A 60,948-nucleotide genomic window follows, 5' to 3' on the forward strand; every position below is an offset into this window, starting at 1 on the left:
AGAAAAACAGTTACTTACAAGGAAGCACCCATACAATTGTCAGCTGATTTCTCAACAGAAACTATGCAGGCCAGACGGGAGTGGCAAGAAATATTCAAAGTGATGAATAGCAAGAACCTACAACCAAGATTATTCTACCTAGCAAAGCTATCATTCAGAATTGAAGGTCTGATAAAGAGCTTCACAGACAAGAAAAAGCTAAAGGAATTCATCACCACCAAATCAGTATTATATGAAATGCTGAAAGGTATTCTTTAAGAAGAGGAAGAAGAAAAAGGTAAAGAGAAAAATTATGAACAACAAATACATATCTATCAACAAGTGAATCTAAAAATCAAGTGAATAAAAAAATCTGATGAACATAATAAACTGGTGAATATAATAGAATAAGGGGCATAGAAAGGGAGTGGACTGACAATTATCGGGGGGAAAGGGGTGTGGGGGGTGCAGGAAGAAACTGGACAAAAATTGTACACCTATGGATGAGGACAGTGCGGGGAGGGATAAGGGCAGAGGATGGGGTGGGAACCGGGTGGGGGCAAGCTATGGGGGGGAAAAAGAGGAACAATTGTAATAATCTGAACAATAAAGATTTATTAAAAATGAAATATATATATATTTATTTAAAGAATTTGCTATGAGGAATTGGTTAAACAGATGTTGTTAAAAAAGTTAAAAGGGGATTCTGAAACTGAGACAGGGAGTAACTACAGAAAGCAGTTCTAGGGCTGAAGGAACAAAGGGAAGACGAGGAGGTTACCTCCTGGAAGAGGAAGCCAGGAAACTGGAACTCAGATCTCTGGGAATGGGGCACGGCTAGCCATCGCTGGTATCGCTGAGGCAGGCAACAAGGCTGATGCTGGCCATACAGGAAGAAACAGGAAACTAGCGGCTGCTCCCGCCAGGATACAGACCAGTGAGGCATTGCTGACAAGAACAGCAAATAGGAAGCTCTAAGTCTCTGAGCTCCTTCTCTCCCTTTCAGCGCCCCCTATTGGTGGAACCTAAAGGACCTGCTGACAAGAAACGTAGTTTGCAGTCTAAGGTTCTGCATCACAAAGCCAAGTCCTGGCCAAAGGGACAACCTGACCTGGATTCATCCTGTTCCCAGTATTTAGGGGACTCTAAAAATCTTGGCCAACCTCTCACTCCCTCCCATCAAAAAAATAAAATCTTTTTTCAATTACTGAAGATTCTTTTTTTTCTAAGATAAAAATAGTTGATCGAATTTTAGTGTCATTTCTCTTTATTTGTACATCTGAAAACAGGTATTTGTGAGAGAAAGAGATGTAACACATCTGAAGTAAATCGTTTATTCTACTTTCAGGCTGTGCCCAATCTTTACTCCTTTCAAGGACTGGAGCCGAGCCAGCTCTCAGGTTTTCCTCATGCTATTTCAACTCCTTCCTTCCTTCCTTCCTTCCTTCCTTCCTTCCTTCCTTCCTTCCTTCCTTCCTTCCTTTTTCTAAATATATCTTTATTGATTTCAGAGAGGAAGGGAAAGAGAAATAGAAACATCAATGAGAGAGAATCACTGATTGGCTGCCTCTTGCACGTCCCCTACTGGGAATCAAGCCCGCAACCCAGGCATGTGCCCTTGACTGGAATTGAACCTGGGACCCTTCAGTCCGCAGGCTGAAGCTCTAGCCACTGAGCCAAACCAGCTAGGGCTCAACACGTTTCTTAATTGCAACCCCTGCCCTTGCCCTCCCATTATAAAGAGCGTGGGACGTATAATCAGGCCTGTTTGGAAGTCCCCACGCCACTGCTCACGAGCTTGGGAGACTTCATCCAGGCTGACACCTCACTTTCTGAGCCTCCCTCTCCTCATCTGTAAAATGGGACAATACCTAATTGCCTTGGCGAGGATTAAATGACATCCAATACAATGTATGGCGGAGTGCCTGACAGTATGTTGAGAAATAAATAATCCACTTCATTCTTCTTCCAGCACCAATCTTTGACATTTCAAACGTTTCAGGGAGGTGACCATAAGGCATGATTCACTTTTCACGGTGCTGGCCTCCTCTTGACTGGAGTGAGGTGTGCCCTGGCCTCGCTGGTTGGGAAGGTGAACTTTCACACGCTCAAACTGAAACAACGAGTGGCTGGGGACCAGGAACCGCCCGCACCCTCCCCGCTCCCTGGCATCCAGCTCGGGACTGCGGCGGGACGCCGCGGGTGGGGCGCGGACCCGGCACCGCCTCCCTGGGCGCCGGGCCTCCAGGAGCGCAGGGCGCAGCCGGAGCCGCGGGCCCAGGGCGCAGGCGGGGAGCCGCGCCGCCGCCCTCTGCGGCCCGAAGGGACGTACGACGCTGCCGGCCGCTCGCAGAGATGTGACCCGGCCACGCCGCCTCTGTCGGGCTCCGGAACCCCAGCGAACGTGGCGGCCAGAAGGGCCCCGGCGCCCGGCCGCGCGGCCCTGCCGCTGCTGCTGCCGCCGCTGCTGCTGCTCGCGGCCGCGCCGTGGGGACGCGCAGGTAGGTGCAGGGCCCCGGGCGCCGCCGGACTCCGGACCCGGTGGTGGCCGAGTCGAGTCCGTCCCGCCCGCGGGGTTTTGCTTTTCCTCGAGCTGAGCGGGAGGCGCGGGTTCTGCGCGGGAAGCCCCAGGGAGAAACTCACCGCCGCCACTCCCGCGCTTGGTTCTGGGTCAAGTTTGCGGGACGCCGCGTTTCGCACTTCCTCTGGCGGGGGCTGCCTCGGTGGAGGGAGCCGGGGCGGTCACCCACAGCGCGCACCTTGCGGGCGGAGACGGTGACCGCGCGCTGCGCCCTCGCCCGACGCCGCCGGCCCGCGCCGGGCGGACTGCGCGCTGTGGCCCCCGGACCTGTGCACTTAAACAGGGGGCTCCCCGGAGCCAGGGGTGGTCTGCGCTTTATGTCACCCCAATAAATACAATAAGAAAGAAAAATAGAAAAACCTCCCAGAAAGGGTCTGATCCGAAGGAACGGGGTCTAGAAAAAAAGCAACGTTTTTAAAGTAAGATCCCCTCTCCTGGGCACGTCGTTTTTTCCTTTGCCGGTACGACCACGAACAGAAATATGTTGTGCGTTTTGATTTTCTGGAAAGAGCTCACCTTGTGTTTTCGGTTTTGTTTTTAAGTTTAAACTCTACCAGGTGGATTCCAGTAACCAGATGATTCATTAACATTTCTTTTTTTCTTCTGTATTTCTGGTAGAGATAAAAAAATTATTTTTCTGGGAGTCCCTTTAAATGGGACTACATAGAATGTTACATTAGCTTTAGATGTACAACATGATGACCCCGCATGTGTGTACATTGCTAAATAATCACCACATAAGTCTGTTACCGTCTATCACCACACAGCGTTAATACAGCGTTATTGATGATAGTCCCATGCTGCACATTTCATCCCCATGACTTATTTTGTCACTAGAAGTTCGCACCTCCCTCCTCTTCATCCATTTCGCCCACCCCCCCAACCCTCCTCCCTTTGGCAACCACCAGTCTGTTCTCTGTATCTATGAGTCCAGTTTTGTTTTGTTTGTTCATTTGTTTTGCTTTTAAAAACTCCATATGTAAGTGAAATCATGCAATATTTGTATTTCAATTAGCATAATATCCTCAAGGTCCATCCAGGTTGTCACAAATAGCAAGATTTCGTTCTTTTCTATGGCTGAGTAGTAATCCATTCCACACACCCTGCATCTTCTTTATCCATCAGTGGACACAGGTTGTTTCCATATCTTGGGTATTGTAAATAATTCTGCTATGAACATAGGGGCACTCACATCTTTTTGAATAAATACTCAGAAGTGGAGTTGCTAGATTATATGGTAGCTCTATTTTTAATTTTTTGAAGAATTTTTGTGCTGCTTTCCATAGTGGCTGCACCAATTTACATTCCCACCAACAATGCATGAGGGCTCCATTTTCTCCACATCCTCATTAACACTTGTTATTTCTTGTCTTTTTTATGATAACCATTCTGACAGATATGAGGTGATATCTCATGGTGGTTTTGATTTGCATTTCCATGATGATTAGTGATGTTGAGCATCTTTTCATGTGCCTGTTGGCCAGTTGTATGTCTTCTTTGGAAAAATGTCTATTCAGATCCTCTGCCCATTTTTAATCGAATTGCTTGTTTTATTTTTTTGCATTTGTCTGTTATTGAATTGTATGAGTTGTTTATTGTATATTTTTATATTAATCCCTTATTGGGTATTTGATTTGCAAATATTTTCTCCCATTCAGGTTGCTTTCTCAATTTGTTAATGATTTCCTTTGTTGTGCAAAGTCTTTTTTTAGTTTGATGTAGTCCCACTTGTTTTTTTTTTTGCTTTTGTTTCCCTTGCCTTTAGTGTCAGGTCCAAAAAAATATCAACAAGATTGATGTCAAAGAGCTCACCTTGTGTGTTTTTTCTAGGAGTTACATTCAAGTCTTTAATCCATTTGAGTTAAATTTTGTGTATGGCATAAGATAGTGATCCAGTTTCATTCTCTTCCATGTGGCTATCTAGTTTTCTCAACATCATTTGTTGAAAAAAACTATCCTTTCTCCATTGTATATTCTTAGCTCCTTTGTCATAAAATAATTGACCATATATGTGTGGGTTTATTTCTGGGCTCTCCGTTCTGTCCCATCTATAATAATAAAAGTGTAATATGCAAATAAACTGAACGGCCGAACAGTGGAACTACTGTCCGGACAACCACGCACACTATGACAACCACTGGCACCAGGCCAGCCAAGGCAGGTGCGATGCGATTGGTTGGGAGCCCCACCATCGCCCCATGATCACCCTGCAGAGGGAGGTCCAGGCCGCCGGCAGGGCAATCAATTGGGGGGTGGGGGGGCTCCCGAACTGCGAGAGGGCGCAGGCCGGGCTGAGGACCCCCCCACCACAAGTACACGAATTTCATGCACCAGGCCTCTAGTTGATCTATAAGTCTGTTTTTATGCCAGTGCCATACTGTTTTGATTAGTATAGCTTTGTAATATAGTTTGAAATCAGGACGTATGATACCTTCAGCCTTGTTCTTCTTTTTCAAGGTTGCTTTGGCTATTTGGGATTTTTGTGACTTCATACAAATATTTGATTTGTTTATTCTATTTCTCTGAAAAATGCCATTATGATTTTGATAGGGATTGCATTGAATCTGTAGATTGCTTTGAGTAACATGGACATTTAAACAATATTAATTCTTCCAGTCTATTAGCATGGAATAGCTTTCCATTTATTTGTGTCCTCTTTAATTTCTTTCTTTGATTTCTTATAATTTTCAGTGTACATCTCTTTTACTTCCTTGGTTAAATTTATTCCTAGGTTTGATCCAATTGGGAATGGATTGTTTCCCTAGTTTCTCTTTCTGCTAGCTCATTGTTAGTGTTAAATTTTGAATATTAATTTTGTACCCTGCAACTTTATTTGTATTTTTGGTTCTAACAGTTTTTTGTGTGTGTGTGTTTTTCTTTTTTGATGGATCCTTTAGGGTTTTCTATATGTAAAATCATGTCATCCACAAATAATAAATTTTACTTCTTCCTGTCCAATTTGGAAGCCTGTTATTTCTTTTTCTGTCCAATTGTTGTGGCTAGGCTTTCCAATGATATGTAGAATAAAAGTCTCAAGAAAGATGCCTGAGATTATTTCAATCTTCCTAAATTTATTGAGACTTGTTTTATGGCCTGATCTATATGATCTGTCCTGGAAAAGGTCCCATGTGCACTTGAGAAGAATGTGCATTCTGCTGCTTTTGGATGGAATGTTCTGTACACAGCTATTACTTAAATGTATGTGTTCTAATGTATTGTTTAAGGCTCATATTTCTTTATTGATTTTTCTCTCTGGATGATAAATCCATTGATGTGAGTGGGGTATTAAAGTGCCCTACTAATATTGTATTGCTGTTAATTTTTCCCTTTATGTCTCTTAATATTTGCTTTATATAGTTAGGTGCTCCTATGTTGGGTATATAAATACAGTTGACTTTGAACAAAATCCCCAAATCTTTCTGAAATCCCCAAAGAGGGAAAAAAATATAGAGTTTATTATGTCTATGAACAACTGAACCTACCTTTAATTTTGGAGCTTTAGCATACAGTCTAAATATTACTACTACAGTTAGGCTTATTTGAACTAATCTATGTATATAAAAGCCTAAGCAACCGGACGACCAGCCAGTATCTGTGAACACACACTGACCACCAGGGGCAACTGCTCAACACAGGAGCTGCCAAGCGACAGCAACTTTGCAGAGTGCCCTCTTGCACTCTGGAACCCCTCGGGGGATGTCGGACTGCCGGTTTCAGCCCAATCCCCACAGGCCAGGCCGAGGGACCCCACCTGCCAGAGGGACCCCGCTCACTCTGCAGACACCCTTCGAGCCCCAGCACCACCCCAGGTGAGGCCAACTGGGAGGGACCGCGGAAGGTTGGCTCCAGGACATGTCCGGCCCATCTCGCCCAGCCCTGCCCCACCTGGCCACCTTCTAATTAATTTCCTTTCAATGTGCACAAATTCGTGCACCGGGCCTCTAGTATCCTATATAATAAAAGGGAAATATGCAAATTGACCAAACAGCAGAGTGACTGGAACACTCACGGCCCCTCCTCCAATCGGGGGGTGGGGCCGGCAGGCAAACCACATGCGGCTCCTTGCCCCAGCCGGCCCATCCCCAATAGGCCCCATCGGGCAGGCCGCCTGGACCCCACCAGTGCAAGATTTCGTGCACCGGGCCTCTAGTCTAATCTAATAATAGACAAATATGCACATTGACCGCACCTTCGCTACACCTAAGCCACACCCACCAGCCAAGCCACGCCCACCAACCAATCAGGACGAGTATGCAAATTGCCCCAACAAAGATGGCGGCTAATTTGCATATCAAGACAGTGTCGAAAGAAGCCAAGAGCTGCAAAGAGGAGTAAAGCTTCGAAGAAGCAAGCAAGCCAGGGGGGCGGGGGGAGGAGAAGGGAGGAGCAAAGTCAGGGCCGTAGGTGAAGGGAAATGAAGGCGGGCTGGAGGAGAAGGCGGGGCCGGCGGCAAGGGCGGAGCGGAGGCGGGGCCGGGGCCGAAGGGAAACGCAGGCAGGCTGGAGGAGAAGGCGGGGCCGGTGACAAGGGAGGGGCGGAGGCGGGGCCGGGGCCGAAGGGAAACGCGGGCGGGCTGGAGGAGAAGGCGGGGCCGGTGACAAGGGAGGGGCGGAGGCGGGGCCGGGGGCGAAGGGAAACGCGGGCGGGCTGGAGGAGAAGGTGGGGCCGGTGACAAGGTTGGGGCGGAGGCGGGGCCGGGGGCGAAGGGAAACGCGGGCGGGCCGGAGGAGAAGGCGAGGCGGGCGGCAAGAGAGGAACGGAGGCGGGGTAGAGTGCAGCAGGAAATCCCATTGCAGGAATTTTCCTGCACCGGGCCTCTAGTACTATAATAAACACAATGAGGGTATTTGTTGACGTGTCTCCTCTTTGACATAAAAACAGCAGCATTGGGTATTTTATTTTACTGAGACATTATTCTAGGACATATTTAACATACACATATGATTCCAGTGGAACTAATTAAACTTTTTTTTTTTTTTTTAAACACTGTATTTGAACTAATTTGAGTCTTACAGAAAAGTTGCAGAAATAGGATAAAGTTCCCATAAATCACTCACCTAGTTTCCTCCAACTTTGTGGATCTTTGGTAACCATTGTACAATGTTCAAAACCAGCAAATTAACAGTGGTATAATATATTTACTAAACTGTGGTCCTTGCTTGAATTTAACCAATTTTCCAACCAATGCCCCTTTTCTGTTCCAGGATCCACTCCAGGATCCCACGTTACTAGTACATTAGTTCTCATGCCTCCTTCGTCTCCTCCCGTCTGGGACAGTTCCTCGGACTTTCTCTGCTTTCAGGTCCTTGACACTTTTGAAGAATTCTAGTCACCTTTTCCCTAGAATGTCCCTCAATTTGGGTTTGACGTTTCCTCGTGATTAGAGTGAGGTTATTTCTTTTAAACAAGAATACCATCCATATTATGTTATCTTTCTCAGTGCAGCATACCAAAGCACTTATGATATCACTATGTGTTTTTTACTGGTGATATTAACCTTGATCACTTGGTTAATTAAGGTGGTGTCTGGAGGGTTTCTCACTGTAGAGTTCATATTTTCCACTTTGTGATTAATAAATACCTTGTGAGAAAATACTTTGAGATCATGCAAACATCTTGTTTCTCCTCAAACTTATACCCACTAATTTTAGTATGCACCAGTGAATGTTGACTGCAATAACTATTGTGACTAATGGTGATTTTTTTTTTAAAATTTCCCTCTTTCCTTCTCCATATTAATTGGAATTCTATTGCAAGGAAAAGCTGTTAACTTCTCCCCCACTTATTTATTTATTTGATTGTTTAAATGTGTCAATTAGGACTCATAAACATTTACTTTATTCTTTGAGTTATAATTCAATACAATTGTATCTGCTGCTCAAATGGTTCCAGCTTTAGCTATTAAAAGCTCTTTTAGTTTGGTTCCTCCTGCCTCCACTTCTCTGAGGGGTACCTTGACTGCAAAATTCTCACTCTTGCTCCAACAAGGACTTTATTCCTACTATGGCTAACTATCCATATAATTCCAAATCCTCTGTTTTAGATTAAAATATATCAGTTGTAAAAGGTCCACTAAGCTATCTACTAAATGCTCTATCTTGTTATTTTAAAAATTGGCTCATAGCACAAAATAGAATAGCACATGCAGTTCAGGAGCAAATAATATAGGGAAATGAGGTGTTTGAGATGAATGATCAGATTTAATGGAAAAGAATTACCCCATGCATCAATTCTGAGTTTTCAAAAGTTAAAATATAACTTGATACAATATGATTTTAAAATAACCTTATTTTGAGCACTTTTTATTCATTCATTCAATCATACAATGCCATTTATTCATTTATACAATATCACTCATTCATACATTTCAGGAACTGTTCTAGGCATTCAGGTGAACAAGAAAACAAGGTCTCTTTCTTCATGGAGCCTTTAGTCTTAGACAGATTAATACATTGAAGTATAAATACCAGAATTGAGGAAACCAAGCTGATTTAGAAGCACAGAACAAGGCAACTGATCTCATTTAAGGGTTAGGCAGGGCTTTCTATGAAAAGGGCCCCTTGAACTGAGACTTACAAAAAGTGCTAGTTTGTGTGTGTGTGTGTGTGGGGGGGGTACCAATATATGTCATATCCCATCACATTCACTCTACTTGAGGAGAAACTGTGCATTGAAAAGAAATGATATATTCAAATAAATGTCTTACTATGAATAAATACTTCAAAGGCTTTTAGGAAAACACATAAATTCAATTAATAGTCATAGAAAGGCTGCCATCTAGCCACATGAGGCAAAATATTTATTACTCAGTATAAATTTATTATCTTTTCATTTAAAATATTAGCAAGAAAATAAAGCTAAATTTTGCTTTATTCATATTCTATCCATAAATTACTAGGTAGTTAATATTCCTTTTTCACACATGCATTTCTTTCCTATGAAACTACAGATCAGCAAACAAAACCCGACAAGTAGCAAAATACCATAAAAGGGATGATATTTCTGAGGGTGGTACTAAGTAGGTAGGAGTAAAGGCCTTTGTAACTGTAGACCTCAAGGTCATTAGCAGCCTCAAAGGATCACTGTGGTCTGCGGCTCTTTGCAATAAATACAGTGTCAAACCACAAATAATTATCAAAGCGCACATGCTACCGCTGTGGTTTGCTAAGGTAAAGTTGGTGTCCTACGTGCTATTTCCCACTTCCTGAATCGATACAGTCCTTTGAAGGCTCTGTTTGCTTTAATGAGCATGAGCAAAGGGAATATCTTAATTGATTCATTTCTCCGAGTTGTTCCTGGATAAGTTCCATTGTTGTCAGTCTTTGGCTCTCCTACACGGGTGGCCTATCCAATGTTGCTCTGCTTTTATGTTGACCAATGTTTTTGTTGTATATTTTTTACATCTTTGTGGCAAGAAAGTACCTCAAGAGCTGATCTTCAGCAAGGCCTATGTGGAAGCCCTGTTCATTTTATTACCTTTAGTAATACAACTTTATCAAGGTATAATTCAACCCTGAAGAGATGTAATTCTACTCCCAGTCTCCTTCAAAACATCAAAGCATCTACTTGTCACTATGGAGAAAAGTTAGCCTATTAAAAACTATTTCACCTTTCTGACTGTTTTTGATGGCTACTGTATACTTCCATCTTCATCTTGTTCATTGGACGTCTGAGATCACAGGACCAACCTCATTTGCCTCAAAATCACAATTAACAATGAACAGAAGGCAATACTGTTACTTATTTTCAAGTCACCACTAGATAATCTCTTCCAAGTCTCTATGAAATAATTATTAATAAATGTCTTACTTTTTCTATTAATTTTTTCTCACATTTTTATCTTGCTGATTTTTATCTTTGAAAATTTCAAGTGATGAAGGTGTTATGGAAGAATTAACATTACTTCTGTGAGGATAAAAAGTTGTGAAAATGATTTGAAAAATAAACTGGATGATGTATATCGATAATTAATAAACACCTACTGATTGAACTTGGAGTTCCCAACTGCTATTCTTTCCAGTACTTTAATAGCCCCAATTGGTCTTTGACTCTGTTCATTCTTTTATGTTTTTACTTCTGAATCAAGTTATCAAGTCGTGGATACTCCAATCCACATTCCAATTTTCTTTTCCACAGTTACTATGATATGCATTACTACCAATAAAGACACTTTGGAAATAGCAAAATGTGGAGAAAATCAAGTCCCTGCCCTCAAAAAGCTAATTTTCAAAAGGCAAGGGAAGGGAAGACATTCATATAAGAGATGACTAAGGTAATAGGACTGATTTTGTAACAAACAGTAGGACTGACATACACAAATTAATGATGACATCTTCAAAATAGGTATTTTAGGAGGCTATGCAAAAAAATATCACAACAATGAATTTCTTAAACTCCTTTTTTCAGAGTTACAGGTAGAACCTGGTATACCTTGGCCAGAATAATCCATTAAGTGGCAAATCTTCAACTTTGATATATAAATTTAATTTCAAAAGCATTCAGAGGCACTTTCAACGAACTTGGGTAATTAAACAGGGAAATGCTATGTTGGGCAAAAACGAGGTGTGACTATAAAATAATGAAATTGAATTTTTTACATGTTTGTTAGCTACCTCTGAAGATAATTGCAGCTGAAGGGAAGCATGCCTCAAATGCCATGAGCTGAGCAGTACCATGATGGGTAAACTCCAATACATTTATTTTGAAAAGTAGTCTCTCTTAAAGTCCTACATGCTATCAAGCACCATCTGCAATCTATATATATAAAAAGCCAGCATCCAGATCAACTGGAACAACCAATGACCAGTGGCTATGATGCCCACTGTGGCCAGCGAAATGGCCTGGTCAGGGGTGGGGCCGGCCGGACCGCCCCTGATCAGCCCATCCTACCACGATAGGCCTGCAGCCCCTCCCCCTGGCCAGCCCCGCCCTCTGTGTGCCCTCACCACCCTGATTGGCCTGCAGCCCCTCCCCCTGGTTGGCCCCACTCCTGATTACCCCCTAACCCCAATAGGGGGCGTGGCTTGCCAGCCAACCTCCTGCAGCTCCTACCCCCCCCCCCCGTGAGCCCCCACCACCCTGATCAGCCCACAGCCCTTCCCCCTGGCCAGCTCCACCCCCGATCGGCCCCCCCACACCAATCGGTGGTGGGGCTGGCCAGCCAACCTCCCACAGCCCCTCCCCCAGCCCCATTCAGCGGCGGGGCCAGCCAGCCCACAGTCCCTCCCCATGGCCGGCCCCATCCCCAATCAGCTCCTCCATCCCAATCAGGGGCAGGGCCCAACAGCCAATCATCCACAGCCCCTCCCCCCAGCCAGCCTGGCCCTGATCCACCAATTGGGGTCAGGCCGGCAGGACCCCACCTATGCATGAATTCGTGCACTGGGCCTCTAGTATTCAGTAACAAGCTATAACAAAAGGAAAATAAACACTGAGAGGGGACACTTAGCTAAATGATGGGACTTACAAGATATAATTAACAATCATTATTTGGAAGTTCATTAAGTGGACATCTCCTTGTGGACCCTGCACAGCTTTGTTATAACAGAGGCCATCATAAGTACCCACAATTCAAGGGGATACCCTCAAGTATCCCTCTATTGCTCAAGCCCATACGCTGGTCAGAGGACTCAAAGGGAACCCAGAGGTCCTGACCCTCTGTGTGGTCTTCTGAGTTCACCTTTTCAAAGACCAGACTGTTACCCAGATGACTGTTGTCAGAAATGCCTCCTTTCTTTAGTGGGGACTGTGTATGCCCTACATGGCACCACAGTATCATCGCATTTTAGTTGCTAAAATAGTACAAGCCAGTATTCATTGAATGGATGCACACCTGGAGGAATAAGGGGTCTTTCATCCAAAAGATAGTCTAGGAGGAGAGCACCAAAATGGTAAAGGCACACAACAGCAGGGCAAGTTAGGGTATTGCCGGCAATTTGGTGTGGCTGTGCACATGGTGCATTTGGCAGAATTGCAAAAGGAGTGGTCAGACAAGCCCATGAAGAATCTTGTGTTTCAAACCAGAGTTGTAATGGTACAGCATTCTCAAAATAAAACTATGTGTGTCAGTCCAACAGCTTTATGATTTGGGATGTGAAATCAATGGATTATCAGAGAGAATCAAAGTTATACTTTCTGGCCCTGAACCTATGTTGGGGGACTGGGGGGGAGGATGTTGTTAGCCATACATTGGCCCTTGACTCCTGATATCAATGTGGGTGTAACATATTTTCACTCCATTGTTCATTAAATTATCTCATCAGTACAGGCAGGTTGGAAAAATGACTTACCTCCATCGGAATGTTTATTCATTCCTTCTCTCTGTTTTCCAAACTTGAAACAAACACTGTGCCTAAACACTGCAAAGATTGAAAAACCACAAGAAGATACTGGTTGCGAATTTTTTTTTCCTGAAATGTTCTATTTTGCCCCTTTGAAAAAAGTGCTGATTCTATTTTTAATCACTGCTTTGCATCATCAAAACAGGTAAAACCTTGATAAATCCTCACCTGTTAATTAGGCTTTCACAGCATAGCAGCTCTGCTCCATTAGGAGGTCCTGTTGTTTCTACGTTGCAAATCGAGCTCCGAGCTGCCCACCCATCCCCATATCCACAGCCAGCATCTGGGGCGAGCTCAGCCCTCCTCACTAGGGCAGCTGGAGTTATGCTGTTACTGGTCTCTCCAGTTCTAGTCTTGCCCCGATCCAGTCTTTTCTCCCTTCAGCAGTGAAGTAATCCATTTGAACTAAAAACAGGCCCATGGCTTCTGCTGATGATAAGGCTTCAGTCCTCTCCCACTAAATTTCAATAATCGCCACACCAAATTACCGGCAATACCCTAACTTGCCCTGCTGTTGTGTGCCTTTACCATTTTGGTGCTCTCCTCCTATACCATCTTTTGGACTAAAGACCCCTTGTTTCTCCAGGTGTGCATCCATTTAATGAACACTGGCTTGTACTATTTCAGCAATAAATTTCAGGTGTAATCTAGCTTCCTTCCCAGGGCTCACAAAGAAGGGGATCTAGCCCATCTGTACTTCTTCCATTTCATCTTGGCCACTCTCCTTTTTCATGGTGGGGCTGCCCCTGGATGATATTTCGATTGATTGACTAGGGGATGATTCAAAACTGATAGCTTTTCTGCCTGTGCAATCAGAAAGATAATGTTAATCCACATAAAGAATGTGCAGGACTAAAAAGCTGGGATATTCTTTCCCCAGAAATAGTGTATAAAACAGTCATATCTATTAGAAAATGTTTCTCTGAAAGCTATTTACTACTCACAGTGTATTTACAATTATCTTAACTAAGAATTTACTGAAATCCTTGTCAGTGTATTTACAATGATCTTAACTAAGAATTTGTCTTTTTTTTTTTTTTTAATCCAAAACATTGTTGCTGTGATCTTTACTTGCTACTGAAAGGCTAATAAGTATTCAGTCTTCTCACTAGGTTTTTTATTTTCTTTATAAATAAAAAGTTGACCTATTTAAAAATACACCTTTTCAAGATTGTTAAAGCAGGAGTCATTTATAACATGATTGGGAATGGAGGGGCCATATTTTTTTTTCCAGTTTAATTTACTCTTTTTTTAATTTAATTTTTTTATTTTAGTGACTAAACTATCTTAGTTTCTCTTGTTTTTAGAATCTTTGTTTTATTAGCTATCTATTGCTGTGCAACAAGGTACCTCAAAACTTAGCAGCTTAATACAATAAGCATTATCTCAGAGAGTTTCCGAGGAGGAGTCTGGTGATGGCTTGGTTGGGTGGTTCTGGCTCTCATGAGAGTATAGTCAAGTGATAGGTGGAGGCTACAGTCATCTGAAGGACCCACTTCTAAGCTCACCAACACGCTTCTTGGAAAGAGGCCTCAATCCAAGACAGGAAAGCAAGATAGAAGCCTCAGTGTCTTTTATAACCTACTCTTGGAAATGATGTACCATCATCTCTGTCATGTGCTATTGGTCATACAGACCAACCCAGATACAGTGTGGGAGGGGACTATACAGGCTGGGAATGGCAACAGGAGGGAATAACTGAAAGCCATCTTGGAGGCTGGCTATCGAAATTATGGTGATACATATGATTTACCCACAATGTGGACTTGGCAGAGGAGATGTATACACATTTCACAATTTCTTTCCAAAAAATAGAATGGCATGATGAAAATATTGTTTAATGTTTTGATACTATTTTCACTTTATTAATTCCCTTTATTTAACCTACTAGTGGCCTGGTGCACGAAATTCGTGCACGGGGGAGGGGGGTAGGTGTTCCCTCAGCCCAGCCTGCACTCTCTCCAATCAGGGACCCCTTGGGGGATGACCGACTGCCAGTTTAGGCCTGATTCCACAGGGATCCAACTGCCGGTTTAGACCCGATTCCACAGGGATCGGGCCTAAACCGGCAGTGGGTCATACCTCTCGCAATCTGGGACCGCTGGCTCCTAATCGCTTGCCTGCCTGCCTGATCGCCCCTAATTGCCTCTGCCTGCCTGCCTGATTGCCCCAAACCCCTTTGCCTGCCTGCCTGATCGCCCCTAACCTCTCTGCCTGCCTGCCTGATCAGCCCTAACTGCCCTCCCCTGCTGGCCTGATCTTGCCCCCACTTGCCCTCCCCTGCCAGCCTGATCTCGCCCCCAATTGCCCTCCCCTGCAGGTCTGATCTCACCCCTAACTGCCTCTGCCTCGGCCCCCACCACCATGGCTTTGTCTGGAAGGAAGTCGGACATCCAGAAGATGGCCAGTTGACCTGGTCTAATTAGCATATTACCCTTTTATTAGTATAGATAGATTATATAGGATAGGATTGCTTAAATGGGGGGAGGGAGCCTTTTTCAGCAGGAGGAGATGCTCTTGGCAGACAAAAATACATAATTCCTATATCTGGACTGATAGCCAGCCATATGCACTATACTTCCAAACCAGTCATTAAAAAATTGAACCGCTTTCTTACACCTTACACCAAACAGCTATTGCCCTTAAAACCCCTCCTCAGCCCCCACCTTAGGTTCTGCCTTCGCAGTTCATGCAGTTTAGGTTCTGATTGGTCAGTTTCTATGCCAGTCAGTGTCAGAAGCTCCGCCTCCCAGGCAGCCATTGGCTCCCACACTTCACCCAGATTTGGTTCTGATTGGTCAATTTCTATGCCAATCAGCATCTCCAGACCTGATCAGAGAGGTGGGCTGATCAACAGCCACCCCAGGCTCCTGGCCACAGGGCTGAACTGCTGATCTCTGGGAGAGAGAGAGTCGCAGCTGCTGGTGAGGACCCAAGAGAGAAGCAGGGACTGATCTGCAGCCTCGAGGCTACAGATCAGACCCTGCTTCTCTCTCTCTCTTAGAGCCTCGCCAGCAGCTGTGGTAGCCGCTGATCAGCCCCACCTCTCTCCCTGAGAGGTCAGCAGTTCAGCCTGCTCACCAGTCCGTGGCGTTCAGTCGAGCCATTGGTTATTACGCAGCCTGGCGTTTGGTCGAGCCATTGGTCATTACAGACCCTGGGTTTTTATATATTAGGATTATTACCACAGTTTGCCAACATTTTGATAATTGGCATAGCATTTCTAGAGGATTATTTAAATAATTACAAAACATTAAACAAAATGTCTGTTGAATCAATGAATGTTAATGATTGGCAGCACATTCCAGAATACAGTTCATTTCAGTAAAGCAATTTGCTTTGTTTCCTCATGACAGTGACCAAGAAATTTGAATTAAATTAAAATGAGCAATCCTTTTTTTTAAATTGTAAGTTATTTCTTAAAACTTTTTGGGAATGTTTTAGGCATCTTGAGAGTTCTGCTGATTGTTTACTTATTTTAAAAGATGAACAGAAACCAATGTTATAGAAGATAAAGATTTGTATAGATTAAACAGTGAGAAAATATGCCTAACTTATGTTTTATATTTCCAAACTCAAGTTGCCACAAATCAGACTACTCTAGTTCCTTATCAGATAGTCCTGTGGAACCATGTGTTGGTAATACCTTACATCTGTGATATTATAACACATAGCCTATTTTCATTTTAATTCTTACAAGATGCTAACCACTCCTCACATGTTAGTGTCAACTAAACATGTAGAACCACATGTAGCATTTTATTTTATTAAAATATATATATATATGTGTGTGTGTGTGTGTGTGTGTGTGTGTGTGTGTATATATATACACATATACACACAATCTTCATCCAAGGATATTTTTCTATTGATTTTTAGAGAGAGTGGAATAGAATGGGAAAGACAGAGAGAAATATCAATGTGCGAGAAACACATCCATTGGTTGCCTCCTGCATACGCCCTGACCAGAGCTCAAGCCAGGGAGGAGCCTGCAACCGAGATACATGCCCTTGACTGGAATCGAACCCAGGACCCTCTGGTCCGCAGGTCAATACTCTATCCCCTGAGCCAAACCGGCTAGGGTGCATGTAGCATTTTAGAAGTGGAAAGATCCTTAGGATTTTTATGTTAAAAGTGTTTCTCACTTTTGAAAGGTTGGGAAATACTATATTCCATGCTGCTGCCTCCCCATGTCCTCTGTCTCATCCTCAAAAATATGATTAAAGTTTCAAACCTTGTGATAGCACAGAGCAGTATTCAATCATTGACCATTACTCACCGGATATAACCTCAAGAGAAAGCCAATACCAGTTGATATAGTATGGTTCCAAAGACTTAGAAGAATGGAAATCAAAGAAGGACATCGGGCAGGCTGTGTCATTTTGAGATCTTCTTTACTCCTCCTACACACACCCACACAGTGATCAGTTGATTGTGCTTCTCTTTGGGTATTTAATTTTCTTCTTAAAAAATGAAGCTAAGTCATTAAAAATTGATCAAGATTAAGAGTAGAAGTCATTACAAATATAACACATGCACAGACAAACACTCTCAACTGTCTATATTTTAGTTACTCTGCCACATTCAAGAGATTATTTAGGTTTAGCATCAGGGTCATATAAAAAGTTTAATTTTAAAGTAAATTTTTTTCTTTCTTTTCATTTGGCTTGTGAAATTAAAATCATTGTATAGAGTTAGACTTAGCCAAGGAGTAACACAAGCATAAAGCTAATTCTTTTCTCTGACATGAATTCCAACTTATGTACATAGGAATTATGGGACTTGAGCCAAGACTGGACTAGCCTGCAGTAACTTAGCTAAATTTTATTTCCTAATTTTGATTTTCAGTATTGAAATTTTATTCTTTCCAAGTTCATTGACTAGAATATGCATATTTGTGATGGGATAAGTTTTTCATAAAATTTGATTATTACTCAGTGTACTTTATGATCTGGCTAATAGTTTAAATTAATATTTTGATTGTTACATGTTACCACTGAATTTCTTCACTTATTTTAACTCAAGGATCATCCTTGTTTTCTTTTAATAAGAGATTATCCTTCACTTTCCTTTGGTCCTTTTCTAATTGCTTGGTAGTTTCTCAATTCTTTATCCTTTCTGTACAGAGGATTTCTACAAATTAATCCTCCAGATACAGTTTTTCTTAGATCACAGTTATGTGAGCTTATCAGTGTTTGATTAAATAAACTGTCTTCTCTTTCTGGTTTCTTTTCTAATTCTTGCTTTATACATACTTGTTAGTGAAGCTAATCAATTCTAAAACTCTGGTCTTTCAGGAGCATCAATTCTACATTTTATTTCTGTATCTAATAATGGGATTATTTAGTTATCTGCTGGTGCATAACCAACTACCCCCAAATAGTGGTTTAAAACAATTATTTCTCACAATTCTGAGTGTTAACAGGGGCAACCGCTGGATGGTTGTTTTGCTGGTCTCATTCCAAGTCTCTCATGCAGCTTCCGTCCGTGGCAGGTGGGGCTGGAATGCCCACAGTGTTTCTCCTGGCCCCTTGAGTGAAAGGCTGGGCTCAGCCAGGACACCTGAACCTCTCCCTCATCACATGGCCTCTCCACATGGAGTTCCCAGCAGGGTAGCCCCACTTTTACGTGGCAGCTCAGGGCTTCCAAAAGGCAAAAGTGGAAGCTCTGCCCTAACTGGTTTGGCTCAGTGAATAGAGCATCGGCCTGCAGACTGAAGGGTCCTGGGTTTGATTCCGGTCAGTGCACATGCCTGGGTTGCAGGCTCGATCTCCAGTAGGGGGCGTGCAGGAGGCAGCCAATCAATGATTCTCTCTCATCATTGATGTTTCTATCTCCCTCTCCTTTCCTCTCTGAAATCAATAAAAATATTTTTTATTAAAAAAAAAAAATAGTGGAAGCTGCCAGTCCCAGTGTCACTTCTGCCACAATCTGTGGGTTGAAGTGAGTCAGTGTCAGCTCAGGTTCATTTTGGGAGGAAATACACAGGGTGCCAGTACTGGAAGGCCATACTGGACACCAGCTACCAGAGGGGTTATGTTTTCCTCTTTCTTCACTAAGACCTTGATTTCTCTGTACTCCTTTTTCAGTTCCCTGTGTCCCTGGTGGTTTGCCTAAGCCTATAAATGTCACCTTCTTCTCCGTAAACATGAAGAATGTCCTCCAGTGGGGCCCACCCGAGGGCCTACGAGGAGTAGACGTGACTTACACTGTGCAGTATTTCATGTAAGTTGGTTCTTTTCCTTTTGGCTGATTTATAAGCACAAGACTCAGACTCCTATTAATTGTGTGAAGATAAACCATCTTTTGTATTAAAGTATTTGAAAAGAAAAAAATTAGATGTTTCATGTTAAATTTTTCTCGCTATGCTTTGTTAGTTTAAATTAGAAAACAGTTTCCTCCTGGAGACAGGAGCGCTGGATGCTGAGGCAAGGGGAAGTTATTTAAATGGAGAAAAGAAGTTGGTCAAAAGATTATCCTGTGGCTCAGCAAATAAAGAAATCCATCATCTCTGAAATGTCTAAACTTACTGGAATTATGCACATTTTAAGTGAAACTGAGCACAGAATTATGTACAACTAGCTGTTCCTGTTGAAGATAGTAGTGAGTGGACATTTTTACTTTTCACCTCTCCCTCAAAAATCATTGCAAGCAAGAAAGAATGCAAATCAGACAAGACAATGTCCAACTTTGAAACAACCAAGGAAATGGTCACAACACCCAAGCCACAGACTATGAGGTATACAAGCCAAGTACTGTGAAATCTGAAAGAAAACCACTCCACAAGCTGGAAGTAAACCTATACCTCCTCAAACTCCAACAGTAGACAATAATTTCACAAGAAAAAATGTCACAGTACTCAGAGGCTTAACCAACAGTCTAAGGATGTGGAATCTAAGGATTTCCACCCCCAGAAATTGTGGAAATGACCCCATGGAGCCCCAGGTTGTCGGAGAAGGAGGGGCTAAAAGTGAAATCAGGTTCAAGTGATATATCCAGTGTAGAAGCTCAGAAGCAGCCCAAGAGAAAGGGGAGTGAGCGGGACAGGAGAGAGAGAAGGCAGCCCAGGGAAGTGCCACCAGCCACATCAGCCTCCTCCTGTTGAAATCCTGAGGGTGGGCAGGCTTCCTGTCAAAGGAAATGGCATGAGTCTATGATAGAGTGTGTGACAGACCCTCACTCCTGTACCCATTCACCTAATATTCTAAAAATAGCCCTAGCTGGTTTGGTTCAGAGCGTAGGCCTGGGGACTGAAGGGTCCCGGGTTTGATTCCAGTCAAAGACACATGCCTGGGTTGTGCGCTAGATCCCCAGTAGGGGGTGTGCAGGAAAGCAGCCAATCAATGATTCTCTCTCATTGACGTTTCTATCTCTCTCTCTCTCTCTTCCTCTCCCTTCCTCTCTGAAATCAATAAAAATATATCTTAAAAATAAATAAAACTAAAAATAGTTGGCCCCATTCAAAGAGCAATAGTCCCAAAGAAGCCAGCACAGCACCTATCCATAATCATTGGAAGAGAGAAAGAGGAAAAAAGAACACAAGTGGAAATTTTCTAAAAAGTTTTCTCATGGAAGTAGGAGAAAAATTCATACAAATAATTGTCCATAATTTGAGTCCATAAGCAACATGTTTCTAATGATAAAGCTTAAAGAAGAAGTTGCAATCTCTTCCAAAAGAAGAGATTCTCTAAGGCCACAGGAAGAACTTTTTTTTTTTAAAGCAAGTGGGCAGAGCTTAGGGAAAAGATGTAAAATAAAAATATTAAATATTAAATATACTTTAAAAACCTATTATAGCCCGGCTGGCGTGGCTCAGTGGTTAAGCGTCAACCTATGAACTAGGAGATTAAGATTCATTCCCGGTCAGGGCATGTTCCTGGGTTGCAGGCTCATTCCCCAGTGTGGGGCATACAGGAGGCAGCCGATCAGTGGTTCTCTCTCATCATTGATGTTTCTATCTCTCTCTCCCTCTGCCTACCTCTCTGAAATCAATAAGAATTAAAAAAAAAAAACCACCTATTATAGCTGTTAGGAATAGTTGACCAAGTAATAATGATAATAATCGGCATTGCATATCATAAATGCATGTTATATCCAGCAAAATATTATAAAAATAATAGCAAGACGTCCTGGTGAACTTATTGGACTTGAAGAAAATGAAATGATTTCTGGCCATCCTAGCAAAAGCAGGACTCAAGTCGGGTCAGGGGATGAAGTGATTTCTGTCTGGCAGCACTCAGCGGAAAACAGTGCTACATCTTCTGAGGGGAAAATAGGTGAGGCCCAAGACTCTTACCGAGTTCAACACATGTCTTTTCAAGTAGGTGGGAATTCGGGATATCACTCCCCTGAGACCTTCTCGGGCGGTGAGGAACCACTAACTAAAGATAATAACCACCTGACATAGAAAAAAAGATGAACCTAGACAAAGAAATTAGTAATGACGGGATGATGGCATAAAGACTGGTAGCATGCATTGCAACGATGTAAATTTAGAACTAAGACCACATAGTGATGGGAAATATGGTTCTTGAAATTTCTCATATATATTTGAACCTAAACAATAATAGAACAAATCAGAAGGTGGGCGAAAACTGTAAGTGTACTGATATTCATAGCAGAAAACCATTAAATACGATCTAAAATGAAACGACTTCATTTTAATGACTAAGCTCTCAGTATTTTTCAAAAAAACATTTTCTTAATTTAAATGATATTTTAAGAACTAATATCTCTTGTGGTAAACATTTAAACTATAGCAATTCCTTTAATTTCTTATTTTATATTAAAGTGTAAGTCAAGTTAAATTTACTACTTTTATTAAAACTATGCATGTGGTATAATCTAGTTTTTATCTCTATATTCAGCTATCTAACTATCCTGGTTATATGTAAGCATAATGAGATGTCCAGAATCATGTATACCAAATATTCCAGGGTAATAGGTTTCCAGCTGATTTATTTCTCTCTTGATTCTGCTTTTCTGATTAGTTGAGTTTTTTCTTTAAATGTACCGTAGTTACAAAAAAAGAATAAAGTCATTTTTGTCTTTGAAAAAAAAAAATCCGACCTCCAAAGGCAGTGGAGGACTTCAACTGCTCTTCCTGGCCTAACTGAGCTAGACCCCCATTCTCATTTCCGAGGCGTTTCCCAGGCGCTGAGCTTAGGAGAGAAGACATCACTGTGCAAAGGGAAATGTTTCAGGAGCACGCCCTTGCCTCCTCTTCCATTAGGTGGAGCAAAGAGCTTGCTCTGTCCTTTGTATGTCTCCGTGATTCAGAAAAGGATTTTTTAAAACGGGCAGATTTGTCACTGCTCTCTGACAGCGGATAAGTTGGATTATGCAACTTTTGAAAAAGAATATTTTTTTAAAAAAACAACTTAGGAGGTGGACAGGAATACAGGGTGGTATATGTCACTGACAGGGCTCCAGGCTCAGCCCGAGTCAGACAGTCCTGGGTTCATAGCCAGGCTATGAACCTTGCTGGGTAACCTTGGGCAGATTACATATTATACTTTTGAGTGAAGTTTGTTTCCAAGTAAAAGGTGAAATTTGAACAAAAATTTAAATTATATCTGCCAAAAGAATTTAATACACAAATATATAGGGAAGCACTAAAAGCTCAAGCTTTGCATCCCAGGAAAGTGGTTCAAATCCCAGATATGCCTTTTACTAGTGATATGAACTTGAGCATTTGGTTTCCTCATCTCTCTGAGCTTCAGTTTTCTCATCTGTAAAATGAGTAAACTGTTACAACCTTTTGTCCCAGACAGAAAGAGGCATCATCCTTACTTCATCTCTCATGTGCCCTCAATCACCAAGTCTTGTGTCCTGATATTTCTTCCTTTGTCTTATTGGTTCCAGGCCACCATCCTTGTCTAGGCCACCTACATCTTCCCTTGTCTAGGCCACCTACATCTTGCACCTGGAGTGTCCTCCCAACTCCTCTCCAGGCTGCCCCTCTTACCCCTTTGCATTCTCCATGCCACCACCAGAGTTATCTTTCTAAAACCCTAACATGCTGCTTTAATCTTTTCAGTAGCCTCTCCTGCAAATCTGTCTCTTTTCCAGCTCATCTCTTATCACTTTATATACCTTAGCCTCTCCCACCTACAAATATTCCCCCCTCCCTATTTACTATGGGTGTTGTGCTTTTAATAAAAGAAAGGGAAAATCCAAGTGAACAACCTAGTTTTAGTATCATCATCGCTATAATTGAAAATGCAGATTTGGGCATGCACTTCAGTCTAGTGACTTTTCCCCAAACCCTTGATGGCAAGTAGATTTTTTAATTTTATGAGAATGTCAAGGTAATTTTTCTTCCAAGAAAAATGATGGCTAATTTTTCTTAAAACAACCAATCAACCTGACCTAAGCATGCATGGTGGACTACAAAACTTACATAGATATAATTATTAGAAGAGTTGATCACACAATATGTAAAATTTTTACTGTAGCCCAAGAATAATAATAAAATACATGCTTTCAAAATATACTGTGCACATTATAATTCACAGAAGAGAAAGGGGATTACAGAAACTCTGACTCATGTTCCTGACAGCTAATGAAAAAAATTGCCAGCAGCAAAAGCAGATTCTTTTTTATCTCAATGACAGGCCCTTCTGTTGTTCTGAAGAGAAGGTCTTAAGTTCCATTCAGTTTTACATAATGACTGCTTTTTCCTATTGTACAGCATAGAGGGCACCTCATTATTAATTCACAGTTTCCTTCTCTGCAGATATGGGCAAAAGAAATGGCTGAGCAAATCCGAATGCAGGAATATCAATAGGACCCACTGTGATCTCTCTGCTGAAACTTCTGACTATGAACATCAATATTATGCCAGAGTTAAGGCCACTCGGGGATCTGATTGTTCCAAATGGGCAGAAACTGGACGATTCTATCCTTTCTTAGAAAGTAAGTAATACAATTGTCTGTTAAACACGGATTAATATCACTCTCACCTGACCTCCTAGTGTTACAAGGTTCAGCCTCATAGACAGCTTTGCCTGAGGAGCCGGTGCTCAGCTTGCCTGTTCTGCACTCTGTCCGTCAGCTGGTGGGGTGACCAGCCCGAGGTGCTGGTCCAGAGTCTTGTCTGTAGAATGAAAGCCGTGGCCAAGTGACCTCCAAGATCTCTCCCAGATCCCAAACTGACGCTAAATGTCAATACTATCAAATTTTGATCTTATTTTAGCATTTAGTGGAGACTATGTAATTTGAGGAACAACTGACAGATTTTTTTTTTAATGTTGTGGGTTTCAAAACGGTTGAATATGTCCACAAGGTTGATTACAGATTATCCTGATCACCAAAGTACGTCTTTTCTTGTTATGAACTTGGTGGTGTAATGATGCAATTTCTAGGTGTAACTCAGAATCTAGATAACATTTTGCTGGTATTTGCTTTTTCATTGTTCCATGTGCTGATCTGTAGTTGACTCAGGTACAGGACTCACTCAGAGCTGCCATGTGAAATTTACAAGTTCTCCTTCGGTCCTGAAGCTGGAGCCTTTCCCCTGATTCCCTTCTAGCTCAGAAGTCAGCAAACTATGCCCTCACTCAAATGCAGCACCACCACCCCCTTTCTGTTTTTCTATAGGCTGAGAGCTAAGAATGGGTTTTACATTGATATAAATACCGTATTTTCCGGCGTATAAGACGACTGAGCATATAGAAGATTTTCCTGGGTTAAAAAGTCGTCTTATACGCCGGAAAATACGGTAATAGTTGCAACAGAGATCCTATCTGGACCTTTATGGTTAAACTTTGCTAACCTCTGTTCTAGATCATTCCAATCACATCTCCAAAGATTTGTAACAGTGCTTCATTCCTCCGTGTCTGCTTTTTGTCGTGTATCAAATCATATTAATGTTATTTATCACCAATTTTTCAAGTCACAGCAGTGTTTTAAATAGTTTTCGTTGTATTTACCATCATCGAGTACTGTTTATCCATGTGACTGGGAACTCCTCAACTGACTGTTTTAACATCATGTCAGAGTACATGAAATTCTTGTTTCAAGTTTCTGCATGCCTTGGGCCCACCTTGGAGCATTCTGAGGCATCTCAAATAAGAGAGTTGGATATAGAGTTTTTGTCCCAGCACTAAAACTGATTAGACTGTAGTTTTGTCCAAGGTGATTTCTACATCTGAACATAATTCCCTCTCCTCTCCCCTTTAAGCACAAATTGGCCCACCAGAGGTTACTTTGAGTCCTGAGGAGAAATCCATTTCTGTTGTTCTGACGGCTCCAGAGAAGTGGAAGAAAAATTCAGAAGAAAGTTCCATTTCCATGCAACAAATATACTCGAATCTGAAATATAATGTGTCCATCTATAATACTAAGTCAAACAGGACGGTAAGTCTGAAATGGAACAGGGCACATAATCTGGGTCACTTTTTGCAGTTAATGCTGAAGCAAGCAGCCCTGCTGCTTTAATTCTCTGCATGTGAAAATGGGAAGATGTGATAATTCAAAAGAGATGCCATCCAAGATACAATTGAAGCTATGTAGAAACTTAAAAAACTTCAGAATTCCTTTACAGAAACTTTCTGTTAATGGATATGATATTGCTATTGGAGTAGTTATTGATGGAGAAGCTTTTACTTGCATGACATCTGTCAGTCACTCTCTAAGAAAGAAAAAGACGTTAGCAAAACACAGGACAAAGATGAATGAGAAATCCATCCTTACGTTATTATTTCGCATTGTACCGGGATTGTTTCAGTTTCTGGGTATTGCCGAGCTACAGGGAAAGGATATTTTGAAGCTGTTGCTGAAAAGAAAGCTTGTAAGCGTAGTAAAGGATTTCATGGTATCTGGGTCTTTTATTTCCTTGTAGAGTTATTTGTCTGGGGTGGTACTAGAAATCTTTGCCGTAACTGATGTTTGCAATTCCCTAACCTAGTGGTCTCAGTGTGTGACCAACCACACGCTGGTGCTCAGCTGGCTAGAGCCGGACACTCTGTACTGCATCCACGTGGAGTCCTTCGTCCCAGGGCCTCCTCGCCTTGCTCAGCCTTCTGAGAAGCAGTGTGTCAGTACTTTGAAAGGTAAGCTTTAAAACACCTCAGCTGCTCAGAGGAAGGAAGTCTGATGAAACTTGGCAGTGTAGACAAGGTATTGATTGGCAAATCCATTTCTACCAGAAACAGGTTGAGGCAAAGGCACAAACAGCCGTCCCCAGAAATGCATTGAGCAGCCCGGGACACTGCCATTGGACTTGGCCAGCGTTAGGGAGGGTTTTCACCCCTTGGGGGACCTCAGCACCAGGCCTGGCACTTGCTGCCAGCAAGCCTATGCCTTGGGAAATAACAATTGGGAATTTTTACACACATCTTTTTTCTTTTTAAGAATTATAATCATTCTGGTCAGTAGAAGTTCTGTGGTCTTCAAGCACATCAGACAATTAATTGTATTGCTAGAAACAAAGCATTGTCAGAAAAACACTTTTTAAGACAGAATCCTTTGCTCCCCCTCAGAAATACAAATTACGGGCTCCATGTTTACATATCACTGGCTGGCTGGTCTGGGATCTACAAACCAGTACTTACGGCCTCGCTCTTAGAGTTCCTTCTCTCTCCTTTTATTTGTCTCCTTCTCATGTTGTCTGAACATGGCTGCCAAGGAACTGTGAGCGAAGAGTCTCCTTCCTGTTAGGAGACATGGAATTAGGAGCTTAGCATTCGTGTAATCATTCTTCCTCCAGGGTGAGAGGACCTTGTATTCAAAACCTGAAAATTGAAAATAAATCCTAAAGTTGACTTTCATTGACTGGCTCTTCATCTATTATTCTTCTGTTTCTCTCTTCCAAATGTGCTGTCCTAAGACAAATGTCATAACATTTCCCCCAAGCCTTGGTCCCATCCCCAGCTATGGGATAGGAATGGTGACAGACCCCTGCTCTCCTCCTCCTTCATGCCCCCACGTGTCATAATGAAATGTCCCAAGGAATAAAAAGGGAATTTTGTGAGTACAAATAAAAAGTGAAAAGCTTCCTTTGTAAATCTCTATTTTTGTCATAACTTTCCCTTTAAAATAAAGGGTTCTCTACCACATGTCAAATTAAACTAAAATGCTAAGCAAGCAAAAGGCAACACAGAGCAGATTGAAGAAATTATTTTTGTATTTGGATAAAGTGCTCTGTTTACTAATAGCTTGGTCAGTGGCCAAATGGTAGGAATGCATTTCCAGTGGAAGTCATTTAAGCAGTTGGCAGAGTTAAGCAACTAGAGTATAGATTAAATTAAATACTTCCCAGTAAGCAGATGGAGCAACTTTCTAACCAGTTTAGGAAAGGTAACAAAAGAGCAAGGAGGCACCATTTCAGGTCCTGAGCTTTTCCAGGATCTCCCAGCTGTTAAATCACCCCAGATACTTTCCAAGACAACGCTATGGCAACCACCTTTTTAAAAAGTCGGGCCCAGCTGTTTTTGGCTCACTGGGTAGAGCATTGGCCTATGGACTGAAGGGTTCCGGGTTCGATTCCAGTCAAGGGCACATGCCCGGGTTGCAACCTTGATCCCCAGTAGGGGGTGAGCAGGAGGCAGCTGATCAATGATTCTCTCTCATCATTGATGTTTCTATCTCTCTCTCCTTCTCCCTTCCTCTCTGAAATCAATAAAAACATATATTTTTAAAAATCAGTATTCTCTCTTTTGGGATTATCTTTGGAAAATATTTCTGTTCCCGATAGTCCCCCAATCCCTACAAATACAGATAGAGTTTCTTGGTTTATTATAACCAACACGTGCTGATGTACACAAAGTGCCACCAGTCACTGCTGGCCTGGCTCCTTTTAATTTGCGCAAGTTCCGTCCCAGGCCAGGGATTGTATCCAGAGGACCGGACTGAGTTGTAGCCTAAAGTAGGAGCAGGTGGTGCTCCGTCACCTGCAACATGTGCATTGTGGTGTTGGCATCTTTCTATGTGGAAGCTGATGACAGATGTGCTCTTCAGGGATTGGTCAGGCTAGAAGAACCTGCAGTTGGACCCCCTGGTAATCTGCTTTACTCAAGTTTACCAATTTAAAGGCTAATCTCATCTGGAAAATGCCTTCACAGAAATATCTAGAATAATGTTTTACCAATATCTAGGTTCCAATTTGGTTTAGCCAAATTGACTCGTAAAATTAACCATCCCAACTTCCAATTACCCCACAGGAACTTAACAAATATAAGTTAAGCTCTTATATCTATTATATGATAAACGCAATAATCCCCGTTCATCAACTGTATACTCTGATCAATGGTGGGCCAGGACTACTTTTCTTAAAACTATTCACCAGGTCTTTTCATTCCCTATGGACTTTTACTGATCATGAACCCATAGCACATCAAAACCTGGAAGGGAGTTACTGCCGTTCTCAGCACACACCAGCTCAGCCACCTTCCTACAAACATCCCCAAGCTCCAAACGTACCCAGGAAAGTCTGAGCAACCAGCACGAGGGTAGTTCTGTTGGTCACATAGAAGGTGATGCCATATATCCCTGTCCTCTACTGAATATATGAAAAAGACTGAGTCAAATGAGTGGCATAGAAAAGTGGAGCTGCTTAGTGGGATCATTACAGGAGGGTTTTGTTGTTTGGTTTGGAGTGCTGTGAGTTGCCTGAATTTCAGATACATTTACCTTCAAGTATAAAAACCAACATGAATCTCATAGCCAGATATAAAATGTTGGAATACATGCTGACTTGGGTTGCTAACACATCCTTGCTGTAAAGATGTGAGACAGTCCAAATAATTCCTTAAGACCATCTATTGTCAGAGACAGTAAGAATTCTGAGACCCCTTACTACATTCTTATAAATGAGAAAACTGAATTCCTACATGTAAGTCGGAATATGCCCAAAGCTTTTTGACATTGCCAATGTTTTCCCACCACACCAAGTTACAACGCTCTACTCCCCCCACCCCCCTCTTTTTTTTTTAACAGATCAAACATCAGCATTGAAAATTAAAATCATCTTCTGGTATGTTTTGCCCATATCTATTACCGTGTTTCTCCTTTCTGTGATGGGCTTCTCTGCGTATAGATATATCCACGTTGGCAAAGAGAAACACCCGGCAAATCTGGTGAGTGCTTAGTGTGGCAGGACTCATTCTAACAACACATCTCCAGGTCGCTGGAAAGGAGGCTCTTTAACTGATACCATTCCTTTTAGGAGCAGATTGAGTTTAAAGGTAAAAAGCTAACAAATTAAAAAAACACTTTCTCTACTAGATTAACTCACTAACATAACCAAAGAGAAAGATGCCTTAGCATTAACAAAGATTTTAGGTTTAATGACCAGATTAGACTAGGTCTTGAGGTATGAGATAAATGAGGTCATGATCCATGCCCTTCCAGAGGTTCAAGTCTAGTTGGGGACAAGAATTTCAAAATGATATGACTATGATGAAAGCAGGCACTGGGGGTGCTAGGGTACAGGGGGAGCACTGAAACCCTGCATGGGGATCAGGAGAAGTTCATGCCTGGGCTTGATTATGAAAGGTGAGTAAGAGTTAGGGACCTCGTACTGGCAGAAGAAACAACAGGGGAAAGGTGGATAGCTGTTGGGGAAACCACATAGTATTGTTAAATCATAAGGTTCCTGATGCGGAGCTTTGAAAGATACAACAAGAGAGTGGGTGGTAAGGCCAGGTAATGAGAGAACTGGGCTGTTATTCCAAGAAGGTTGGGCTTTATTCTATTGGCAAAGAAATCTCTGTAGGGTTTTACCTTGGTAATGTCACGGTCGATATTGTGTTTTAGATTCAACTGGATAGTGGGTCTAAGACAACATTAGGGGGAGTGAGACTAGAAGAAACAAGTAAAGTAACTAGGAGACCTGCAGTTTTCCAAAGGAGAGAAGATGAGAGTCTAAGAGAAGAGAGTGGGATGGAGGGCTGGAGACCAGGACGTGGGATGGAAGCACGTTTAGGGGGGAAATGGCCAGAATCTCGTCACTTATAGTAAGGAGAAGCAAGGAAGTAAAAGGAATAAACCTTATCCTCTGGACCATGCACTGAAGGGTTTTGAAATGCTGAGCATATTTTAACAATAAAAATTATTTCTTTGGGAATTATTAAAAATATGTTCACAATGTACACAATACATATATGTATTCCTGTTAGTTCAGTTTAAAAATAGTTCTATGAATCTGCCTGCACTTAGGGTTCAGAATTAGCTTTTTAAAGACATAGAGAGACCTTTCCTGAAAGGAAAACTTCACAAAATTGACCACAGGTTACTTTTCACAAAAAAAAAATTATAAAAGAATAAAATTAAAGAATCTATTTTATAATGTTAAATGAAATCACATCATAGATTAGACAATGAGGATTGTAACATAAACTCATCATTGGCTATCTAAACAGGCACCTCACACATAATCCCAGCAACATTTTAACCTGAAACATGTTTTCCTGGCATTACTTAGAGTTTTTCTGTCTGCCATAAACTGGCAAATGGATTTCCCTTTTTGACTTTATTATAGCATGATTCCTTTGGAGTTTGGGGGAAGTAAGTAGAACCATCCCTGCTCATGTTCTTATCTGCCTTTCTACACCCAGTTTTCATGCCCACCCACATTTCATGTCCAGACTGTATCCAAAAAAGGGCTGGGAGCCCAGTAACCACAGCTTATTAACAAATACATAGTGAACTATAATTAACAAAGCAATTTCAAAACCTCCATCTCACTTAGTTCTCACCACCCCTTATGTGGCACAAATTCTGATTTTTCAGAATTAAAAATCAAGGCTCAATAAATTAAATAACATCCTAAATTTCCTCAGCCAGTTAGAGGAGGGGCCAGTCACACCCTTATCTTTGACCTGGACAGATACCTACCCAATGAACCACTTTTCACTTTCATATGCATTTGGTATGTCTTGGGTCTCTTCCATATGCATTTTGTGTGAATGAGGTTTTCTCTGTATTCCAAGCATAACTTTCACTTCCAGGAGTTGGTAAGAATAGATCTTTAAAACCATCTGATGACAGTATAAGTTCTACTTAACAGCTGTTTTTAATATCTGTCGAAAGTGAAAAGGTGAAAACCATTCTCTTCTCTCTTTATAGATTTTGATTTACAGAAATGAACTTGACAAAAGATTCTTTGTACCTGCTGAACAAATTGTGATTAACTTTATCACCCTCAATATTTTGGAGGATTCTAAATTTCCTCAGAAGGATATAAGTGTCGTGGAAAAAAGCAATGATGTATGGGATCTGCATGAGCCCAGCAAGGACCAGGAGCCCCATCAGGAGGAAATGGAGGTGATGCACTTAGGGTATGCTTCCCATTCGATGGACATTTTCTATGACACTGAGAAAAGCTCCGAAGGGACTTCCCTGACCCAACAAGAGTCACTCGGCAGAGCAATACCCACAGATAAAATAGTCATTGAGTATGAATATGATGTGAGACCTACTGACCTTTCTGTGGGGCCTGGAGATCAAGAGCTCAGTTTGCAGGAGGAGATGTTCCCACAAGGAAGAGTATTTGAGCCACAGGCAGCTTTGGCTGACTGGAGCCCGCAAACACTAATGTACTCAGATACCCCTCAGCTCAGAGACTTGGACCACCTGCCAGAGGAGCATGTGGACACAGAAGAGGAGCCAGAAGAAGAGCCATCGACCACACTGGTCGATTGGGACCCTCGGACTGGCAGGCTGCGTATACCTTCATTATTTAGCTTTGAACATGATTCAGAAGGATGTGAACATCCTGAGTACAAGGAGCTCACAGAGGAGGGCCTATTGTCTAGACTTTATGAGGAGCAGGCTCCCGACAAGCCCCTTGAAGAAGATGAAGCCTATCTGACGCAGTTTTTGGAGGAATGGGGATTATATGTACAAATGGAAGACTAACACCCACACCTCCCTCTCTGCCTGACCCCTACTGTTGCAAGGCACATGAGTACAAACATCCGAGTGCCCAAACAATAAAGTATCTGGGATAAAAGAAGTTTACCTATATTTTTCTATGTCAGTGAGAACTACTTATTTCCTCTTTCCTCGTAGCACTTGTTCCATTCTGTCTCACATAGTGGTTGGTTCATGCCTGCGGGCCTCTTACAGTGATGGCAGGCACCTGGAGTACAGTGGCTGACCATTGCTTTGTACCAGTAATATTTGCCAAATGTTTGCCAAATTAGATGCAGAATGTATTCAGGGGTGTGTACTATGGCCCTTTGTTATTTTCAAATAAGCACATTTATACAATTATTTTTGGACACTTAAATATATAACACTGTAAAAATGTTTCATGATATAAATACTACTTTTTTAGAATTTGGTTTATTGTTAGAAGAATGATATATTTAAAATATACAAATATCACTAAGTGGGTGGTAAGTTGGTCACACTTAAGGACCCCAATCCATCATTAAATCATAATAATACATGTTCAAAATAAACGAGTAAGCACAGATCTGCTTGATATCACAAGCTTTGGGCTATTTTAAGTAGCCATATTAATACTTTATTAATATTTTTCACTTGAACATGGATGGACCTTGAGAATATTATGCTAAGTGAAATAAATCAGTCAGAAAAAGCAAGAATCATGTGACTTCAAGTGTAAATACAAATTGTTATTATTTTGTAGTTAGGAAATGTCCTCCCAATAACTTAGGGGGTTTTAGGAGGGGGCTAGCTTGAAAGAAACTGCTGCATTTTATAATAGAACTAGAGGCCCGATGCACAAAAGTTCGTGCAAGAGTAGGCCTTCCTTCCCCCAGATGCTGGCACCGGCTTCCCTCCAGCACCCGGGACCTGGGCTTCCCTCCTCCGGCCACCCACAGGTACCCGGGACTCAGGCTGGCTTCCCTTCGGCCCTGGCTTCGTCAGGAAGGACGTCTGGTCTAATTAGCATACTATCCTTTTATTATAGACTAGAGGTCTAGTGCACAAAATTCATGCACGAGGGGTGGAGAGATCCCTCAGCCCGGCCTGCACCCTCTTGCAATCCGGGACCCCTCGGGGGTTGTCCAGCTGCCAATGATTGGGTCTAAACCAGCAGTCAGACATCCCTCTCAGAATCCTGTACTGCTGGCTCCTAACCACTCGCCTCCCTGCCTGCCTGCCTCATAGCCTCTAACCACTCTGCCTGCCTGCCTGATCGCCCCTAACCACTCGCCTGCCTGCCTGATCACCCCTAACCACTCGCCTGCCTGCCTGATCACCCCTAACTGCTCGCCTACCTGCCTGATTGCCCCTAACCGCCTCTGTCTTGGCCCCCGGCCACTGTGGCTTCATCTGGAATGACGTCTGGAAGGTCCTGCAGCTGCCTGGTCTAATTAGCATATTATGCTTTTATTTAATAGATATTACATTCATTCCTAGAAATGTTTTTATTAAATTTATTGGGGTGACATTGGTTAATATAATATAGGTTTCAAGTGTACATTTCTATGATACACAATCTGTATACTGCATTGTGTTCCCATTACCCAAAGTCAAATCTTCTATCACCATATATTTGGGCCTCTTTACCCTTTACTCCCCTCTTCCTCCTTCTCTCTGGTAACCATCACACTGTTGCCTATGTCTATGAGTTTCAGTTTTATATCCCACATATGATTAAAATCATATGATTCTTAGCTTTTTCTGACTGACTTATTTCACTTATCATAATATTATTAAGGTCTATTCATGTTGTCACAAATGGCAGGATTTCATCCTTTCTTATGGCTGAGTAGTATTCCATTGTATATATGTAGCATATCTTCTTTACCCAATCCTCTATCGAAAGGCACTTTGCTGAAAGTTTTTTGATGACTGCTTCAATTTCCTCCATAGTTATCGGCCTATTCAGATTTTTTTATTCTTACTGATTGAGTTCTGGAAGGTCATATTTTTCTAGGAATATGTTTATTTCTTCTAGGTTGACATATTTGTTGGAACAGAGTTGCTCATAGTATTTTTTTTTACAATTCTTTGTATTTCTGTGCGGTCTGTTGTTATTTCACCTCTTTCATTTCTGATTTTGTTTATTTGGGTCCCCTCTCTTTGCTTCTTGGTGAGCCTGGCTAGAGGTTCATCAATCTTGTTTATCCTTTCAAAGAACCAGCTCTTGGTTTTATTGATCTTTTGTATTGTTTTTTGTTGGTGGTGGTATTCTTGTTTTGTCTCTATGTCATTTATTTCCACTCTGATCTTTATTATTTCCTTCCTTCTTCTCACTCTGGGCTTTTCTTGTTGCTTTCTTTCTAATTCTTTAAGTTGTAGAGTTAGATAATTTATTACCAGTTTTTCTTGTTTTTTGAGGTAGGCCTGTAATGCTATGAACTTCCCTCTCAGGACTGCTTTCACTGTGTCCCATAGATTTTGATTGTTGTGTTTTCATTGTCATTTGTTTCCAGGATGTTTTTTATTTCTTCTTTGATCTATTTGATAACCTAATCATTGTTTGATAACATGCTATTTAGCCTCCAAGTGTTTGAATTTTTGTGATTGTTTTTATTGTAGTTTATTTCTAATATTATGCCATTGTGATCTGAGAAGATGCTTGATATGATTCCAGTCTTCTTGAACTTGGAAAGACTTTGCCTGTGTCCAGTATGTGGTCTATCTTTGAAAATGTCCCATGTGCACTTGAGAAGAATGTATATTCTGTAGCTTTGGGGTGGAATGTTCTGAAGATGTCAATTAAGTCCATCTGATCTAGTGAGTCCTTTAGGATTGCTGTTTCTTTGCTGATTTTTTTTGTCTAGAGGATTTACCCAGTGATGTCAATGGGATATTATTAAAGTCCCCTACTATAATTGTATTGCTGTCAATCTTCCCCTTGATATCTTCCAGAAGTTTTTTCATGTATTTGGGTGCTCCTGCATTGGGTACATCTATGTTTATCAGAGTTATATCCTCTTGTTGTATCGATCCCTTTAGTATTATGAAGTGGCCTTCCTTGTCTCTTGTTATGGCCTTAACTTTTAGGTCTATTTTGTCAGATATAAGTATTGCTACTCCAGCTTTTTTTTCATTTCCATTTGCCTGAAAAGTATTTTTTCATCCCTTCACTTTCAGTCTGTGCGAGTCCCTTGTTCTGAGGTGGGTCTCTTGTAGACAGCATATATATGTGTCGCATTTTCTTATCCATTCAGCCACTCTATGTCTTTTGATTGGAGCATTTAGTCCATTTATGTTTAAGGTTATTATTGATAGGTACTTGTTTTTAGCCCTTTTTCTTCTTTGTGCATGTGTTCCTTCTTCCCTTTCTATTTCTTCTTTTTACAACAGTTCCTTTAGCATTCCTTGCATTGCTGGCTTGGTAGTGATAAACTCCCTTTGCCTTTTTTGTCAGCAAAGCTCCTGGTTTCCCCTTCAATTTTGATTGATAGCCTTGCTGGATAGAGTATTCTTGGATTGAGTCCCTTGCTTTGCATCACTTTGTATACTTCATTCCATTCCCTTCTGGCCTGGTGTGTTTCTGTTGAGAAATCATTTGATAATCTAATAGAAGATCCTTGTAGGTAAGACTGTGTTTTGCTCTTGCAGCCTTTAAGATTCTCTCTTTGTTGTTAACGTTTGCCATTGTAATTACGCCGTGTCTTGGTGTGTGTCTTTTGGAGTTCTCTGTAGTTGTGTGACTTTTTCTTTCTATATCAGGGAAGTTTTCTGTCATTATTTCTTCAAATAGGTTCTCTAATCCTTGCTGCTCTTCTTGTCCTTCTGGAACCCCTATTATACATATGTTACTTCATTTCATGTTGTCCCAAAGCTCTTTTAGGCTCTCCTCCTGCTAATTTTTTTCTCCAATTGCTGTTCAGATTGGGCTTGTTTCTCTGCCCTATCTTCTAACTCACTAATTCAGTCATCTGCTTCTCCTAGTCTACTGTTGAAACCTTCCATCATGTTTTTTATTGTAGCTATATCACTTTTGATTTCCTCTTGATTCTTACATAGGTTGTTGATTTTCTTGCCCATCCGGTTTATGAACTGTATGACCATTACTCTGAATTCTTTTTCTGATATATTATACGCATCTGTTTCATTTAGTTTCCTTTTATTTATTATTTATTTATTTATTTATTTTTGGCAATTCCTCCTTTTCTTTCCTCTGGGGGTTGCTTCTTTGTCTTCCCACTTTTGCTATCACTGAAGGGTCCAGGCACCAAGTTGCATAGGGCCTGAGTCACAGCAGTGGGCTAGGCAGGAGCATCGTGCATGCCAAGAGTCACAGGCGAGCTGGGGGGCTGGGGTACATGGCCGCTATAGGTCGGCAGGAGCCCCGCATGCACCAAGAATCACAAGAGAGCCCGGGATGTGTGGGACCTGTGCTGCTGTGGCAGGTTGGTGGGAGGGGAACGTGCTCCAGGACTCTGGAGCCTGCGGCCAGGATGGCTGGAGTCTTGCTGTCTGTGGGTCTGCATCTGAGGCCAGTCTGGGTGATGGTGAGGCTGGACTTCTAATCACAGCAGTTCTGCCCTTCAAGATGACATGGTTTCTGTGCCAGCACCACCAGCCGCCCAGAAGTGCTTACAGCAGTAGTGGGGGCTCCCTGTCTAAGAGAGCCCGGTGCACCAGCCCCCGAAAGTCCTGCAGGATCTAACTGTCCCTCACTCACACACACACACCACACATATCCACACACTCCCCTTTTGCTCCCTCACTCTCTCACACTCTCTCCTTTACTGCCATCCTGCCGGCCGCCATCTTCTATCTCCCAAAAGGCACTTTGGTTGTCTCCATATTTTAGACACTGTAAATAATGCTGCAATGAGCATAGGGGCACATGTATCTTTGTAAATAAATATTTTCAAGTTTTTTGGTTAGATACCTATAGGAGAGATTACTGGGTCATATAGTAACTCTATTCTTAATTTCTTTTAGGAACTGCCATACTGTTTTCCATAGTGCTGGACCAGTTTACATACCCACCAGCAGTGAATGAAAGTTTCTTTTTCTCCACAACCTCTCCAACACTTGTTATTACCTGTCTTATTAATAATAGCCATTCTAACCGGTGTGAGGTGGTATCTCATTGTAGTTTTGATTTGATTTCCCTAATAGCTAGTGAAGTTTAACATCTTTTCATATATCTGTTGGTCATTTGTATGATTTCTTGGGAGAGGTGTCTGTTCAAGTCCTCTGCCCATTTTCTAATTGGATTGTTTGTTTGGTGTTGAGTTATGATAATCAAAACAGCATGGATTGGCAGAAAAGCAGACACACAGACCACTGGAACAGAATTGAGAGGCCAGAAATAAAAGCATATTTATATGGGCAAATATTTTTGACAAAGGAGCCAAAAACACATAATGGAGAAAAGAAAGCCTCTTCAATTAATGGTGCTAAGAAAATTTGAAAGCCACATGTGAAAGAATGAAACCAGATTACAGTTTGTCCCCACAAAACATTATTTCAAAATGGATCAAAGGCCTAAATTTAAGATCTGAAACAATAAATTACTCGGAAGAAAACATAGGTACTAGATGTATGGGCCTTGGTCTTAGAGAACATATTATGAATTTGACCCTGAAGGCAAGGGAAGTAAAGCCAAAAGTAAATGAATGGGCCTATATCAAACTAAAAGTCTCTGCACAGTAAAAGAAACTGCCAACAACACAAAAATGCAACCAACCAAGTGAAAGATGATATTTACAAATAGCATCTCCAACAAGGGGTTAATATCCAAAATATATGTGTTTTTTAAAGACATTTACATAGTCTATAAACTAGACCGTGTTTAGCAGTTGAACATTGTGTGACTATAATATTGTTCTGTTAGAATGGACAATGTCTCAAAGACTACTTGAAATATGTTTGAATGGAAATTCCTCATCCACATAATCTTAAAATCATAAGTAAACGAGGACAGACAAAAGAAATAAATGTAAAGTGTATTTAAAAAGTGACATAATTTACTGTGGAAACTAAAATGTAGCATAAAACAATACCTCCCTAGTTAAATTCCGGTAACTATTCCAAGGTCCTTCACCATTCGCTTAGAAAATTCAGTTCTACAATCACACTGCATTAAAATATGACAAAATCAATTAAGTTGAACCATATGAAATTGTTGCTATTTGACTGTTTTTGACCTGCAGAAACAGCAATTTCATGAGTTACCTTAATATATATTTCTTTTCATCATAAACTCATAGCCCATTGAGGCTCTTTCAGGAAAACAGATATCCATATTTCCTTAGTTATATTTTTGGCACAGGCAGACAACCCTGGTAGGAGAGATGGATTCTGGAGTCATGGTCTTTTGAGATTGTCCACAAATACAAACAGTTTCTGATCTAATGATTTAATTTGCAGCATAATTATATTAACCAGAGTGTTCTGTTCTTCTCAATCTTTGTAAAAATGATTCTGCCAGTTCTGAAGAACAGATTTGTAATACTAACTGTAAAAAATAGATCAGAGTGGGAAAGAATGAGTTACTGAGAGCAAAAAGAAAATAAGGTGATTGGTGATGGTTTGGTTTATTCATTTCATTCACAAAATATTGATTGAGTGCCTACTATGTCTTACAGTGTCTTCATCTACGAAACAGGGATGACCACTCTCTCAGGGTTGATTTGAGGATAAAAGAGTTAGAATATGGAAGGCACTTAGAACAGTGCCTGGCACATAGTGAGTGAGTGCTATCATCATTATCAACAGCTATGTAGCATTTGCTATCGTCATTATCAACAGCCAGAGCATATGCTTAGCATCAGAAAGAGAAGCCATTTAGACATAGGACTGTTTAGATTCAAAAGCAGACTTTGCCTTACTTTGTTTTTCTTACCTGAAAATAAAATAGTAATTTGCTTCCCTCTATATGCCTTCAGATTGAAATCTATCAGTGGTTGAGTAAAGAGAATCTAATTCTGAGTTGCTTTTACATATCTTGTTTGTCTAAGCATGTCAGAAGTATTGAGCATTTTAAAAATGTTGTTGCTTCAGTACTTTGCAGTATATGTAAGCACACACACATCTCGAAATAGAATAGGTATTTCTTGTGGGGGAAGGTGACACATTCTTAGATGCAGTGTATCCTTGTGGGTGGTAGCTGCCAGGCATTCTGTCACCTCTGTGGCCAGGGCCTCAGCAGCTCCAAGAAGTTGTCTTCTGGGACCTCATTGATTCTACCCCTAGGCCTGCGGTCCAAGTGGGGCGGGGAAGTTGAGGTTTCAGAATCTTTGACAAGTACTCTTCATCCTCTTATTGGCTTTTGTCAGCTCTAGGATGTTCATACCTTTTCACGTTAAGTTTTCCTCATGAAAACATCTATTAGTGACTCTTTTCTTGCATTCCATAAACTCTAAACAACTGGGTGAATGAAAATCGTTGTCTCTGCACAGTGGCCAGAGGACTATCAAGTGGTCATTTATCTCCCTCCAAGGCGTTGGACTCCACTGTGCTTCGTTCCTACTCCCTCCCTCTTAGTCTTCAGGATCTGTAGTGACAGATGCTTGAAGGCAACCTTGGCTTTCACTATAATTCCTGGAAAAACATTAATGTTTATCACTGATGTTCCTCCAGATTCCTTTGCCGATGATACCTGAAAGACTTCTTTCAGACGTTGCTAGTTTTAGTCTTTAACAAATTTTCTAGCCGATTTTCATTTCTGAATGCCTAAAGATGCTGAGTTGAGGTTCTGAAAGCATTGCTCCATCCAAGGCTCCCTTCAGGGCTGGTGAGCGCTGGTGTGTCATGTTGTATTGGTGCCGGCTGAGGGGGAGGCTCCTCCGTCCTCTGCAAAGGTTGCCTGCCCATGTATCCCCTAAAACTCTCTCTGGTACTTTGCTAAATTTGGAAGCAGATGGAGGTATTTTCTCCCTTACTTCCCCAACACATTTCTTTTGATTTCTCAATCTGTCATTCTCTGGACCAGGTAGTACTTGAAGGCTTCCCACCAAGTCAGAAGATGGACATAAGGCTCATATTTATGTTTTCACTCACAGGCCACAGAGACTTCCCTTGAAAGTCAGAAGCAAGTATATTTATGGTTACATTCTGTTTACAAAACTTCTTCGTTTCCAAAGTTTTATGTCTAAAATTCCAAACAGGTAGGAACTGTTGGCAAACTGGTTCATTGGGCTTCTAGGGTGAGGGGCATGTGCTGAAAACGTTGCCTTGCTGACAAGTGTCAGTATTCAAAGAGGGAATACTGGAGGCCTGGCAGGAAATGCGGAGAGTATGTGATTCACACAGACCTCTGAAATGCAAGCACCATCTCCTGCTCACAGGTAATGTGAGTGAATAAATAATAAGATTGTGCCCTAGCAGTGGTCGGCAAACTGTGGCTCGCAAGCCACAGGCGGCTCTTTGGCTCCTTGAATGTTTAGCAAAGGCCAGCTTAGGAGTACCCTAATTAAGTTAATAACAATGTACCTACCTATATAGTTTAAGTTTTAAAAATTTGACTCTCAAAAGAAATTTCAATCGTTGTACTGTTGATATTTGACTCTGTTGACTAATGAGTTTGCCGACCACTGCCCTAGCCGGTTTGGCTAAGTGGATAGAGCATCGGCCCGGGAATTGATGGGTCTCTTTCACATCGATATTTCTGTCTCTCTGTTTCTCCCCCTCCCTTCCACTCACTCTAAAAATCAATGGAAAAATATCCTCGGATGAGGATTAACAAAAAATAAATAAAAATTAGATCTGTAAGCAGGCAGGCAGTCCTACTGACGAAAATTACATAGTGTACACAAATCTCTTTCTTATGAAGCCACTGATAGTTGAGCTCTGCTAACTGATCCTACTGTTCAAGGAAAACGGATTGGGAGTTTTGAATGCTGGGCCTTTACACTTCAGCTACCTGTTCCTTTCTGTAATAAGCTCACCTTGGTTACAAATGGTTAGTGACCATTAGCAAATAGAACATGTTTGCTTTTCCTAAGTCCCGTATTTCCTGCCAGCTTGTTGCCACCAGCTTCCAAAATGAAAAGTTGGTGAAATTGCAGATGAAAACACTTTCAGGTGGAAACACCTTTAATCTGGGCAGAATGATGATGAACATTTAACTTTACCACACGAAATAGAAACAGAAGTATGATTTAGACATTTGCTAACATTTCTTCTTAGCAACCCACATTATCTAAATCCTAGTCTCAGAAATCTGGAGTGGATGTTCCAGATGTTCATTGTAAGCATCACATTTTAACAAAGGCTTCAACCAACCAGAAAACATCTCAAAGAGGGTCTGTAGCCAGGAGAGAGGGGCAGCGTGGAGGGAATCCAGGATTCGGTAAAGCCCTGAGAGTTGCCATATCCAAAGGAAGTGCCTATGAATGAGGACATGTGTTTGTTGCTTCGGAGAATGGGATCAGGACACTCTTTGGGAGTTGCTAGAGTTCAGTTCCAAGGGAGGAAGGCTTTCTGTAACTAAGTGGTAGCTCCGTTCTTACCCACATGAGGTACTGAGTTCCCTGCCCCAGGAAGTGTTCAAACATAGGCTGGTTTCTGCTGAAGCTTTTACAGAGAGGATTCCTCCTCTGTGGGGCTGGGGGTTGGGACAGATGGTCCTAAGGTCTCTTAGTACACTGCTAAAGGTCTACCATGAAAAAACAATATTTGAAATCATCTTTATTTCCCCTTTTTTCTTTTTCTTTCAGACAGTACACTAGTTAATAACTCATGCTCTATTGTTGTTGTTGTTGTTGTTTAAATAAATTGCCACTGGCCTACCTCTGTGAATAGCTAAGGGGAGCCAAGTAGTGCTCTTTCTTGAATGTGATAAGCAGGAACTTAGAAATTCTTACGTGAATCACTTAGCACGAGATAGACAGTTCTGAGCTCGCACCCTTACAAAAACCATTTGAAGTCTAGAAATGTCATCTTTGTTATTATTATTATTATTTCCCCTTTTCATGCTACCTTGCCTAAGCAAGTCCCTTTCATTATCCTTTTCCTTAATGAAGTTTTGGGTTGTCAGAAAAGGGAATACTGCAGACAAATAAGGCTCAAAGTCATCTTGTTTCCATAAATCTCTTCTGACTCAGAGCAGAACTAGACATTACTGGAACAACTGTGTATCAGAGAAGTACAAATAAATAATAGATTAAGAGCAATCTACATTGGAAAACATTGCCCATATCACCCTTCAATCTGAATAATATTGTTTGTTCTCATCCCAGTTACCCAGAAAACCCCAAGGCAGTTAACATTGGAATGGAGGTTTCTTTGCTGGAGGTATCAGAGTAAGCTGTTAAATATAACTTAGCTAGGACCTCATTTCTTACTGCACTTGAGGTCTCAAGTGTGCTTAAATCCAAAAATCATATCTTTGTGCTTTTCCAATGGGTAGAAAAATGGCATGCAAGGAGGTGGGAGGGAGGGGGGATATCTTCATATCCCCAGGACCTTGCACAGTGTGCAGCACGCAGCTTGAATTTGTCATGAACAAACAAATGCATTGAAAAAGATGAGCAAAGATGTAGGCATTTAAGTGCACACTATACTTAGTTGGGAAAGGAATGTGAATAACTCTAAAAATAATTCCAGCCGAAACCGGTTTGGCTCAGTGGATAGAGCGTCGGCCTGCGGACTCAAGGGTCCCAGGTTCGATTCCGGTCAAGGGCATGTACCTTGGCTGCGGGCACATCCCCAGTAGGAGGTGTGCAAGAGGCAGCTGATCGATGTTTCTCTCTCATCGATGTTTCTAACTGTCTATCCCTCTCTCTTCCTCTCTGTGGAAAATCAATAAAATATATTTTTTAAAAAAAAATAAAATAAAAATAAAAATAAAAATAATTCCATATGTAAGGATTTCTAGAATGTAAACTCCATGAAGCCAGGGATTTTTATCTTTTCTTTTTCCACTGATATGTTCCCAGCACCTACAACAGTGTCTATCATATAGTAGTTGCTCAATAAATATTTGCTGAGGATATATAAGAATACATGAATCTTTTTTTTTTCTTTTTTTCTTTTTTTCAGGGAGGAAGGGAGAGGGATAGAGAGCTAGAAGCGTCGATGAGAGAGAAACATCGACCAGCTGCCTCCTGCACACCCCCCACTGGGGATGTGCCTGCAACCAAGGTATATGCCCTTGACCGGAATCGAACCCGGGACCTTCCAGTCCGCAGGCCGACGCTCTATCCACTGAGCCAAACCGGTTTCGGCAGAATACATGAATCTTAAAAATTATATAAATTAGTGCCCAGAAATAAACCCAAACAAATATATTTAATGGATCTTTGATCAAGGCACAAAGGCAAATCAATGAACAAAGGATAATATATTCAACAATTGGTGTTAGAACAACTAGATACCCATATGCAAAAAAGAGATTCTAGACAAAGACCTTCCTCCTTTTACAAACATTTACTTAAAATGGATTGTAGATCTAAATTTAAACTATAAAACATCCAGAAGAAAACATAGAATAGGTGACCTTGGGTTTGGCAATGATTTTTTAGTTACACCACCAAAAGCACAATGCAGAAAGGGGTTCATGGCCAAGGATGGGTTAAATGCCAAATCTCTGAGATGTACGGGTACTTGCACTTGGAAGAGAAGGCCAGAAAGAAGGTGGCTGGGGCAGAGTCAACCAGGAGGAGCCTGGGAATAGAGGAGGGCAGAGGGCAGGTAAAGACCAGGAGCCTTGTGGCAGTTATAAGGCCTTTGAGTTACACTTTAATGACAATGGGAAGCCATTAGTTTTATGCAGGTGACTAATAAGATTTGATGCAGTCAATAAATGTCAGTTAACTCTGAATCTGAATGACATTTTGATGGTAGGTAGTGGGTGCTTTCGCTTTAAAAAAGAGAGCGCAGAAGGAGAAAATGAGTTGTTTGGTTTTGGGGAGGGGGTGCTTTTGTTTTTTATTTTTGCATTTGTTTTATTTTCTTGGGAGTTTGGAGTAAAGCATGAGTTTATTCTGAGGAATACTAACTTTGAGTCACCTGCACACGTGGAGATGCCAAGGTGATGGCTGGGAACATATGTCAAAGGATTGGGGAAAAGGCTAAAACTCAAGAATTCATCACTCTCCTAAATTAGAATCGGAGGGAGAATTAGCTGAGGGAGAGTACAGACTACAAAGAATGGAACCCAAAGACAGAGTCACGGGAAATGCAGGCATTTAGAGAAGGCAAAGGAACAATGTTGAGAGATAGGAGGGAATGGGGAAATGACAACTTAGGTCAAGCCCCAGATAACCTCTAGCAAAGGAATAGAAAACCCAAAGTGAGAAATTTCTGAAGACTTTGGGTCAAAGGAATAATATAAAGAGTTCAGTAGAAGCAATACTGTGTCTTCTGTGTTGCCAAAATCAGATCCCATTGAAGGAGCCAGTTAAGGCTATGGGCAGAGCTATGGTCAAAAAGAAATTGGGTTCCAGAAAATTTATCTTACAAAAATACTTGAGCAAATGCCCAAGAATATAACTATAAGATGTTCATCAGTGCACTTACCATAGCAAAGATTTTTAAATCACTTGAATCTCCAACAATAAAAGCTTAATTAAATTAATTTAATTGTACCTATACCAGGCAAAATTTGGCAGCCTTGAGAATAAGGAAACATGTTCACATTGTGTTAAGCAGGAACATATTAAAAAGTGATCAAATGTATCCCGTGTTTATAAATATACATGTACATATTTATAAATTTATACATATAAATTCTTAATTTTTCTTTCTGCGTTCATGTTTTCTCAGTTTCATCATGGACATATATTACTTGTGACATTTTAAAAAGAAAAGTGTGGAAATTCTATTATGAGCACATTCACTCTCGCTGTTATCAGCACCACCCTCAGGAACAGAGAAGCCTCTAGGCTATCACTTCTGTAGAGACCAAAGCCTCATAGGAAAGTAGTTAGGATGGAATGGTGAGAATTAAATGAATATTATCTCTCCGATAATGTTATAAGGACAGGCACAGTGGATAAGCTCAGACAGGAACATTCAAAAATGTAGTTGAAATAAGGAAGCAAAACCAGATGAATACAGCTGAAGATGAATAGGCCCACGGGATGTCTATCAGGCTGAAATTAGGGAATGGTAGAGTCTGTGACCGTAGAATAATAATAGCTCTTCAACTCAGTCATAGAAAAAGGAACTCATCAACCTTGTGAACCTTTACACTGTAATTTTAAATGTTTAAAAGAACCAAATTAAATTATGTAGTTGTAAAGTGGGATAAATTTTCTGAATATTTTAATCCTGCTAGGTATAGAACAGATGTTCCCTTACGGAAGCCATGTTCGGTTTGTATAGAATCTGGAATACAAAAAGATAATTGTCTGAGCAAGTGTCCTTCAATAAGTCTGCCTTTTAAATGCCATTCGAGATTAGGTGGAAGGTATGCTAGAAAATCATTATTAAAGTTTCCAAGTTACAAGGATTTAGTAAAGACCCAATATGTCTGATCCAGGTAGTTGGTAAACATAAATATCTCTGTGTCACATCTGTATTTTCAGGGAAAAGACAGGGCAGTGCCTAAGGATTCAGTTCTGAGACCCCCAGCTGAGTTTCAGAAAAGCCCAGAACTGATCTCAGAATGCATAAACTCAGCCTGTCTTTGACAGAGAAGGCTCCAGGTTTAGTTCATACATTGCCCTCAATTCCGGAGCTACATCCGTGGTAGATGGTCTCCCTCTGCCTGCTGGATTCCCACTGGGCTCTCAGGGTCAGAATTCTGAGAAGTCAGAGACTCCACTGAGACTGGGAAAGAATCCTGAGCAGGTGCAGCCCCTGCCGCCTCCTCCCACCCCCAACTCTGTGGATCTGTTTCAAGGGAGGTGGGTGGTTCAGTGCAGGGCAAGGAGTGGAGGGAGGCAGCACACAGTAATTATGTCTTCCTTGAACTGCTGCAGGCAAAGCCCCTGACATTTATATCCAAAAATGGCTCATTCTGATCCCACAGTCTTCCCAGAGGAAAGTCTGTCATGTCTTCATCACTTTCCATTACGGGCAAGGATCTGTTCTGCACAGGAGATGGCATCATCACTGGCCTGCCTGGCATTCAGAAATAGAATAGGGTTAGTCACTGCGCCTGGCACTGCCCGCCCAAATCCTGCTGCCCCCGCATACCCCCTTTGCTGCCTCTCTTCAGTGCACATCTGCTCCCAGGGTCTGCTTCAGGCTGGCCAGGTCTTCTCACAGTCAGGGCACCTGGGTGGGGCCAACAAGTCCACGGAACCGTGATGAATGCCCCATCTCTCTATTGCCTCCCTCTGCCCCCAGGAGCTAGACTAGCACCCTTACCTGGCTAAATGCTTCCAGAATGTTCTCCCTACAAAGAAACGGCTGAAGTAGGATCCATTCATCTCAGAGTTAGTTCTCTGGGCAACTAGCCAGGGATACTTCCTGACAGCTTTCAGGTTTGCAGAAACTTCAGATGCTTCAGAAGGATTCAGAGGAAATTAAAGACATGGCTACTCCAACCCCAAGAGATACACCTGCACCGAGAGCACCCAGTGTAATTTTAGCTCCAACACTCATACCCTTGCGGCATGATGCTCATCACACCAGAGGTTTTGTAATAACAAAGTCTGCTATTTGAACTCACAAATTTGGCAACCTGACTTAATAAGTTATGTTCCATATGCAAGGACATTCTTAGGAGTGTTTTTGGAAGTTGGTTTTTCTTGTGAGATTTGATTCTTGTTTTCGTCCCTGCTTCAAAGCCAACTGAGATTTTATAGCTGATGTTTTCAGATGCATCAATCATGACTCATAGCAGTTTGGTAAAGGATAAAATACTTCTATTTCTCAGGTTAGCTTTAAAAATTAAACATTCAAGTGAAAAAATTATATTATTCCAGTAGAAGTCACTGATGAAATTAATGAAAATTGTTATTTTCAGAGAAGCTCCATAAGACATCTAGACGGTTTTTTCCCCTTCATCCAACTCTGACCTAATTCAGAGCTTTTCTTTTAAGTGTATCTTGATTTAATTAACTGTTTAAAGTTGCCTCTCAAAGATGAGCTTCATTTCTGAGTAAAGACCCTAAGGAAACTTCTGAGGGTCAAGAAGGCTTCCGGAGATGCTTTGCCTCCTGAGGTTGACCCGATGAGGCCTCCTTCCCTTTAGGGAATGCCAGGCTGCTACAGGCATAGGCCCTGGATCTGAACGCAAGCCGAGTGCCTGTGAGTACTCCCACCACACCCGTGGGTCCTGAGGAGATGGAAAGGCTGCAGGTCAGGATCTTTAGAAGATCTGATCCAATAAGACCATGTGGACTTTTCAATTGCCTTAAGAAAAACCCTGTTTGAAAGAGGATATATCTGGAGGATATATAGCTATCTGCTCAAGCACAAAGGACATCCTTAGATTTCCTCAGTCTTATCTTACCCCCTGAAGGGAGATGACTGGAAAAGGTCAACATGATTTTACTTGGTTTCTACAAGTCAAATAAACAAATTATTCTTAAAGATCCACCATATTTGGGCACTGGGGACACCAGGACAAACGATGTGTGCCCTGCCCTCAAGGAACTTCCAAGAATTTCTCTGTACACCATTCATTTAGAATGAGGTGTTTTATTCCCCAGCAGAGAAAATCACTACTAAGTAGATTTCACCGTTTTCTGCCCTTTTGTCAGTAATTCCAAGTCTTCATTTAAAATGTCAGAGGGAAAAAGGCGATGCCCCTGGAGAGACGGGAGCCTCTAACTCTTTCTTCACACCAGCCAAAATCTGACAGATGTCTGTGCCTTTTCCTTCTCCCTCACCCTTCACATCCGATCGGTCATCTTGAACTAGTCTTCCACATTTCTCATTTCCACTGCCACGGTCTTCATTAGGGCTTCATTGCATCTCACCTGGAAGATTTTGAATGCATTCTGGCTCCAATATCTAACATCAGTCTTATCTAGCTCTTAACCACTCTCCATACTCTACCATAACTGCCTTTTGATATGTCAACCTTTATGCTAGATCATAGGCCCTTAAGGCAGACACTGAGTGTTTAACCTCTGTATCCTGGGCACCTGGCACAGTGAAAGGCTAATAGCAGTCACGCAGCCCATGTTTATGAAATGTATGCAAGAAAGGTAGAAAGACATATGTGGGCATTGAATGTCTCCAAACCTCTGTGAGTTTGCAGTTCCTCCTCTTCAGTTTCCTCTCCAACGTCAACAATCACTTCAGATGCTTTAGCAGCATTACTGCTTCTTATTCATTTATTTTTACTACCCTAATAAACTGTTAGTTTTGATCTACTATGGGCCAGCAAACCAGACAATTAGTTTTAGAGAGTGTATAAAGTAACGGTGACTGGCTCTGGCTGGGTCCCTCTTCTACAATTAGAGCAGCTAAGCTTCGGTGCACGGCTTTTTCGAGAGCTGTTTCAGCACCTTGGTAACTGGGTTCCACTGCTGGGTTGCAGACTGCAGAATTGTCAATAAGCCTAAACTAAATTTTTCAGTAATCGGCGGTTTTAATTTTTAATTTCATTTCAACAGGAATCTTTCAAATTTGCTTCTGGAAATGTATATAGCAAGACTCTTGCTTTTACTACATTTTAAAAATGATAAATATGAATCTTTAAAATATTATTAAAATGTATCTCACTGAAAAATATTAATGTTGTTATTTTTATTTATATCTTTGCTGTTTAACTCTTTCAATCAGTGTAATATGAAATGAGGCAGTATATAAAAAAAAATCCATGTTAGCCTGGCCAGTGTGGCTCAGTGGTTGGGCATTGATCTATAAATCAGGAGGTCATAGTTCAATTCCCAGTAGGGGCACATGCCTGGGTTGATCCCCAGTGGGGGTGGGGGGAGTGCAGGAGACAGCCCATCAGTGATGTTTCTATCTCTCTCTCCCCCTCCTTTCCTCTCTGAAATCAATAAAAAATATATATTTTTTTAAATGTTCAGGTTTAAATGAATATAGAGTATCCTCAATTATAAATGCATGGACATTGTATTATTCTGTTAAAAATCTCTCCCTAATTCTATTCTTAATGGGTTCTTTGTCAATGGAGACCTGAGCAACACAGCTCTGAAATACTTCTCAGCATAGAGCACTGATTTCTGCTTTTCCTTTTAAAACTGTGGTTGGTTATATTTGCAAGTGAAAATGCTGAGCACCCTTGAGAAAAGCAGTTGAGCTCGGAATTGAAGCCAACTTCTCCTCCATAAAAGCACAGCATACACCAACTCCTTTGACATCACCTTCTGCCTGAGCTCCTGCAAATGTAGGCCTGGACAGCCAGGTACACGTGTGGACACCTGACATTAGATACACAAATCCACAGGCTAGACTAAGCCAATTGGATTCTTCTTCCTGGAAATGTAGAGCCAGGGCTCTGAGACAGAATTGATGAGTTGATGTTGAGCACTTGACCTGAAGGGATGGAAGAGAACTTGTTGGGCTATATGTAACCTGGCAAAGCTGATTTAGAGAGAGAGGAAGTAAAGAGAAGCATTTTGAGGCCCTAGGAGAGACACAGAGTGTGACCTCAATCTATATAATTTTCAGGGTCTAGTGCAAAAGGAAAATTTGAAGCCTCTTGTTCATAAGCAGGAAAAATGCCATTAAAGGTGCTAAAATATAAGGATTTTTCCTTTAAAAATAGTTCATGAATTATAAAATGTATAGGCATATATTAGTCAGCTCAGGCTGCCATAACAAAATACCACAGTTCTGGAGAATAGAAGTCCAAGATCAAGGTGCTGTCAGGGTTTCTGGTAAGACCTCTCTTCCTGACTTGCAGATGGCTGCCTTCTCGCTGTATCTCACATAACATTACTCTGCAGAGATAGAAAGAGAAAGAGAGAGAGGGAGAGAATATCTAGGGACTCTTCCTCTTCTTGTAAGGACACTAGTCCTATGGGATTAGACCATTATGACCTTAATTACCTCTTCAATGGCCCTATCTCCAAACACAGTCACACAGAAGGTTAGGACCTCAATATATGACTTTGGGGTGGGTGGACATAATTCAGTCTTTAACAAGGGGTAACAGTGGTACATAAGTAACAACATAAACTTACAAGTTGAAGGAAATAATATTTTGGGTGTTATAATTTGAAATAATATGACAAGTAATATTTTATTATTGTTCTAGATTGGTTGATTATAATACATTTCTGGCTCACTTCTGCAAATATATTAGATCATTGAAATGTATACTTTTAACAACTTCATTTGCAGTTAGTATTGTGGAAAGCAACATGAGTTGCTCTTAGAAAATTCAAAATTACAAATAATGTTTTATCAGTTTTCATTCTGAGGAAGGTCTATCTGCTGATGCCACTGTTGCTGGAGCTGTTAAGAGTATTTTATAGGCTGTGAAAACATTGGGACAAACTTCTGATTAACTATTTTGAAATACAAATATTAGCACAGTTAGAACTGATGATTCTGGTAAAACATTTTTTTCTAAAAAATAATTAATGCTTTATACAAATCAGTTTCATGTGTCTAAATTTAATTTTAAATATAAATTTGTACAATGGTATTTTAATATTTCCTCTTACATTTCCTGCACCTTATGGAGGTTATACAAAAAACTGACTTCATAATTTACATATAATTCAAACACCTGTTTTCACATCCTATCTCTGTATGTTCAATTACAAGAGAAAATTAATTTAAAAATTATCTTCATTAATAATTGTTTCATCTGATGCTTCATATGAAAAGAGTGTTCTTTTCCATAAAATGTGATGGTATTTACATTTAATTTCTATTTATAAGCTTGTGGATATTTGTTTTTCAATGATGTGGCAGTTTTCAAACCAGAGATTTTTAAACTATGAAGAATTCTACTAACTCCCTAGTAGGCTTTATTACAATGTCCTTGTGTATGGTTTAATTTTTTAATCATTTACTGATGAAGATTTACCACCTGAGTGCCAACATTTTCTAGCCAAAGACTAAGATTTGTGTTGATACCCCAGAGATGGACTCCAGGGACAGACTAGCAAACTAGCCTCCTGTTTGGGTCATTGTCCTCACATGGCCCCTCCTTTCTCACCAGGGTTATGGCTGCTGCTGCCACTGCTGCCATCACTATCATCACCACCAATCTGGCCCAGGTCTGGGCCTTGGCATGTGCAGCCAGGCTAACTGCTACATGCACCTTGCCCACTGCTCACCGTGCCACAGGACTAAGTCAATGTGTGTTTCTGTGCTGTAGCTTCACATATCTCCTCCTCCCATGCATGTTCCACCAGACTTAACTTACAACACACGAGCTCCTCATCAGCCAGTTCGGGCACCATCCCTCAGGAATCCACGCTGTGCTTGTATCATGTTCTTGGATGCCCATAAGAGAGCCCTTTGTATTTTTACCAAAAAGTCCCCCATCTGGTAGGTACTACTAGATGCCCAGTCATTGCCCATTTTCGCTTCTTTGCTAAAAGAAAGTTATTTTTCCAGGGAAGCCATGTGCCAACTTCCCAAAGCTCCTTACATCTAAAGTAATTAGGTAACTCCGAGTCAGTGAAAAATAATCACAAGTGTTCTAGAGATTTCTGGGAAATGTTTTCTTTCCTAATTCACAGTCTTCTTCCTGCCAGGAATGCAGACATAGGCTGAAGATAAAAGAGCTATCATGAAGCAACAAGCAAGACAGAGTGGGAACATTGTTCTCTGATAACATCAAAAAGCAGTTACACCATCCCTGACTGCCATCCTCTGAACTCTTTATATTAGAAGCATAAACTTGTTTGGTTAGGCACTGAGTCTGGTTTATCTTACATGCAGCCAAATGCAATCTTAATTGAGATACCCCTTCACTTAAGTTAGCTTGGGTAGATTTTTGTTTCTTGTTACTTGCCATTTATGCTCCAACCATATCATATGAGATCATTTTGTGCACAAAGGCCTTCCTTTAAGGTGTTTTCACTCCTACCAACCAGTATCTGCAACTCACTGTCAGAAGCCTGCTACGGGCCTGTTGGTCATAAGAGTCATAAGTGCATGGGAATTTACATTGGCTGGGAGCTATTCATAACCCTTCCCCTAATTGGGTTATGGATAGCTCCCAATTAGGGTTGAGTCAGAGTTATGCCCTGTGGGACTTTAATATAACCCGCTTGCATGTCTGCACTCACCCACCCATTTCTTCTGGGGACATTTCCTAATAAACTACTTTTACATTAATCTTACTCTTAGGATTCACTTCTGGGAAACCCAACCTAAGCTAGAATAGGTATTACCATGTGGTATGGACTGAATGTTTGTGTCCCCTCAAAACTCCTTTGTCGAAACCCTAATCTTCAATTTGATGGGTTTTGGAGATGGGATCTTTGAGAAGTAATTAGGTAATAGGTGGACAACCATGATGGGATTAGTGCCCTTATAAAAAGAGGAAGTGAAGCAAAATACCTCTCTCTTTTTCTTTTTTTTTAATAGATTTTTAATAGATTTCAGAGAGGAAGGGAAAGGGAGACAGAGATAGAAACATTAATGATGAGAGAGAAACATTGACTGGCTGCCTCCTGCAGGCCCCAAACAGGGGATCAAGCCTTCAACCCAGGCATGTGCCCTGACCAGGAATCAAACCGTGACCTCCTGGTGCCCAGGTCAACACACTCAACCACTGAGCCATGCTAGCCAGGCAAAACCTCTTTCTTTTTGTGTGCATGTGCCAAGAAAAAGCCATGTGAGGGCCTAACCAGGAGGAGGAATCCTCATTAAGAACCTGAACATTCTGGCACCCCACTCTCAGACTTCTAGCCCCCAGACCATGAAAAATAAATGTTTGTTGTTTGAAACACCCAGTCATTGGTAATTTATTATAGCAGCCTAAACTGACTAAGATACTAGAGATTTAAAAGCAATTTAAAATCCAATCAGTTTTGACATTTGTTGTATATTCAAGGCTTCAATAGGAAGAAAGGCATCCTTCTTTGCAAAATGCATGAGCTCCAAAAAATAAAATAAAATCCTATTCCTCTTCCCATATCCCATCTGATAGCAGCCCAGGGATTTTTTGATAGTTGAACTATAACGTGATACTTCAAATAAATGTTTATTTATTTGTTTAAAAGTAATACAAAGATAATCACCATAAGAGAATGCCACTATCTCAATACCAAAAAGATGAACAAAATACAAATATATGTTGGCCAACATGTTGATTTGGGGCTGTCTTCCACACCTCAGAGCAACTTTAGTGGGAGGAGCACTGCAGGATGGCGCTGGCTCCAGGGGGACCACAATTTGTCACTTCCGACCTCTTCATCACCCTCCAACACTATACTTTCCTCACCCTAAAGTGCTAATTATCTTGATAGTTTTTTCTGTTGGCCACATAAGACATGCATTTCAGAGGTGTGTGTGTGTGTGTGTGTGTGTGTGTGTGTGTGTGTGTGTGTGTGTGTGTTTATAAAAGAAAATGTAGCAGCTTTATTCACAGCGTGAATATCTTTTATCTTGATGCTATGAGTCGCCACTTTCATGTTAGCAGGGCTAGGGATTATTTTTAAACATCTAAATCAGTGCTTTCATTGAGAAAATTGAATCGTGCTGGCTTGTAAGCTCCAGATGAAAAGCTGAAACCCTTTCCAACAGCTCACTTCTGAGGGCTAAGATCAGGGCAGACGGCTCAGTGTTCCTTGATATATGATTTGATTACCTGTCACTGCCAGATGCCCAGTCTGAGGTACGTGAAGAGAAGCACAGACAGACAGCTGTAGCTACAGAGTTTAGGAAACAGAGGTGCCCTTTCAATTCAATGACTGAAAAGCAAAATGCTCCTGCCGATTTTAAGGAAACGCAAATTTTGAAAATAGGAAATGTCTTCCTGTCTTAAGAGGTCTGTCTAAACACCTTCCCTTCTCGCTCTTAGTTTTCACAGACTCTTTGACATCATACTGGAGTTCTACCAAGCTGGGTTTAGGAAATGTCCCCTTTAAAAGAGCACCATTGACTTTAGAGACTCAGAGAACTATAGGGCTGGAAGGAAACTTCCAGAATATATAGTGCTGAGTTCAACCCTTTTGTTTTTCAGGTGACTTGTGACCTCCTGTCATTCTGATAGTGCATGATGATGCACTGCCCAGCGAGATGGTGTGTGTTCATGTCAACTCTGGGTTGCATTGATCAGAAACCTCCAACTTCCATTAAAAGAGAAGAAGGTATGTGACTGAAAGAACCCTGGGAGTTCTCACAGCATCCTAGGGCAGAGTGTGCATCTGAGACTCATTAGAAATCTGAGCAACTCAAGAGTCCTCAGAAACCCGCCGTGAGACTTCCACCTTTCAATAACCACAGGGTTTCCTGCATATCTGCTCATTCATTATGCTCGTGGCCCAACACACCTGCAACTTAGGTGTCCACCACTGACTGATGAATGCGTCAGGTCCCCAAGAGGGAAATCTAGTTGACATCACTCATGGTCATGCCAGCCTCGCCACTGACAAGTCTACTGAGGGAACCCTCTGGCCAGATGTCCAATTCCAGTGAGGTCTCCTGATGCTTAGAGTTGAAAGGTAGGGTCACTTGCTCAGCTGTGGAAGAATCGCCAAGGCAGGGAACAATTGGGTCTCTAATAACATGAAATGATTTGTTTTCCTGAGGGCTGTCAAATTCACACAAAATTATATCATATCCAAGCAGAGTGTATGAAAAACAAACATAGTCCAACACATGGTTTACCTTTATTGCTACAACATATCACATCTATAGACTTAAAAACAAGAAAAATTATCAATAGGTATCAATAAGACATTTGGTAAAATTCAGTAATCACTCATAATTTTAAATTCAAGAAATAGTTAAGACACCATTAAAAAGGAAATGACTAGCTAGTTATGTAATAGACAAGGGAATAATTCTTACAAGATAGTAATTTTTTTAAATTACCCCCTCAATTTAAAAATGGGCAAAGAATTTGAAAAGGTAATTCATGCACACAGAAATGCTCAGCCTCATGAGAGATTGAAATGCAAAATAAAACAATACTAAAGTATTATATTTACTCATCAAGTAGGCAAAGATGAAAATAATGATTATACCTAAGGCTGTTTAGGGTGTGGTAAAATGCACACTCTCATAAATGTTTTTGGAAGTATATATTGGTAAAACTTTCTGAATAAGCTTCTGGCATTATTGATCAAAAGCCTTAAAACTGATTAAGCAATTTTACTAGGAAGTTATCAGGTGTGTTCTTGATATTTAAGTAAGTAGATGTTTATCATGGTATCTCTTAAAATACAGAAAAATTATAAACATTAAAAACATATAACAATTAGGAAATTTAATTATTTATGATACTATAAAAATAGAGATGACACGGGATGCTGGAAAAGAATACACACAAAATAGTTATAGGTATATTTCTAGGTGGGATTTTAAAATATTAACCTTGATCTTTATTTTCTTCTTCGTGCTTTTTATATTTTCCAAAATTTTTCTGATACTAATTTTGTTACTGAGAAATAAAAAAAGAGTAAGCATTCACAAAGACACAAAAAGAAAAAATTTCAAAATGGGAAAATGTTGAAGCCATTCCCTTTAAAATCAGTACCAATAAAAAATGTCAAATGTAAAACTATTATGTAATATTTTTATATCCTGTAAACCCAAGAAATAAAAAAAGAATAAGACAGAAGTTGATCCCTGGAAAACAGTTTAGAAAAAGTGTTTTCTAAACTGTTACAGAAGATAGCCTTCTTAAATATAGCAATCACAGGCCAGAAACTGTAAAATAGTAATAATAAAAATACACAAACTTGTGACTCACAAAAGATAATCATATCTAATTTACCTTCCTAAAACTTGTTGGGAGAATTGGGTAAAATAATTGATTTGAAAGCCCTCTCATATTAAAAATAATTAGTATAATTGTAGTAATAATAATTGTGTGGACCTGTTGTCTAAAATAAAAATATATATAAAGTGATGTGATCCCTTTCAAGTAATAGTCACTATTCTGCCACTTGCAAAAATATACATTTTATAATATTAGTGGGTACTCGTTATTGATATCCAGGAGAAGAGCTGTAAAAACAATGTCTTATAGAAGAAAAATGGTTTTTACCCCTGGCTTTCACCACCCTCTACCTTTCTGGGGTTGGCACCTATAAAAGCTAAGGTATGACAAGAAGACATTAGGCAGCACGGATCCAGAGAGAGGGCCTAAGAACTACACATACACTGGGGTGTATGTGCTCTGATTGCCTTGCAGGTGCCTCATATGCAATATCCAAGGCCATTTGCAGCCCATCCCCACTCGGAATGGGTGAGTGAGTGGCATTCTCTAAAGGCAGCAGAGGTCAGATGGGGCTAGAGGACATAACAGGACAGAGGCAGAGGGTCAGGAGACATGTCTAAATAGAAAGGGCTGTGCAAGAGGGTAGGGTGGGACCCTGGCTGAAGGACCAAAGACTGAAGAGCAAACCTCATTTAGGAGCTGGGAAATGAGCTGGACAATGTATAGGAGCCATCCCTAACCACTACCCCCCATCTCCACCCCGACTTTCTCCTCGGGTTCTGAATTGATTGGAAGACAAACTCAAACCGAAAGCCAAGAACTGTTTTGTGCCTGAACTAGCTCACTTACCAAATAAAAAACAATTCTAAAACTAAGAATAATTAATAAAGTAATAGAAGAGTTTCTGAGTACCTATTCCCAAATGTATTTTACCTATCTAATACTCTCTCCTGCTTTTCCATCAACATCTAGTTCAAAACTTAATGCCCTCCGTACCTCCTTAGATATGTGTGTATGTCATAGTAAAAACCAAACTTTTAGATTCAAATGCCAGCTTCACCATTTACCAGTTGTGCAATTTCCAATAGAATGCATAACCTCTTTTTTACTCATTTTCTTCATCTGAATAATAAAGAATAAAACACTTACTTTATAGGGTTGTCAGAAAGGTTAGTATGGTAAGGCAAGGAAATCACTTGGAAAGTGCCCAATACATAATGAATGCCTCATAAACTGTGTGTGTGTGTGTGTGTGTGTGTGTGTGTGTGTGTGTGTGTGTGTGTTTAAATAAAACAATATGTTGTTTTCAACATTATACTTTGAAAGTTCTATAATACCACCATTATAAATGGAATGAGATTTTTAAAAAACACACACTTTTCTTCACTGGCATTCCTCTAAGGAAGTGTTGTGTATTTATTTGGAAGAAATATTTTAGTAAAATGATTGGGATTGAGGGTAAGACCTCAAAATCAGGCTTCAGGTGACAAAAATACTGTTCAGATTCAAGAAGCAAGTTGAGACATTTGTTTTGCTTCTGAGAAAGGGGGAAGAGGAGAAAAGCCAAAGGGGAGGTAGAACGAGAGAATGAAAGGAGAGAGCAACTCCCAAATTTCCTGCCCAGGTTAACTAACCAGGAGACACACAGGAGAGAGGATCAACAGCTAGACTGTCTGGCCTAGGAGAACATCGTTCCTTTGGGGATTTTAGAAAGGATTTTCATGTAGTTTTGTGAAGCTCACTCATTTTGCAGAGGGACAAATGCCAAGACTGGGTGAGCCATTTCTTCTAGTCTACAAGCTGGGCAATCAACAAGAGCATGTCTCCAGAAATACTGATAGGGCACCGGGAGCTATGAAACTACCGTGATGGGGAGGGATGCTAACTTAAAATAGCCACTTCCAAATAGAGATGGCCATACATTTTGACTCAGTACTTTCCTACCTTTATTGTTTTCAGCCTTCCAGAGACTTATCACTTCAGGGAAGTTAAGGCAATTTAATATGTGCACACACTCCATTAGCCTGGGATACACCTGGACTGTTTCAATTTCTTCACCCCATAATATTTACTTTATTTCAGAACACAGGCTTAGCTTTTGGCAGTTTAATTCTCTTATCATATCTGGAAGGCCAACTGGGAACAATTAGCCTCTGTTATCAATTTATATCTGAAGTTTATCTGAGGTCAACAAGCCTGGTGTTGCCATTTGACTATATTAATTATATTCCATCCAGGCAAGAACTATGAAACTCATGAGACAAATATTAAGTAGACTGTTTGCAAATGAAATTAAGATCTGCCCCAACTCAGTCACAAATCAGAGACTGCAGATAAGACATTGAAGCCCAGAGGGTATTTTATTTTGCATGGTAGAAAGTATGGTGGTAAAGTTAGTCCAAACTTGTTACCTGTAATGCACAGGCATAGATCACTCCCTAGCCTTGGCCATTCCCCAAGTGTTGGGCAATGGGAACTGAGGCAACTTCGTTCAAAGAATTACTCCCCCCGCCCCCCGCCTTTTTTGTTGTTTTTTTTTTTTTGAGGAGTGAAGAGAAATTAGAACAATGGTAATGAAGATTACCAGAAAACATTTTAACATAAAAAAAAAAAACTTCTCCCCACCCTCTACACACACACAGCTTCACACAGAAGATACTATCAGTGATCCTACCAGTGATGAGGTGACTAATTGCTTGGCTTTTGTACACCAGCCAGATGCACTGGAAAGGCAAGCTCTGGAAATTGAAGAGAGGGAGAGAAGAGCACCTCAGCACGTAGGAAAGGCACCCGAGTTGGGGAAGTCATCTAAAGGAGAAGTGGAGGTCGGAAAGGCCTCGTTCACAATCGGCCTGGTGTCCCTGTCTGCATCTTCCTCACCCTCATGCCCATCAGCTGAGAATCTCAAGGCAATCTGCCCGGGGAGCTGAGCCACATAAAGGGCCAGTTTAAGGCACGAAAACAAATGCTGGTATGTACTATTTGTTCAGGAAATTCAGTTATGCAATAAAGTAAAAAAATGATATCACACACCACCCGTAGGTAAACAGCCTCTGGAGCTAACTTTGTGCATTTTTTGGACTTCTATTACATCAGTTTTGAAAACTGGTTTAGCATACTAGGGGTATAAATCTACATTAAGCAAATTCAATTTCAGCCATCTGCATTTGAACAAAAAGAAATCGAAATGAGTTGGCTTTTTTTCGCATTTGTAAAAATAATACATGTGTATTGGGTAAATACAGAAAATATAAGGAAGAAAATTTAAAAATCAACATTAATTCTAGCACCAAGAGAAAAACCCTATTAATATTTAAATATTTATCCTCAAGGTTTTTTTTCAATTCATATGTTTAGAAATACTTTTTATTGTTATCCTATATTATATGCAGGTTTTACACTTAAAATTATTTTAAAAGATAAGACATACATCTGGCATTAAATTCAAAAGGCCATACAATGAAAATAAGAATCCAGCTACCAAATTGCATTTTCCAGAGTCAGCTAGGGAACAGTTTATTTTAGACTAGAGGCCCAGTGCACGAAATTCGTGCACTGGTAGGGTCCCTGGTGGCTGCCGGCTGCCACCTGCCAAACGGGTGGGTACTCCCTTCCTTTCCCGGCCAGCTCCGCCCCTGGTTTAACTCCGGGAAGAACTCCTTGTTGAGGGGACAATTTGCATACTACACTTTTATTATATAGGATTCTTCAGAGAGAGAGAGAGAGAGAGCACTGCCCTGATGACACCTTGATTTTGGACTTACTGCCTTCAGAACTGTGAGAGAGAGAAAAATATCTGTTGTTTTAAGTCTCCGAGTTTGTGGTACTTCCTTACAATAGGCCTAGGACATGAAAAACTCTCTTTATAATATATAAAATACTCTTATGGACTATTATCTGTTTCTTAGTTTTATTGATATATATCTATTATTTATTTTATTACATTTTTAAAAATATATTTTAATATTCAGTACTTTTCCCTCATTACTTATCTTTTCTGAATTTTCTTAGTAATCTCACAAATTCTTCTTTATGTTTTAATTTTAGAATGAATATAAGTCCTATTTTCTGTAAAACATAAACCTAGTCATTTTTATATATACCATGATTTCTTATCGACAACAAAAATTCACAATATGATTACTTTAAATAACAAAAATTCACAATATGATTACTTTAAATAATAAAAGGTCCATTCATTTAAGTTATGATTTGAATTTTTAAAGTTGATTTGCATTTAACAATTTACATTTATTCCAGAAAATTGCACCAATGTGTGTTTTTAAAACAATTGTAGATCTTAAAGAATTATTAAAAGTTTGTATTGCCGAAACCGGTTTGGCTCAGTGGATAGAGCGTCGGTCTGTGGACTGAAAAGGTCCCAGGTTCGATTCCAGTCAAGGGCATGTACCTTGCTTGCGGGCACATCCCCGGTAGGGGGTGTGCAGGAGGCAGCTGGTCGATGTTTCTCTCTCATTGATGTTTCTAGTTCCCTATCCCTCTTCCTCTCTGAAAAAAATCAATAAAATATATTTTTAAAAGTATGGGGAAAAAAAGTTTGTAATGAAGGAAACTATAGTTTGAAATAATAATATAGTGTTATTGGTAATAATGCATGTTTCTTTGATTTCTGCATTATTTAAAATGTTTAAAAAACTCTTTCCCATCATTTATTTCAAGTAAATGGTCTAAAAGACATTCTACCTAAAGGATGTTTCCATTCACCATCCATCTAGCCCAATGCCCCAGCTTCAATCATAAATGTTTTTCCAAAATCCTTCCCCACCTATCCCAAAGTCTTCCTATTTCTACATCATGAATGTTTGGACTCCACCAACCCTTCAAAGCCCCCTCAAGAGTTTCTGACACCTTGAAGCCTTCAAGCCATCCTAGTTAGAATTTCTTCCCCCCCCCCCCCGCCCAAACTTATCTATAGTTCATCTTATACTTATTATTTAATTGTGTAATAATGTTATCTTTTATCTACATTTGGGGTTTGAACTAGGATTTATTAAGTCATTTGTTTGAGTAATATATCATGTTACATTGCATACTAAAACGTTTTTTAAAATCAGATTGGCAAATTCCACTTACTCCTCCTAAATTTGTTCTTCCAAATTACCTGTTCTTTACGTGGAACTGGCCTCACCTAAGACATGTCTGGAAGGGGAACGCCCAGCACTGAAAGTGCACCTTTATGTAGGTCAGGGTTGGTCCCTACAGCGATTCCTCTGCATATTAGTTACGGTCACGGGTACCACAGTGCTGTTTGCCAACATGCTGCAAACAGGACTTTGCCAGTGTGAGGAAATAAGCTCTGGGCAAAGGGTCAGAAAGGCTGGGTTCAAGTTCCAACTTCGTTGGAATCTGTCACTTCTCTGGGCCCGTGTCTTCATCTGCATGATGATGTTATTGCACTAGAGCACTGCGACGATTTTGTTGTTTTATTTTGTGTGTGTTTTTTGCTTCGTTTCATTTTTGTTTTG

The 60,948-nt window shown here is 40.8% G+C and overlaps 1 protein-coding gene and 2 long non-coding RNA genes across 3 annotated transcripts; 2 read left to right on the forward strand and 1 right to left on the reverse strand.

Moving 5' to 3' along the window:
- Nucleotides 1–2,131: 2,131 nt before the first annotated feature.
- On the forward strand, nt 2,132–31,869 carry IL20RA (interleukin 20 receptor subunit alpha). Its single transcript, XM_054721805.1, has 7 exons — nt 2,132–2,480; nt 18,990–19,125; nt 23,639–23,817; nt 25,085–25,260; nt 25,811–25,955; nt 28,840–28,979; nt 30,970–31,869. Exons 2-7 carry the CDS (start codon nt 19,049–19,051, stop codon nt 31,759–31,761), a joined length of 1,509 nt encoding a protein of 502 aa, XP_054577780.1. The 5' UTR covers nt 2,132–2,480; nt 18,990–19,048; the 3' UTR covers nt 31,762–31,869.
- Nucleotides 31,870–37,495: 5,626 nt separating this feature from the next.
- Nucleotides 37,496–60,001, forward strand: LOC129150446 (uncharacterized). Its single transcript, XR_008557194.1, has 3 exons — nt 37,496–38,478; nt 53,759–53,885; nt 58,177–60,001. It is a non-coding gene; the product is annotated as an uncharacterized LOC129150446 (long non-coding RNA).
- Nucleotides 43,015–46,306, reverse strand: LOC114230594 (uncharacterized). The gene is made up of 3 exons (XR_008557195.1): nt 46,051–46,306; nt 45,877–45,957; nt 43,015–45,801 (listed from the first exon to the last, which is right to left on the reverse strand). It is a non-coding gene; the product is annotated as an uncharacterized LOC114230594 (long non-coding RNA).
- Nucleotides 60,002–60,948: the final 947 nt, after the last annotated feature.

Source organism: Eptesicus fuscus, chromosome 10 (assembly GCF_027574615.1).
Source record: "Eptesicus fuscus isolate TK198812 chromosome 10, DD_ASM_mEF_20220401, whole genome shotgun sequence".
Classification (NCBI taxonomy): domain Eukaryota; kingdom Metazoa; phylum Chordata; class Mammalia; order Chiroptera; family Vespertilionidae; genus Eptesicus; species Eptesicus fuscus.

Coding starts and splice junctions, on each gene's coding strand:
- IL20RA (XM_054721805.1), top strand. CDS start 19,049: ATGAAGAATGTCCTCCAGTGGGGCCCACCCGAGGGCCTACGAGGAGTA. Junction 23,818..25,084: donor ATTCTATCCTTTCTTAGAAA/GTAAGTAATACA, acceptor CTCCCCTTTAAG/CACAAATTGGCCCACCAGAG. Junction 25,261..25,810: donor ATACTAAGTCAAACAGGACG/GTAAGTCTGAAA, acceptor TCCCTAACCTAG/TGGTCTCAGTGTGTGACCAA.